General features: G+C 43.4%; 1 protein-coding gene and 3 pseudogenes across 3 annotated transcripts; 1 reads left to right on the top strand and 3 right to left on the bottom strand.

Moving 5' to 3' along the window:
* LOC138393681 (RNA-binding protein 44-like) overlaps positions 1–23,026 on the bottom strand; it is a 39,074-nt pseudogene extending 16,048 nt beyond the window's left edge.
* A 557-nt stretch (positions 23,027–23,583) lies between these two features.
* LOC138393831 (5S ribosomal RNA) lies at positions 23,584–23,702 on the top strand (annotated as a pseudogene).
* Positions 23,703–31,200: 7,498 nt separating this feature from the next.
* Positions 31,201–71,699, bottom strand: HGSNAT (heparan-alpha-glucosaminide N-acetyltransferase). 3 transcript variants are annotated; one of them, XM_069485033.1, is made up of 18 exons: positions 71,619–71,699; positions 65,623–65,738; positions 58,060–58,196; positions 57,719–57,840; positions 55,633–55,702; positions 49,864–49,933; positions 49,042–49,151; positions 47,402–47,478; positions 46,689–46,719; positions 45,171–45,331; positions 42,311–42,426; positions 39,290–39,411; positions 38,771–38,897; positions 37,237–37,323; positions 34,607–34,684; positions 33,921–33,991; positions 33,707–33,819; positions 31,201–32,941 (listed from the first exon to the last, which is right to left on the bottom strand). In XM_069485033.1, exons 2-18 carry the CDS (start codon positions 65,704–65,706, stop codon positions 32,760–32,762), a joined length of 1,758 nt encoding a protein of 585 aa, XP_069341134.1. In that variant the 5' UTR covers positions 65,707–65,738; positions 71,619–71,699; the 3' UTR covers positions 31,201–32,759. The 3 variants fall into 3 exon arrangements, with proteins under 3 accessions (XP_069341134.1, XP_069341133.1, XP_069341135.1); XM_069485032.1 differs by lacking the exon at positions 71,619–71,699 and adding an exon at positions 70,802–70,840; XM_069485034.1 differs by lacking the exons at positions 49,042–49,151; positions 55,633–55,702; positions 57,719–57,840; ... (1 more) ...; positions 65,623–65,738; positions 71,619–71,699 and having other exon boundaries at positions 49,864–49,914.
* On the bottom strand, positions 53,453–54,648 carry LOC138393824 (heterogeneous nuclear ribonucleoprotein A1-like; annotated as a pseudogene).
* Positions 71,700–72,089: the final 390 nt, after the last annotated feature.

The following is a 72,089-nucleotide window of genomic DNA, read 5'->3' as shown; positions in this document are numbered from 1 at the left end:
CCCTGGGTGCCCATGGCCGTGGTGGGCCCAGCAGGCTGGAGGTGAAGGGTAGACACAGACGGCTGCCCCCACGTCTAAAGGCAGCACGGGAAGCTCTTGGGATCTACAGTGTCAGCACGAAGCTTCAGATACTTCCAGTTTGGAGCTCCGTCGCCAAGCCTGTGGTGGTCTTGTTTCTCTGCCAGCCCTGGGGATGGGCAGCGGGGCAGGGAGGTAACCAGCCACAGGCAGGGCCACCACACGCAGGACCTGCTTAGCATTCAGTGCACCTGGGGACCAGGTGGGAGCCATCACGTGAGTGGGGGTCCGGGCTGTTTGGGCAGAGGGAAGAGGCGCAAGCCGGGGCGTCCTGGGGAGCTGGCCGCACGCAGAGAGGCACAGCAAGTGGACAGGCAGTGGCACCAAGGGTGTGACAGCATGTACAGAGCGGGGTTTGGGGTGTCTAGCCCTATAGTGACCGGGAGCGACGTGGGAATCTAGCCCTGGAGGCTCTTGGGCACGAGGGCAGAGCCCCTGACTACAAAGCCGGAAGCCTCTAGATCCCCAAGCACCCTCCACACCGGGGAATCAGGTCCTCCCCGAATGTGCTGCAGGTGCAGGGAGTCAGGCAGGCCAGCAGCCATCAGCTCCGTCCCCCTGCCACCGTCCCCAGACTGGCATATGGACATGTGGGCCACATGTGGCTCAGCAGACTGTAGAGACACACAACAGACGCTTTTGCCCAGTTTGAGAATTTGCAACTGGCTGGCACTTCCTAACCCTGCGGCCATCTGCTGTGGCTGTCCCTGCACGTGGCCAGTCTCTCCCTGAAGACCGCTGCCTCCTAAAGGTGGGCATTCATCTGCTATTCCCCCGGGGCTCAGCACTGTACAACCAGCAATCCAGATTTGCTAAATCATAATTTACAAAAATATTAACGGTAGCTTTTTACTGTTTAGTTCACATCTTGACCTAAAATAGGAACTTAAAAACGTCATGGAAAACATCTCATTGCCATCCTGAACTGCACTTGATGAATGCTGTGTATTTGTGTCATCCACTTGCGGTGTCTTCTGAGTGGGTTGGTCTAGGTCCTAAATGACATTTCATTTCTGAAAATGAAAGTAAGTTGCAGGAAACAGACAACTGCGATCCCGCTCCAGGTTTTCAACCATCTCCTCTCCCAACCTTCTAATTCTGGCTGAGTAACGGTTCTCAGCAGGGTTGCTTTTGCTCCCCTCTGTGGACATGGACAGTGTCTGGAGACATTTTTGTCTGTCATGACTGGGGTGGGGTCTCCGGCATCTGGGGCAGAGTCCAGGGGTCCGCGCCACATGCACGGTGCACAGGGCAGCTCTCCCAGCAGTCCAGAATGACCCGGCTCAGGACGATGGCCGTGCTGAGGCCGAGTAACTCTGGGTTACGGGGATGAAAAAAGCCAGCAACAGGCTGGGCGCAGTGGCTCATGCCTGTAATCCCAACACTCTGGGAGGCCAATGCGCGAGGATCACTTGAGGTCAGGAGTTCGAGACCAGCCTGAGCAAGAGCGAGAACCTGTCTCTACTAAAAATAGGAAGAAATTATCTGGCCAACTAAAAATATATATAGAAAATTTAGGCATGCTGGCGCATGCCTGTAGTACCAGCTACTCTGGAGGCTGAGGCAGGAGGATCACTTCAGCCCAGGAGTTTGAGGTTGCTGCGAGTCAGGCTGATGCCACAGCACTCTAGCCCGGGTGACAGAGCCAGACTCTGTCTCAAAAAAAAAAAAAAAAGAAAAAGAAAAGAAAAGCCAGCAACAAATTCCCAGTAGCTACCTCCACAAGAAAAGTTTTATTCCATGAAATAAATTTAAAAATCACCTTCTAGCTTTACCTACCTTTGTCCTTGACATCCTTGTGTCTACTATCTCCTACTTCTTCAGTTTACTTTTCACTCTAAGTGCATTGAGTCTGCGAATATACCTCGTTTTTTTTTTTAACAGGGAAGGAAAAATGAATTGATTTCATATGCTTAAACAATCATAAAAAGATGACCCAAATATATACAGAACCATTACTATGAAATCAGTGAAAGATTTATTTTTCAGCAGGAAAAAAATTAAAAGCACATTGCTAAAGTTTTTCAACATTTCATTTTTTAATTTTTTCTGTGAATTAGGAAAATCAACTTCTTTAAAGAAGTTAACAACTTCAATTCCAAATATAACAATTAAATCATGCCAATGAAAAAGTATCATTTTCAGTGAAGCTATTGCCTAATTACCCTGGAAAAACTTTTTCTTATGGCTGAACTGATGCAAAAGGCCCTTAGAAAAGCTTCATTTGTTGCCTGTAAAGAGTCTTTTTTTTTTTTTTTTTTTTTTGATAGAATCTCACTCTGTTGCCCGGGCTAGAATGCTGTGGCATCAGCCTCACAGCAACCTCAGACTCCTGGGCTCAAGCGATCCTCCTGCCTCAGCCTCCCGAGTAGCTGGGACTACAGGCACGCGCTGGATGCCCAGCTCATTCTTTCTCTGTATATTTTTAGTTGTCCACCTAATTTCTTTCTATTTTTAGTAGAGATGGGTTCTCACTCTTGCTCAGGCTGATCTCGAACTCCTGATCTCGAGATATCCACCCCCCTCGAGTGCTAGGATTACAGGCACGAGCCACCGCGCCCCGCCTAGTCTTGGTAAGGTGACTTTGACTTCTGGACCACCCCCTCGTTTCCAGTGAAAGAGTTCTTCTCGGTAATGGCTTGTGGTTCCACAGTGTTTGTGGAGGAAAAGCACAGACTAAGAGACACTACTGCAGTTGCTCCAATTACAGATTCTGCCACGAAAGGAAATCCCAACACTGGCACATTTCCCCTTAATCATCAGCAAGACACATGACAAGAAAACTCAAGTCCCACCTTCATCTCTACGGTGATCACCATTTGCAGCGGCAGTCAATGCTGCGGTGCCATCAGAGGCAGCCCCCCTGGAGGCCCAGTGTGCCCGTGGAGTGGAGTAAGTACCCTGCGGGGTCTGAGTGTGGGCCCCAGGTGGGCCCGGGGTCTGCAGACAGGGGCGTCTGGTGGCGGCTGGGGCGCACTCCGGTGACCGGTGCCACAGAGCGCCTAGGAGCCCAGTGCCTGCTGCGGGGTCTTCTATCTGAAGGCGGGAGAGGAAGTAGCGCTCCAGACAGGACAAGAAAAGGTCAGGGACAATGCTCTCCAGTCACCAGCCAGTTGCTGTCCCCAGCAGGTACCTTACTGCTCGGAGGAGAGTGCGCTTCTATTTGCTTTCATTGTTTTCTAGACGCTTCACTAAGTGGCCGTGGCTCACCTCGAGCTCTTCTGTTTTGTCCCACGCAGAGCGGAGCTGGAAACAGACTAAGGGCGGTGAGCTTTGAGGAGCTTGTCTCCCCCAGCATAGCAGGGTCCTGTGTTGCCAAGATGCCAGTCCTACCAGAAATGCAATTGTAACTCGGACCACTAAAGTCCTAAAAATGCATGCTACATCTGTGTATGTGTTTCTTAATTTTATTTTTTTATTTTTATTTTATTTTATTTTATTTTTGAGACAGAGTCTCACTCTGTTGCCCGGGTTAGAGTGCCGTGGCGTCAGCCTAGCTCACAGCAACCTCAAACTCCTGGGCTTGAGTGATCCTCCTGTCTCAGCCTCCCAGGTAGCTGGGACTACAGGCATGTGCCACCATGCCCGGCTAATTTTTTCTATTTTTAGTAGAGACAGGGTCTTGCTCTTCCTCAGGCTGGTCTGGAACTCCTGACATCAAGCGATCCTCCCGCCTCGGCCTCCCAGAGTGCTAGGATGACAGGCGTGAGCCACCACGCACAGCCCATAGTTTTCTTTATTGAACAGAAACTTTTCATTTGGATGTGCTCACATTCAGTCTGGTTTGCCTACACTTTTGTGCTTTTGAGATTTTATTTAAGAATTCCTTCTTAAGGCCATGAGAATATTCCCTACATTTTCCTTTACTGCCCTTGTAGTTTTCCCTTTCATAGTTAGGTCTTTAAACCATCTGTAGTTATCTTTTTATGTGTCAGGTAAGGATCTACCTTACCTTATTATCTTGTTTATTGTGAGTCTACCTTCTTCTTTAGAGTTTAAACTTAAAAGTCTTATGTTTATAACAATATTTCTTAAGTGGATCATTAAGCTGAATAAATTAAACTGTGTAGTTCATAGTGAGTACAATTTGCTATAAAGTTAATGGCATAGGAAGCCTTGGGCACAAACCACCATTCAAAAATGGGAGTCAAATAAAACAATGGAACATTCTACTGAAATTTTGATTAACAGGGATCACAATGGTTAAAGGCACGTTGGAATTCCACATTTTATCCTTGCCCCGTTACGTATTGTAGATTACCTTTTTTTCTCTGTCTATGTGGCAGCCTAGGTAATTTTTTGCAGTCTATTTTTTTTATTTATTTTTATTTTTATTTTTTGTTTGTGTTTCAGCTCATTATGGGGGCACAAAAGATCAGGCTATATACATTGCCCCAGCTGCATTGAACACCAGCGTCCCACAGTGGTTACCAGCATCTCTTATTGTTTTTTCCTACTTCTCTATTTCACTGACCCTGTTCCATAACTGCAGCTTCCTGGGGGTATCTCCAAAATAAACTCCTTGTACAAAAAAAAAAACAAAACTTAAAAGTCTTAAAAACTCTTGTGGGAGGTACCTTAGGGGCCCCTGTAGCAGACCATGTGGTTTAATTGCTTGTCGGTGGTGCCACAGCGTTCTTTGCCCTCTGCCGTGAAACCTCTTCCCACCGCTGTGCGGTCTCTGTGAGGTCGCGGTCTCTGTCGCGTGTGGCTGGCATGTGGCCCTCACCCAGCAGTCTCCAGCAGTATCTGTTAAATGCTGGGTGCACGTGAGTTCTTTTCCTACAGCCAGTTTGTCCTTCCGAGAGAAAGCTTGAAAATGTTAATGGAACTAGACTAATGCTAATATTGCTCTACTATGAACCGGCTGTGTTTTCTCGAGGAAGTCGTTTTTCTTAGTTCATCTGTAATCGGTGCCTCTGTGTCACTACTGTCCCAGTCAAGACACAGGAAGTTCCCTGTGCTCCTTTGTGGTCAGCCCACCCTGCCCTCCAGCCCCATTCTGTCACCGATTTGCTTTCTGTCACCGTGATGAGCTTTGCCTGCTTTGCAATGTTATAGAAGTGCAATCATACAGTGCATTATTTTCCACGATTGGCTTTTTGGGTCAGCAGGTTTTGAGACTCATCTGCTTACAGATGTTGGTGGTTCATTCTTTTTCATTGCCGAGTAGTCCATTGTGTGCATATATACCATGATTTTTTAAATCCATTTATCTGCTGGAGGAACATTTGGGGGTTATTACGACATAAGATACAGTGTGCTTTTATGTACACATGTAGGTGTGTGTTGGAATTGTCAACAGAAAACCTAGCTCACAGCAACCTCAAACTCCTAGGCTCAAGCGATCCTCCTGCCTCAGCCTCCCGAGTAGCTGGGACTACAGGCATGTGCCACCATGCCCAGCTAATTTTTTCTCTATATATTTTTAGTCGTCCATATAATTTCTTTCTATTTTTAGTAGAGACGGGGTCTCGCTCTTGCTCAGGCTGGTCTCAAACTCCTGACTTCGAGCGATCCTCCCACCTCAGCCTCCCAGAGTGCTAGGATGACCAGCGTGAGCCATCGCACCAACCCAACCGGGGTACAAGTGTTTTGGGTTACATGGATGAATTATATCATGCTGAGGTTAGGGCTTTTTGGGTACAATGTACATTATTGTGATAATGTTTTATAATTGGGTTTAAAATAAAATAGAAGTTTTAACAATGTATATGATTTAAAAAGATGTAATTTTCTATGTAATTTTTAACTACATAATTTATTTTGAAAGAAAATCCATTCAATAAAATTAGGTTGTATACCATAATGTTTGCTAATCATCGAAAGTTTGTCTCAGAGTTCTGTTAAAATAGATTGTGTACTAAGCGTTGTACAAAATACAGCTAGATTTGGTTTAGGGCTAGTAAATGTGTATAATAAGAAAAACATGTAACAAATATTTTGAATGGTGGAGTTGAGCTTTAATGTAACATTTTGAAACATCCCATTTCATTGTAAGACATTGATTAGTTCACAGTTTCAACTGCTGGGGAATGGAGAAAAAGAAGAGAAAGGAATATTTGCCGCTGGCCAAGAGTGAGACTGGCACTGTCACCAGTGCTGTTGGTGCAACACTCGAGCCACACAGTGCAGGAAGCAGGGTCCCCCGTCATCCTGAAGAAAGAATGAAAGTCGGGTGGCTTTTAATGCATGTGTGTGCGTGCACATTGTCCTCGTGTGTATCAATAAGTATACACGGCGTGTTTTATTAGAACTTCTTCTATTCCAAAAATATTTTGAGGACACTTAGAAAGGAAGATACAGAGTAAGGTTATATATATTAGAAGGGGATGAGAAGGATGAGGAAAAGAGGAATGAAGTTTAGGATATGAAATAGAGCCAGGAGGAAACATAATACGAGAAAGTCTTCCATGAATTCCTACAGCTTGTTAAGGATGGGTCACCAATTTGGCTTTTGGTACAAAAAGGCAGGCTTTGCATTTTAGTGACGTCCATAAAGCAAATCGGTTGCCCAGGTGAACCGTAGCTATTGTTCACAATACTGAAACCAGAAGGAAATTTATCCCGAGGGCTTTCAGAAAGGTAACCGTTTCTAATTGATGGCAGAGCGTAGCCCTATGTCTTGAGTAGTCAAGGTTGGGCTTTCGGGTATTATTTTGACTAAACTGTCACTGGTTGTGTGATGAAGAGTGTCCCAGGACAGTCCTCTGCTGTTGCCTGTGCTCTTTTTCCCAACTCCCAAGGAAATGGACTGTACAACTGACAGTATATTTTAGGCCTGGTGCAGTGGCTCATGCCTATAATCCTAACACTTTGGAAGGCCAAGGAGGGAGGATCGCTTGAGGCCAGGAGTTCGAGACCAGTCTGAGCAAGAGTGAGACCCCGTCTCTACTAAAAATAGAAAGAAATGATGTGGACAGCTAAAAAGACATATAGAAAAAAAAAATTAGCCAGGCATGCCTGTAGTCCCAGCTACTCAGGAGGCTGAGGCAGGAGGATTGCTTGAGCCCAGGAGTTTGAGGTTGCTGTGAGCTAGGCTAAGGCCACGGCTCTCTAGCCTGGGTGACAGAGCAAGACTCTGTCTCAAAAACAAAAACAAACAAACAACAACAACAACAACAAAAAAACAGAAAAAACCAACCAACCAACCAACCAAACAAACAAGCCAAAAAAAAAAAAAAAAAAAAAACAGAGAGAGAGAGAAAGAAAGTTCTGCTACCAATAATAGCTGATTAGTCCTTCACATCAATCCTTCTATTCAAAACTAGAAACCCCAAACAAAATACTAAAAAATAACTTATTTAATTTAGCAGCATCTAGCCAATTCTGGAAGGGGCAACTGAGAGGCTCAGAAGCCAGCAACCTCATGGGATCTCTGGCCAAAACTGAGATTCAGGCACAGCGAGAAGGTTGGCCTTGGTAAACACCCAGAGACTAGCCTATGATCCCGAAAGGTAACGCTTAGGGTGAACCTAGAAAGAGACTGGTCCACACAGGCACGAAAAGCCCGCCTCCAAATCATGTCCACTCCTGATTAGACCAAGGCGATCTGAGACTGACTATACACCAGACAACGCCATCCTGGAGCCTACGTCTGTATCTCTCTCTGTCCTGTTTATATTTAAATAGATACCTGGCCCACAATAAAAAATGGGCATATGGGAGTCAACGGAACATGTAGTATGCAAGTAAATATTTGTTTTTAAGGTCCTATGCTAGAGTATAACAAGCCTTCTTCCCCAGTCCTGCCCTACTCTCTACATACTATACACAGAACTTCTTCATCACAGACCTCCAGAGGGAATATTTAGGAAAAAAGCCCACAAGAAGTGAAACTTTTCAGTAGTTTTTTTATACCTTTTTCATAATTTCTGTTTAATCATAACTTCCGGGTCTTAACTTCCCTCATTTCTGAATTAACTAAAACTAATTTACAGGGTTCACTGAATATAAATACCATAAAGATTATATAGATTTTATGGGGATTAACTAAGTAATAAAACCCCTTTTCTTTCCTTATATCTTTCCTGAATAGTGAAGGCATAACAAATACTTTCTCTTTAAAAAGTTTCTGTAGGCCGGGTGCGGTGGCTCACACCTGTAATCCTAGCACTCTGGGAGGCCAGGATGGGAGGATCGCTTGAGGTCAGGAGTTCGAGACCAGCCTGAGCAAGTGTGAGACCCCATCTCTACTAAAAGTAGAAAGAAATTAGCTGGACAACTAAAAATATATATAGAAAAAATTAGCCGGGCATGGTGGCCCATGCCTGTAGTCCCAGCTACTCAGGAGGCTGAGGCAGGAGGATTGCTTGAGCCCAGGAGTTTGAGATTGCTGTGAGCCAGGCTGACCCCAAGGCACTCTAGCCTGGCCACAGAGTGAGACTCTGTCTCAAAAAAAAAAAAAAAAAAAGTTTCTCTATTATGATTGTCCCAAAGGTCACACTGCAAATAATTACCTTAGATTTTGACCTTTATTTATGCAGTGACATTAATTAAAATTAGTAAATTAAAACATTTATTTATTTTAAAGCTAGAAGAGACTTAACTGTCCCTTCCATAACAGGCAAATTTTTCATTTGGGGGAAATAAACCATTTTTACTGTGCCACATACACTGCTGACATTATTAACATTGGTTCCATTTTATAAAAAGAGAATATTTTTAATTCAAAGTCTTGATTTCAATAATGATGAATTATACGTTTTATAGCTTTTTCTAATCTTTTTACACAATTAAATTAGATCTATCCCCAAGTTTTACCAACTTTTTAAAAACTTACCAGTCTAGGCCAGGCGCGGTGGCTCACGTCTGTAATCCTAGCACTCTGGGAGGCCGAGGCGGGTGGATAGCTCGAGGTCAGGAGTTCGAGACCAGCCTAAGCAAGAGCGAGACCCAGTCTCTACTAAAAATAAAAAGAAATTTATGGACAGCTAAAAATATATATGGGAAAAATTAGCCAGGCATGGTGGAGCATGCCTGTTGTCCCAGCTACTGCCTGTAGTCCCAGCTACTTGGGAGGTTGAGGCAGGAGGATCACTTGAGCCCAGGAGGTTGAGGTTGCTGTGAGCTAGGCTGACGACACGGCACTCTAGCCCGGGCAACAGAGTGAGACTCTGTCTCAAAAAAATAAAAAAAGGAAAAAAAAACTTACCAGTCTATAACAATGACAGAACTGATGTAAATTACATATCTGTGTAACGATGCAAAACTCACCATAGGTTCAAGAATAATGTACTTGTTTCATATCCGAAGTTTAAACATATTGTCAATTTGCGGGGGAAAGTGTCTTTTTTTTCTTTTTTTGGAGACAAGGTCTCGCTCTGTTACCTGGGATAGACCAGCTCAGGTTGGTCTCGAACTCCTGACATCGAGTGATCCACCCTCCTTGGCCTCCCAGAGTGCTAGGATTACAGGCATGAGCCACCGCACCCGGCCTCTCTCTTTCTCACTCTGTATGCATGCATACATCTTTATATATGCGCATATATCATTTTAAATCTTATACTTTTTAATATTACACTGTAAGCATTTTCACATCATTCTTTTTTGAAACATTATTTTCTTATTAACTGCATAGTATTCTGTTGGGTGGACATACTGTAACTTATTTTACTATTATTGACATTTAGATCCTTTTTAAATATAAAATTTCATCATGTAGGGAACAGTTTTCTACATAAGTTTGTGCCTCATCTCAAATTATTTCCTTAGAAATGGAATTATTGTCAAAATTATGGGATTATCTGTAAGGCTATTGACATGGAATGCTAAACTACTTTCCAGAAAGTGTTTTCAACAGCACTGTGTTAATGGTGGCCGTCTCAATGTATCTTTGGTGGCACTGAGAATAATATTTTTAAATGTCTTACTGATTTACCATTTAACAAAATGATTTTCTTGCTGTTTTAGTTTTACATTTCATGGATATAGGCTTTTTGTCATATTTGTTATGTTTTTCTACTGTACTGTTTCCTTTTAATTTTCGGAATGGAAGTTAGTGGTAATTGCTTTGGAGGCTAGGAAAAAATGGATTTCTGATGTTTATGTCATGAGGAAATTCCACATTTCTTAGCTGTTCAGATGTTTTGGATCTTCCTGTCCATTGTTTTCATAGCTTTTATACTCAGAAAGTCTGTTAGCATCAAGAGATGAGATCAATATTCACCTATTTCTATCTCATATTTCATGGTTCTGTGTTCAGCGCCCTGAGCCAGGACGCTGGGGTAGTTTGGAGCCTCGAAGTACTGCAGTTGTGGGGCAGTGCTAAGTTTTTAGGTGTTTCTGCAGAATAGACTTGAAACACATTTGTTATATCACCACCCACATTGTAAAAGGCCTCTAGGCTCCGTGATAGTGTGAAGCTGTTTGTAAGGGACAAGGGGACATCACAGGTGTCCCTTATGTGCTTTAACGGAAAACACGTCGCTACATTTGGTGGTGGTGGTTCATTCTGCCACAGGATGCGGCTGTGTTTATGCTGTTTTTATTAGGGTGCTCATTTCCCAAAATACCTATTTCAAATAAGATGCCAGAAATTTCTGAGATTAAATCATCATGAGAAGGCTTATAGGAAACTGACTCCTGAGATCCCTTACTTTTGTGAAAATGTTACGTGAGCAGTGGCTGTTACTGTTAACTGCTAACATGTATGTGTTTTTGTCTTGGAACATGCAGAATTATCTCAAGGGAGATGAAGCAACTTAGGGTTTCATAGCCTGTTGCTTGGATGTGCTTCAGTGCCCAGCAATGACTGGCAAGTAGTTCTCTGGGAGAGAAGAGAGCACTTCAGACCTCTTGACATTGGGAGGAAAATTGCAGGAATGGAAATGGATAAGATGGGAGAAAATGAAAAAGACAGTTATTGAAAAAGTTCAGAGAAATTGAATATAAATTTAAATATTAGACATTTGCACACCATTTCATGATTTATGTGATTAAGTGGAATTAAAATATAGGACTAGGAGGCTGCTATGAATATATCGGAAACCCAAATTGCTATTTTTGCCTCTTTGTTGAAGAAACAGTCACTGTGATGGATTAAGCAGCTTATAAGAAAAGGAGAGACCCGGAGTGTCCTTCACCTGAATTATTAGCATAAATATTTCCACATGATGCCAACCTGCCTGAGCACTTGATGATCTAAGAAAATGAATAATGACTTGGGACCCTTTGTTATATTTGAGGTGGTGTATAAAGCACTCAACCTTCAGGAATTTATTTGTAATTAATTCAAGACAATCTTAAGCCCTGTCCACTGTATTTGGCCTGGATCTTTGGCTCAGTGGGATCACATGACTTCTCTAGTTACTTATATCTACAGTGTTCTGGCTCAATTCTAGCCTTTTTCATTACTTTTTAAGAAAAATAGGTGAGAATCAATCTCTTTGAACTTTTTTTTAAGAACATAAATTTTTAAAAAAGAAAAAAGACCAGAAGGCTGCGTAGGGAAGAAGTAAGAAATTCATTAACAAGCTCCCACTTCTTGACACCTACCACTGTTACAAATACTGACCACACATTGTCAGCCTTTAGATGACACATTTGCCATGCAATAGATCACTTATTCTGTACTGTAATTTGCCAAAACCCAAACTTTCCGTTCAGAAAACAAAAACACTAACTCGGTTGTTACATGCTCAGGGTGGATCACTATTAGGAGGAAGCACTTTTCTCTGTCTCGTTGCTGTTCATGTGTCCTGGTGCAGAGACGTCCCTCAGCCATGTCCTCTTTTGATCCTGATCCCTGGGAAAAGGGCTCAGTGATTCGTCCTGCTCTTCATCATGTCTGTGACTTTTGTAGTCCCGAGCAGACCAGAGATAGAGGACCAAGTGCCAGGAGAGCTTGCTTGAACTAACTTCAGTTCTCTTTGAAAAAAGTTGAGCCCAACATGCTTTATTGAAGGCAGATAGAATTCTTCTTTTGTTGCGCCTTAATCCATGCTCTGAGGCTGTCTGAGAACATAATGGCTAAGAAGACCCATTTGTGAGATGAAAGCCTATTGATAAAAATGTATCAAGGAATAATAAAATGCAATGCCATTCCTGTTTTAAAGAAAAACTTAGCAAACTAGGACAGGAAAGACATGTACCAAAATCCTGCAGTAAGCATCATATTTATATTTATATTTATTGACTTATTCATAAAATATGTCTATCAATAACCATCTCCAAGTATCATGTTTAATGGCGAACCATGATAAGAATCCCATGCAAAATCTAAAATGAGACAAGGATATCCACATGTTACTCATCAGATCAATCAGAAAAGACAAGTTCAATAGACTTTAGAGACAAACTTTAAGCAAAATTGCCAAATATTTACCAGCAGCCACCAACCAGAAAATATTACATAAAATAAAATCTTTTTTTCAAAAGAAACAATAAATACAAAATATCTAGGAAGAACCCAAAAGACATGTGAGAATTTTATGGAGAAAAAATTCTATGTCCTTTAAGGACATATAGGAAGATAAAAATAAATGAATGGTTTATGGGGTCTTCTCTGATTCCATACAAAGTGTATAATTATTTTCTCTACATCTGTGAAGAATGATGTTGGTAGTTTAATAGGGATTGCATTGAATCTGTAAATCACTTTGTTTAACAATGTTGATTCTTCCGATCCACGAGCATGGTATAGTTTTCCATCTATTTGCAAGTTCTGCTATTTCTTTTCTCCCCCGTATAGCAAAAGCAATTTTAAGCAATAAAAACAAAATGGGAGGTATTAATTTGCCAGACTTCAAACTATACTACAAGGCTGTGGTTCTTAAAACTGCCTGGTACTGGCACAAGTGCAGGAACACAGACCAGTGGAACACAACAGAAAATCCAAATATAAAACCATCCTCATATAGACACCTAATTTTTGACAAAGCAGGAAAGAACATACTCTGGGGACAAGAATCCCTATTCAATAAATGGTGCTGGGAGAATTGGTTAGCCACTTGTAGAAGACTGAAACAGGACCCACAGCTTTCACCTCTCACAAAAATCAAATCACGGTGGATAACAGACTTAAACTTTAGGCACGAAACGATTAGAATTCTAGAATAAAATGTAGGAAAGACTCTTACAGACATTGGCCTAGGCAAAGAATTTATGAAGAAGACCCCTAATGCAATTACAGCAACAACAAAAATAAACTAATGGGACCTGATTAAATGAAAAAGCTTCTGCACAGCCAAAGAAACAGTCACGAGAATAAACAGACCACCTACAGAATGGGAAAACATTTTTGCATACTACACATCAGACAAAGGACTGATAACAAGAATCTATTTAGAACTCAGGAAAATCAGCAAGAAAAAAATCAAACAACCCTATGAAAAACTGGGCAAATGACATGAATAGAAATTTCTCAAAAGAAGATATAAGAATGGTTAACAAACATATGAAAAAATGCTCAACATCCCTAATCATCAGGGAAATTCAAATCAAAACCACAATGAGATATCACTTAACTCCACTGAGAATGGCCTTTATCAAAAAATCCCAAAACAACACATGTTGGCGTGGATGTGGAGAGACAGGAACACTCATACACTGCTGGTGGGACTGCAAACTAGTGCAACCCCCGTGGAAAGCATTATGGAGGTATCTTAAACAGATTCAAGTAGACCTGCCATTTGATCCAGCAATCCCACTATTGGGCATATACCCAAAGGAAAAAAGGTCATTCTGTAACAAAGACATATGTACCCGAATGTTTATAGCAGCACAATTCACAATAGCAAAGATGTAGAAACAACCCAAATGCCCATCAATACATGATTGGATTAGTAAGCTGTGGTACAGGTATACCATGGAATATTACTCAGCTATAAGGAATGATGAAGATACGACATCTCTATGGTTCTCCTGGAGAGAGTTGGAACCCATTATATTAAGTGAAGTATCCCAAGAATGGAAAAACAAGCATCACATGTACTCACCAGAAAATTGGTTTCCCTGATCATCACCTAAATACACATCTGGGAACGACACCAATCGGATATCAGACTGAGGTGGGGGGTCGGGGAAGGGATGGGTGTGTGCCTACACAATGAGTGCATTGCGCACCATTGGGGAATGGTCACGCTTGAAGGTGCTGACTCGGGAAGAGGGCGGTGGGGAGGGGAGGGATATATACCTACATGATGGGTGCAAGGCGCACTGTCTGGGGAACAGACACGCCTGGAGCTTTGACTTGGGGGGAAAGGCGGTACTTGGGCAACATATGTAACCTGAAATTCTGTATCCCCCATAATAATAAGATGAAATAAAAAAAAAATAAATGAATGGATGTACCAAATTCATCAGTGGAAAGACTGAATTATTGTAATGATATTTGCTCTCCTCAAATTAATTATGAAGATTTAATTATTTTCCTGGGTCTTGGCAAGCTGATTCTAAAATTACTGTGAATGAGTAAGGGACCAAGGAGAGCCACAGTGAGTTTGAAAAGAAAGGACGGGAACTGCCCAAGATTGGCAAGCTTATGCGGGAGAAAGGAGCTTTCATATTTTACTGCTTTTTAAAAGTAAAAATAGTCTTTAGCTAATAGATGCACAAACAAAGTTCAAAAGCCATATTGTGAAAAAACTAAGTCGTCTTCTACCCTGTTCCCTGAGTCCCTCTCTGAAGAGTTTCTGAAATGAACGTACCCATAGAACTCTTTTGTGTATCCACAATTCTGTAGTGTTTTTGAGAAATAATAGCATCTTATACCATGATTTTTTAAAAGCATAATATACCTTAGTGCTTATGTCATCTTAACACCTATGACATTGCTTCATGTCTTATAAAGAGTATATAATAATCTTTTGTTTTTATTTTTTGTAGACACAGGGTCTCCCTATGTTGCCCAGGGTGATCTCAAACTCCAGCTATCCTCAAGCAATCCTACTGCCTCCACCTCTCAAAGCCCTGGGATTACAGGCACGAGCCACCACGGCTGGCCCTGTACTTAATAACATTATACTGCAGACGCTATTTTCTTCATGTGGATAAGCATTGTTATGCAAGGTGATTTTTTTTTTTTTTGAGATAGAGTCTCGCTCTGTTGCCTGGGCTAGAGTGCTATGGTGTCAGCCTACCTCACAGCAACCTCAAACTCTTGGGCTCAAGCAATCCTCCTGCCTCAGCCTCCCGAGTAGCTGGGACTACAGGCATGCACCACCACGCCCGGCTAATTTTTTCCATATATACACAGCTGTCCAGCTAATTTCTTTCTATTTTTAGTAGAGATGGGGTCTCCCTCTTGCTAAGGCTGGTCTTGAACTCCTGAGCTCAAACAATCCTCCCACCTCGGCCTCCCAGCGTGCTAGGATTACAGGCATGAGCCACCGCACCCAGCCTACATAGTATTTCTTTAAGTAAAAAGTTTTATAAAAATAGGCATAATAGAATTTCACCATCTTTTTAGCTAACAGATTTCTGGAGTTGGAGGATACAGACATCTGACTTTCTAGAAACACAATTTTATCTGCTTTTACATATATGTTTTTAAACAGTAATGCATTGGTTTCTATAACAGTAAGATAAATCCATTTCAGAAAAGTAAAGATTGTAGGATAGAAAAGAACACTAGTTGCATATTATTAGAGGAACAAATATGTGCCGTATAATATCCAATGTATTCTAAATACAGACATCACCACTGTCAAAGATAAATGCCTCCAATCATGAGCTAAGGTGTGAAACACTTTATTCGGTAACTGCCTACAGTAGGGGAAAGAGCAGAGAATGATTCCATTTTGCACAGAGGTGACTGGGGCATTTTAGAGGCAAAATGAGGAAGTCCAGAAGGACAATGAGCTGGGGGTTCATGTGAGTTGGGGAAGTGAGAAGTTGCGGACAAGTTGTGATGAGGACATCTGTGTCTGGGAGCAGCCAGTTATGGAAGTCAGGGTTCTCTCCTCCCACAGTGACTGAGAGACGGAGGCCTGGTCCTTCCTGACAATCACGTTTCAAAGGACGTATGCATACGGTGAACCATCCCTGCATCTCTGGGATGAAGCCCACTTGGTCGTGATGGATTATTTTCTTCCTGAGAACCTGGATTCGATTAGCTAGGATTTTTCTTCTTCTTCTTCTTTTTTTTTTTTTGTTGAGTCAGAGTCTCGCTCTGTCACCTGGGCTAAAGTGCCGTGGCGTCAGCCTAGCTCACAGAAACTTCAGACTCCTGGGCTCAAGTGATCCTCCTGCCTCAGCCTCCCAAGTAGCTGGGACTACAGGTGTACGCCACCATGCCCGGCTAACTTTTTCTATGTACTTTTAGTTGTCCAGCTAATTTCTTTCTATTTTTCAGTAGAGACGGGGTCTTGCTCTTGCTCAGGCTGGTCTCAAACTCCTGAGCTCAAACGATCCTCCCGCCTCAGCCTCCCAGAGTGCTAGGATTACAGGTGTGAGCCACCGTGCCCAGCTAAGAACCAAGCTTTTTTGAAAAGGATAACAGAATTTCTTTTTCTGGAAATCTCTATGAACAGTAAAGGGTAGTGGGAAAACTATTACTATAACTTTCACACAAATAGTAAACAGTTTTAAATGAAGTCAATTTTTTTTTTTAGAAAATACCATTTAATTCATTATTTTTAAGAAAAGATTTGTTAAAGCAACTATTTTCCTTAATATAATTTTTTAAATTTTTTTAAACCAAGAAATAGCACTATTCTAAATGAAGAAAAATTTGAAGGATTAGTTTATAAAAGAGCAAATAATCTCATTTCTCTACACGACATGATGGAGTTCTAGAGATGGGCTCTTTTTGGTGAAGTTAAAAGGGAAAAAGGCAAGATAAATATAAAAAAGAGAAGTAAGTTCTTCTGGTATGACTATTGATAAATATTCAGAATCTCATGTATATATATATATGAGAATATTTGTGAAAAAATATATAAATATTTTTAAGACAAAGTCTTACTATGTTGCCCAGGATACAGTGATAGAGTGCCAGGGGCATGATCATAGTTCACTGTAACCTTGAACTTCTGGGCTCAAGCAATGCTCCTGCCTCAGCCTCCTAAGTAGCTAGGACTACAGGTGTGTGCCACCACTCCCAGCTAATTTTTCTTATTTTTTGTAAATACAAGGTCTCACCAAAGTGAGCCACTGCACCCAGCCCAAAATTATATTGTAATTTTTTTTTTTGATAGAGACAAGATCTTGGTATGTTGCCCAGGCCTAGGCTGGTCTCAAACTCCTGGCCTCAAACGATCCTCCTGTCTTGCTTGACCTCCCAGAGTGCCAGAATCATATATTTTTAAAAAACTTGATTGAATTGTCTAAAAGGTAACAAAAATTTCAAATAAATAAGATCTATGAAAAAGTCTGTAAAAATGTTTTTCATTTTCAATCAATAATAAAGTAGAAAACAATTTCATTTGCTATCTGAGCAGAAACACCAGACATTTGGGAATCTTTGTGTTTCCTAGCTAAATTTATATAGAGAGTTAATTCATTCAACAAATATTTATTGAAGAGTTAGTCATTCTCCTGTGTACTCTAGTGAACAAGATAAAACAAGTGGGAGAAAGTGTTTTGTTTTGTACATTTTAATCAGAAATGCAAAACATAAACAGGTTATGAACTTTCTGTTCCCAGGTGCTGGGAAGAATATATGACTAGGGCTTGGAACACTGTGGACAGCACAGGTAGCTTTGCTAGCGTATTTGGTTGGTGGCAATAAAGTGCTTTAGGATGAAAGTTAGTGCCCCCTGTCAAAACTACAAATGAATAATGCAGTGATTTGGAAAAGTCAGAACCAGAAATAAATCTAAAATCTTATTTCACAACTATGAAGACTAAATCTTATCTCCAAAAATTATATGATTCTCCCACTTTTTTTTCCCCAGTGGGTTGAGGTCACTCAGTATAAGATTTAGTGATACTATTATTCATTTTCAGATCATGTTAACATTGCTTTTGAGTTATAAGTGTAATATTTAATTCTATTAATGAAAGTTGATGTAAAAAGTGATTAAAAAAAAAGTATACCATTAATTAGACATTATGTGAGAATGTAATTACAGCTGAAGTCCTGTTTATTTCTTTGTACCAAAACAGAACCATCAGAACCGCGAAGAGGTAGTAAAATATGAAAAAATGTTACTAAGCGATGGACAACAGCACCTTACAGAAAGCCTGTGGGAAAAGTGCTTTCAGATAAAAGTAAGTGCCCCTGTTAAAACTACAAGGATTCCTAAAAAGGATTCAAAGGGACCTCTGTGGAATGAATAGTTGGTGCTCAGTGATTTTCTAAACGTTCTAATCTAGTACATGTATGTATGTGTGTGCATGTATACGTACATACACAAACAACAATAGCGGTTAGTGATGTAAGGCCTCTCTGGAAAGGTGACATGTGAGCAAATACCTGAAAGAGGTGACACCAGGTGAAGCCATACAGGTATCTGGGAGAAGAGCATTCTAGGCAGAGGGACCACCAAGTACAAATCTCCTAAGGCAGAAGCCTGCGTGGTGGATTGAAGGAACATGAAGAAGGAGAGAAGCTAATAAGAAATACGGTCAGCAAGTTAACAGGGAGGAGGCAGGCTGCGGGACATTAAAAGGACTTTGGGTTTCATTCAGAGTAAGATGGAGATCCATTGGAGAGTTCTGACCACAAGAGACACATATGTGACTTACATTTTAAAGGGATGACTCCTATTGTTGTATTGAAAATGGACAGAGTGGAAGCAGGAAGATCACTTCAAAGACTAATTGCAATAATCCAGGCGGAGGTGATCATGTTTTGGCCCAGAGAAGGAGCAGTGGAAGGTAGTGAGAAGTATTTAGATTCTGAATATATATTGAAGGTAAAGCCAGCAGGATTGGCCGTCACCCCTATCAGAATGCAAGATCACGAAGGACTTTTTGTATAGTTTATGGTTATACCATTTAGCACAGTCCTGACAGAAGTCAGCGCTCACTGTGCCGCTGCGTACCATAACGTGGTTCATCCCAGACCAGAAGTAGGAATCCGCTCTCCAACACCACAGATTAAGGAACATGTAGCTTTTCTTAAATTATGAAAAACAGAGGGCTCATCTTTGTGAGAAGCCCCCTGTTCTATTGTTTCGCACCCTGATTGAAACATGTCACTGGTGACATGATTGCAGCAACTTGAACTTGACATGCTCCTCCACCCATGCTCTGACCAGTGTGTCACCTTCCTGGCCCCTCGTCATTGGAGTTTACGGGCCCAGGTTTATTACATGTCTACCACATGCCAGGTCCCATGCTGGGTGCTTTACCTCAGGAGATCGGCTTTGTCGCTCCATTTACACACAAGGAAACTGGGGCTCAGGAAGGAAATTGAGCAGTTGCCCAAGTTTACACCGCTAATAAATTGGTAGAATAATTGGAAACCAAGTCCAACTTTAAAACTTGGGAACAGAAACATTTTTACAAAGATAATTTTATTTCCTGCAAGCTTAATGTCTGTATCTTTTTATAGAGTACATAGATACATAGATGGAGTTAATGTTTTACTTAATTCCCTGGAAAACTTTGTGGCAGTTATTGTAGTCATCCTGTTGTTGATGGAAATGGCTCGGTAACTTCCCCACCTAAGAAAGTGCCAGAGCTAGAACCTGCTCTAGCGCTGAGAGAGGGCTAGAAAGCAGATTCTAGGCAGATAATAGAAACAATGTCAAGTGGCTATACCAAGCTGGCAGAGAGGCAGTTTGATTCTTAGTCTCTTGTTTTAGCTGCTAATTCACGCTGCCTACTATAAACATAAGCCAGCATTCAGCCTTGAGCTACAATGCGTACTAGATTGAATTCACTCAAATTTCTGATCAGACTTTGTCAATGTTCATTCAAAGCATGGATATTCAAAGACTGAAAGAAAAAGCATGACAATGATAAGAATGGTTGTTCCTGGTTTTCTTTGTAATGTTTAATTTTTTTTTTAATTTCCACAATAATGGTACATTATTTCTTTAATCCAAAATCAAAAATAACAATTTCCTTTTGGTCTTAAGCATAAAGGTTTTAATTTATTTCTGGTCTACAGAACATGTAAAAATGTAAGTTTAGTTAAAATGTTAGGGTTGGAACTACTTATTGTTACATTTGAATGCATTGTTAAGTTGAATGAATTCTAATTTCCTTTAGGGGCTCCTGAAGAGATACTCAGAGATGAATAATCACTATGAGTGCTTAAATGGATTGTCTCTTGACTTGGAGACAGAAATTGAAACCTAAAAAGAGCTTTCAATTAGAGTAAAAGCAAACCTATCACTTCCAGATTCGCAAACCAAACAGATTCAAAAACTTCTTACCGCAAACCAGAGATGTTCCATGGAATTTCATAGAATCATAAAGAAATTTAAGGTACTGCCTTTTTTAATAATATCTTTATAGACATAGCTATAAATTTCAGTTAAAAACTTCAGTGTATTTAAGTGCTGCTATGGGTGCTGGCATATTTGCTATTTTGTGTACTTACTACCAAATTGAATATTACATAGGTCTGTGAATAATACGTGCAGAATCTTCAGTATTCCTAATACTTGTTCATTCAGTAAGGCCTGAGCTCTGCCCGTGGGTCTAGACACTGCCAGGGTGCTCAGGAGGCAGATGTGAACAACATCTCAAAGACCTCAGTCCAGCTTGGAGTTCATTTTGCAGATGATAGGGAGTCATTGGACAGTTATTTTGAGTGACGGCAGTAACAGGTTCAAATGACCATTGAGGTACTTCAGTACAGAATAAAGAAGCAATGAGTTTGAGGGGGATGTTATCCTCCTAGTGGCAGAAAGAAGAGACAAGAGGCAGTTACAATAGTCCAGATGAGGTACTATGTGTGACTATACTACTAGGGAAGGTTTCCTAGGGCTGGAGAGGACAAAAGGGATTAAAGCAATATTTAGCAGCTTAAAATGGTAGGTCCACATGATAGATTGTGGAGGTAAAGGAGAACAGTTTAGATGGAGTCCCAGGATTTGGGCTCAGTCAGGTTTGTGAATAGTGGTACCATTAAATGAGATAAAAGAAAAAAAAAAGGAAGAGAAGCTTGGTAGGTGAGGCAAGAGAGACCAGGTGATTAGACTGAGATATTTTGAGGTTGAAAACCTTATAATGGAATATCCAAGAAGAGAAACCAAGTAGGCATTTAGCTGTGATTCTGAGGTTTGGCAGGAGAAAAGTCAGGACTAAGATTTGAGATTCATCAGCATATAGGTGATAGGTAATAGAAGAAGTGTGAGGTAAGAGCATGCAGAAAGCATTTGAGGAATAAGAGCCTTGGGCTAAGAAGAGAACTCTGGAAAAGATAAATGTCTAAGAGGCAGTAGCAGAAAAGGGAGCGATACATGGGTTCAAGGTTGGAAAAGTCAATGAGACAGGAGAGAACCAGGTGAACGTGGTATTGCTTAAGTCACTGGAGAAGAATATAAAAAGTGAAATGGTCAAGGCCCAGCGCAGTGGCTCACACCTGTAATCCTAGCACTCAGGGAGACTGAGGCAAGAGGATTGCTTGAAGCCAGGAGTTCGAGACCAGCCTTAGCAAGAGCAAGACCATGTCTCTACAAAAAGTAGAAAAAATTAGCTGGACGTAGTGGTGCAGGTCTATAGTCCTGGGAGGCATGCACCATACTACTACTTGGGAGGCTGAGGCAGGAGAATCACTTGAGCCCAGGTGTTTGAGGTTGCAGTGAGCTGTGATAACGCCACTGCTCTCTAGCTGGGGCAACAGAGTAAGATCTGTCTCAAAAAAAAAAAAAAAAAAAAAGAAGAAGAAAGAAAGAAAGAAAAAGAAAAAAAAAAGGAAAAAAAATATGAAATGGTCAAGAGTGGCAAATACTTCAGAGATCCAGAACATGGACTGGTGATATCCTCTCAATTTGGTGATAATAGAGCTCATTGGTGACCATTGTCAGAACCATTTTCATTGGGTGGTTAGGGAAGAGGCCAAGTTACAAGAGGTTAAGAAATGGTGCAAGTTGAGCAATTAGGGAGCAGTTATCTCCTATTGCCCCACAGGCCCTGATAATTCTTCCTCAAATCCTGGCAATGAGACATCCAGAACTTATTCCTGAGGTCCACAGATACATATGTCATCCAAGTCATTGTTACCTTGAAGTCAGACATCTAAATATGCTTAACAAGGAAGTTTTGAGGCATGTAACATCATCTGTTTGGTTACCCAATCAAGGAGGGCAAAAGAAGATGTTTAAAATGAATCTCAATTGTTTAACTAGGAAACTTAACACTAACCCTATCCGTGAACCTTAACCCTGACCCTAACCATTACCCGCACCCAAGCACCCTCCCCCCAGACTGCACGCTGGGGCCCTCCCCACGCCCGACCGACTTCCCGTGAGCCGAGCACCCCGGCCACGCTCAGGACGTGTCCCCAGGACCCAGGCGCCTCGGCCTTCCCCTCCCGCCGGGCCCCACCTGACCCCACCCCGCAACGGCTCCGGGGCTGCCGCCACCCTCCCGCGGGAGGTCCCCTGTCCCGCCCCCACGAGCGCCGCCGCAGCTCACGCCCGCACCGCAAGGACCCCGCCGCCGCGCTCTCCGCTGGCTCCGTTGCCCCAGCCCTCGCCCCGGCGCTTCCCTAGAACACCTGTCCGCCTCTGGGGCAGGGGGAGACGCGACTGCAGGCTCCGGGAGCGCAGACGCACACCCCCACCCGAACACACGGACCCGCCACCGACACACGCCCCAACGAGCACGGCCACAGGCACCGCGCAGAAACAGACTTCCAGGCGTGGGGTCAGAGAGGCCCCTCTGGCCCCCCAGGCGAGGGCACGGGGCGGAGGGGGTTGGGCCAAGGGCGAGAAGGCAGGGCCGTGGGGCTGGCCCTTCACCCGGAGGCCCTGAAGACGTGCAGCCCCGTCTCTGGGGAGGCTTGTTCTGGCTCGATTCCCGTGGGGCCTGCATGTGGCAGCAGCACCAACCGGCCCCAGAGCTGGCTCTGCGGTTGCTTGGTCGGGTGGGGGTTGGGATGCATTGGGTAACCATGGCTGCCCACCCCAAGCCCCACACGACCAAGCAACAGGAGAGCCTGCTCTGGTGCACCCCTACCCCGCGGGTGCCGCTGCCACACGCAGGCCCCGACGGGGATCGGGGCAGAACAGTCCTCCCCAGACAGGGGCGCTGCACGTCCTCAGGACCTCCGGGTGGAGGACCAGACCCAGGGCCCCGCCTCCTTGTCCTGGCCCTGCCCCGAAGCCCCTCCCCAATGTGCCCTGGCGTGGCGCGGGGGAGGGCCCTCTCGCGCGCACTCTCTGGCTCTGGCCCTCGGTCCCCACGCCTGGAAGTTTGTCCCTGCGCGGGTGCCCGTGGGTCTGCTCCTTGGGGTGTGGGACGGTGTTGTGGGGTGCAGGGGGGGCGGTGTGCGCGGTGTGCCTGCGCGCGCATGCGCGCGCGACCCGTCAGTCTCCGCCTGCCCCCGATATGGATAGCTGGTCTAGCAAAGTGCCAGGGCGGCGGGAGGGACTGGACTGGGCAGGGAGGGACGCGTAGCAGCAGCTCGGCCTCTTGAGGCCTCCCGGGGCGCCCACCGTGGTCTAGGGCCACACCGCCCTGCACGCGCCCGATCTCGCCTGATCTGGGAAGCTAAGCAGGGTCCGGCCTGGTCAGTACTTGGATGGGAGACCGCCTGGGAATACCGGGTGCCGTAGGCTTTCTGCTTTGCCTCTTTGGCTGTCCCGCCCCCCTGGGCTGGGAAGGGAGGGGGTCCCTCCGCCCACCTCAGCTGGGAAGGGGGGGCCTCTCCACTCCCGTCCCCAGCCGGCCCGGACCCTGCCCCGTGGCCCCTGGAGAGAGGGTCAGATTTTACATGTTGAGGCTCAGTCCCCCAGGCTGTCGCCCCTCAGACACCTGCCGCAGGTCCGGGCGGCTCTGAATTCAGGACAAATTCTAAAGTTGTCCAAGTAGATGACCACGGTACCCTCTGAAAGGAAAAATTTGATCGTATCCATATATGCAGAAGGATAGAATCTAAACAGTTGGCTATTCATTCATGATAAAAGAATTTAAGAATCCAGATGAGCAGACATCTAGAAACACTTTTCAAAAGTCTAAGTCATTAGAAAATATTCTTAAGGATTAAGAAGTAAAAACATTCTTTTGAAAGTCACGAGCAAGACCAGGGTGTTGATATGAAATTCTTCTATTCAATACTGCAAGAGACGCGGGGCTCTAAAAATATACTAAAACAAGGGAAAACACTAATAATATATTGGAAAGGAAAATGACCTTTTTGGTTTTACTCACCTCCTACGGTTCTCAAAATAGAATGTTTGCCTGTATGCATGGGAGACCTGTAGAGATCATAAGTGTGTTGAGCAAGGTAGCTCTATATGAAATCAACATTCAATCAATAGTTTCAATATTTCTTATTTCCTAGCAAATACACAATAATGAATGCAACTTTTAGAAAGGATAACATTCAAAGTCACAGAAAACCTACACAGCATCTACAGGAAATAGGTGCCAACTTAGATGGAAAACTTAGTAAAAACATAAATGATGGCCTAAATCGATGGAGAAGTTATACTATATTCCTAGATAGATGGACACAGAATCCCCAAACTAATCATTTCCCCCAAATTAATAATCAAATTTAAACAGGGTTATAACTAGAAATTTACAATCTGTTTCTTTCTCTTTTTCTTTTCATTTGGGAAACGGATATGTTAAAGAATAATAATAATCATTATGATTATTATATTAAATCGAACTAACTGTACCAAAACTCTACCGTTCACCTTATAAAAATGGGAGTTTATTCATATGTCGGAAGCCGCTGTCTTTTTCTGAAGGCATGGAACCGAAAAAACACTTCTCCCAAACAAATCCCATCTCGACTGTCATCATTGTCCTTGCTTTTCCTTTTAAAGTTTTTGCTTTCTATTTTATGACTATCTCATTGAGCTATTTTGTTAATTTCATGGTTTATATAATATACGTAGAACCATTCTGGATTCATTCTGGGTAACGTGTGTTCCGGGGGAACCTTCTGTTTGGAGAATCATCCTCGCTTACACAGGAAGCTGCAGTTCATCAGCACTTCTATAGAATGGCACTGCACGAACCAATCGAATTATCTTTATCCGATCTTTGACTAGGTCCATGTACACGGGGCTCCCGTGAGTATTGCTCTAGATGTTTCCCGGTCACATGTGCCCTATCTTCTCCATGGTACGTGCTACTCAGAGAATATGCTTGTTCCTAAATTATGCCAGTGTTTATTCATATCCATTTATGCTACATTGTTTTCCAAATGGTTCTATAAATTCACCTCCCATATCAGCAGTGTGTGTGTAAGAGTTTCCTCCCAGCCAACACAGTGATCAGTTTTTTAAGTTTCCTCAGTCTGGTGAGTTTGAAAGTGTATCTTGCTTCATTTTTTATTTTGTATTTCCTTGATTAATAATGAGGATACAGTGTCAAATGCGTATTAAGCATATTAAACATAGATATTCTGTAATAGTGATATTTTGCCAATTATATGCACTACAGATACCTTGTCCTGTTTGCAACTTGTTTTTTACCCTGTTTATGGTATCTTTTGAAGCTTTTTATTATGGAAAATTTGAAATATAAACAAAAACAGAAAGAATAGTATAATGTATACTCACTGCCCTGACTCTAAAATCATCAACTCATGGCCAGATCTTGTTTCTTTTATACCCGCTACCCCTCCTACCTTAAGATCATTATCCCCTTAATAATATCCCTCCATCAATAAAAAGTCAATATGTTTCTATCAAAGGTAGAGGCTTTCTTTCCTTTTTAAATATAATCACAGCCACATTATTGCATCTAAAAATTTAACCGTATTAGATAGAACAAGTACTCAATGTTTGCGTTTCCCTGAGACACATACACTCATTTCAGTTTCTTTGAATCCAGTCCAAATACAGTACATACATTGTGATTGGTTGAGATGTCTTTTGAAAGAGTGTCCATACATCCCAACTAGTCGGGGGCAGCCCCGATTGTCACCATTTCACTTTGTTTCCTACTGCTCTCCACAGTGACCTGAGTTATTTTTGCATTGTTATGGGTTTAGTCGTGGATTTAAACATATTTAATGTGTTTCAGTATCTTGCAATTATTATACTTACTGGTGATCAAACCGTCCTGTGTTTGGCAAACGGGAGTCTACTCATTCTGGTTCCTGTGTCTTTTGACGTGACCCTCGTTCTGTTGGATATCAGAGCATCCACGCTGCCCAGTATGAGAAGCGTCCATTTCCCGCCCCGGACTTGAAGTCAGCCTGTGTCTCCAGTAAGTCGTAGGACCATTTAATAACAATGGTTTGTTAAGACCACGATCTAGATGCTGGTGAAATGCACTACTGTTGAGTTTGCACCTATTTCCAGGGGGGAAAAAATTAAAGAAAAACACAGTGAGTGTACACTGATAATCCAAATTCAATCTGAGAACTGAGAGTTTTTTTACGCTACTTTATCGATTTCACTTCTTTCTCTCACCCCCAAATTCCCAGTTCTCAAAGACACCAACAGCATTTCTTCTTTGCATGATCCCACAAAATAATCGTATCCATTCACCATATAACCATGGGCTGCTTCCTACTGCATGAAGTAGGAAAGGCGAGGAAGGAACTTTCTACTGTTCTGGCTCCACTGTGAAAATCTAAGAGCTGCTGTCCGCCGCAGCCAGTCTGCTCATGTCCGAGGAGCTCTGAGCCATGGCACAGGCCTTTGGAATATTTCCCTGGGCCTTAATCTCAGCTCCTGCAGTTTGTAGAATCTGATAAGTCACACATTGTCCTAACGTTTGTGTCCTCCGTGTTTTCAATAGATGTCATATCGAGTCTTTGATTTTTGTTGTCATTTGTATATGTCTTTGTGGATAAGTATTGAGTCTTTGATGTGTATGTAGCAGCTACAGAGCAAGGCTTTGAAGGCTACGGGGCTGCAGGACGGCGCGGGAGTGCCACTCCCCAGCAACTCCCCAAATCAGTCCCTCAGGCAGCTTTCTGAAAAGCCAAAATGTCAGGTGCAAATTCCGTTTCCTCCTGCCCTTCCCAGGATCAAGTTGGGCACCTTCTTTCAATGGCAGTCGGCCTCTATCTGTAGCATTGCAGGCCTCCTGGAAGGAAGCCCTCCCCCCCTTGCCTTCAGCAGCCCCCAGACACCCAACTATGCTGGTTCTCGCAGCCCTTCAAGTCAGGCATGGAATGTCCGGCACATGTTCCCCTCTTCTCTCCTCCCCACCCCCCACATTCACCTCCCAACCCAGAGAAAAACCACCAGGTGGGCACTGAGCTGTGCTGACTTGGGGGAGGGGTGATCGTGTGTAAAGTGAAACAGCTCTTCTTACTCATTTCAGTGCAGCTGTTCTAGGCTTCGCACTCACCTGCTGTATTTACATTTCTTAGCTGTGTAGTACAGTTAGAATTAAGTTAGACAATGGTTAGGGGTGGGGCCTTAGAAGTCAATAGTCAGAGGTTAGAGGTCAGGAGGCAGGAGTCAACAGTCAGCGTTAGGGTTTGAGTTCAGGTTTGGGTTTGGGTTCAGATTTGGGTTCGAGTTCAGGTTAGGGGTTAGGGTTAGGGGTTGGGTCTTGTTAATAATTTAGTAACATATTGTCACAAAGTACCTGTTTTGTTAGTCTTATGATCTCTGTTTTGTTTTCTTTTTTAATATTAATGCTGGTCAATTGTATCTAAACTCCTGGAACTCAATTTTAAGGTTTCTCTGAGATTTGTGTGGCTAAGGGGGTCGATTCAGTTGGCATGGGGCTTGGGATTTTATTTTAGTTTATGTTACCATGCTGTAACAAGTATAATCGGATAATGTTTTCTTTCTGTATGCATGAGAAATACCCAGGAAAACTGAGAAATCTCCAAGAGGTGGCTTTGAGTTCAGGCTTTTAAAGAATTTAACTTCTACTTTCTTAACTGTGTGTTTGACAGCAAACTCTACACACATCTTCCATTCTCTGTGTTAAGCAGACTTATAGATGCTCCGATGTCTATCTGCTTTCTCTAAGTGAATGTTAAGCCTTTCCATATGTAACTCTTTTCTGCCTAAAAGTTACCTTCTTCGTACGAAGTGACTTCTTTCTTAAATGTGTTTGACAGGAAACTCTACACACATCTTGGGTTCTGTACGTTAAGCAAACCTACAGACGCTTCAATGTCTAGCTGCTTTCTCTAAGTGAACGTAAGTGTTTCCATATGTAGCTCATGTCCAGCTAAAATTTACCCTCTTCCTATGGAATGATTTATTCTTTCTTAACTGTGTTTGGCAGGAAACTCTACACACTGCTTCGGTTCTCAGAGTTAAGCAAACCTATAGTCAACGCAATGACTAGCTGCTTTCGCTAAGTGAATGTAAGTGTTTCCGTATCTAACTCCTTTCTAGATGTAAGTTACCCTCTTCCTACAAAAATGACTTCTTCTTTTCTGTGTGTTTGGCAGGAAACTCTACATCTTTGGTTCTCAGAGTTAAGCAAATGTATACTCAACCCAATATCTAGCTGCTTTCTCTAACAGAATCTAAGGGTTTTCTTATATAAGTCTTTTCCGGCTAAAAGTTACCTTCTTTTAAAGAAGTGACTTCTTTCTAAGTTTTCTTGGCAAGAATCTAAAAACATCTTCAGTTCTCTGCGTTAAGCAAACCTATAGATGCTCCAATGTCTATCTGCTTTATCTAAGAGAATGTAAGCTTTTCCATATGTAACTCTTTTCCAGCTAAAAGTTACCCTCTTCCTACGAAGTGACTTCTTTCTTAAGTGTGTTTGACAGGAAACACTACACACTTTCTTGGTTCTCAGAGTTAAGCAATCCTGTAGTCAACCCAGTGTCTGGCTTCTTTCAAGTGACGGTAAGTGTTTCCGTATGTAACTCTTTTAAGGCTAAAAGTTACCCTCTCCCCACGAAATGACTTCTTATTTCTGAAGTGTGTTTGGCAGGAAACTCTACAGACTTCTTCGGTTCTCAGAGTTAAGCAAACCTGTACTCAACCCAATGTCTAGCTGCTTTTTCTAAGTGAATGTAAGCGTTTCTGTATCTAACTCATTTCCAGCTAAAAGTTACCCTCTTCCTACAAAATGACTTCTTTCTGACGTGTGTTTGGGAGCAAACTCTGCACCCTTCTTCGGTTCTGAGTTAAGCAAACCTATAGTCAACTCAGTGTCTAGCTGCATTATCTAACTGAATGTAAGCGTTACCATAAGTAACTCTTTCCCCAGCTAAAAGTTACCCTCTTCCTACGAAGTGACTTCTTCTTTCTCAAGTGTGTTTGGCAGGAAACTCTGCACCCTTCTTCGGTTCTCAGAGTTAAGCAAACCTATAGTCAACCCAATGACGAGCCGCTTTCTCTACGTGAATGTAAGCGTTCCGTATGTCACTCCTTTCTAGCTAAAATTTACCCTCTTCCTACGAAATGAATTCTTTCTTAAGTGTGTTTTGCAGGTCACTGCATCCTCTTTGCCACTAGATGGTGACTTAATCCCATACTAAATCCCTACTAAACAGAGTGCCTCTTTCCTGAATTGGGGAGCTTCCAAAGGGCGTATCTTGGTAGTGTGGGAATGCTGAGTGTGAGTGTGCCCAGGGTGCCCATGGAACAAACTTCTCTCAGCACCGTGCTGCTGAATAGCCAGTCTGATTTGGCTTCTCTTTTGGACAAATTACAAAGCAGGGTTTCCAGGCTTGGGGACAGTAGTCCCAAACCCCCCATCCCCCCACCACTTTGTCTCTGTCTTCAAGGATATTTCTCCTTTCAGGCACTCCCAGTAATTCCTGTGGGTTGAAACAGGGAAAGATCTCCTGCAAGGGAACCAAAGATGGTGGGAAAGCTGGTGGACCACCTCAGCCTCACTTTTTCTAGTGCAGAAACCATGAGCCAATGGAGAATTTTTTCATGTTCTTAGTGCTGCGCAGATTGGGGTTGGTGGGCATCACAGATGTGGAAATCTGATTTTCTTACCATCTCCTCAGAGTTTTTTCACTTCTCTGTGGCCCGCCAGAACTGTCTTCTCCTCATATTTGAGTTCTGGGATATTGCTGGTTGATCTCAACACTGAGAGGCTTCTGGGAAAGGTTTTCTGGCTAATAAAATTATGGGACACACAGAAGAGATGCCCTCTCCCTCCACTGAGTGCCGTGCGAATCCCTGGAATCGTGGCAGCGGCCATCTCAGCGAGCTGAGAGCAAGCTGACGTGCCGCAGCCCGCCTCCCCCAGGATGTACGTGAGAAAAGTTTTCCTCACAGCCCCGCTGAATCAGGATTTCCTGTTCCTTAGGGCTCAAGACATCCTATGTGACATAATCCCCAGTTTGAGAAATGCTTCTAGATAACTCACCCGGAGAGGACCAATTCAGCTTTCGTTGCTGGAATTTGGGCTGACGCAGCTTTGACCATTCATAAGGGCTCACTGCAAGAAAGGGCAGCAGGAGTCGTCCCCCAAAATGACTGTCCCACACAGCTCCCTGGCCATTTTCATGCAGCACTCAGATACATGCTAATTTTATCAGCACTTAAATGTTTAAGGAAAGAAAATACCACCATTGCTTTGCTTCAAAAATGTTTATTTAGTGCCTGCTATGTACAAGGCACTGCGTGTGGTGCCATGAAGAATACACAGACGAACAAGGCATAATTCTTGCCCTTAGGAGACTCACAGTCCAGCACGGGAAATTAGAAATCACATGTACACAAATAACTATCACAGAAGGCAGAAAGCCTACATGCCATGACATTGATACCAATATTATGAGAACCCAGAGGAAGTAAATACTATTTGAGGATGAGAATAACAGGTTAGAGAAGGTTCACCTTGGAAGTATGGGGTTTGAAAATGACCAGCCAAATGTAGACAGGAAAAAATTAAGAGGAAACGGTAACCCAGAAGGACTCCAGCTGAAAGCAGAGGCAGGATCTCACTGGCTGTGGCGGGCACGGCGGGAAGCTCGCGGGGCTGCAGTAGGGCAGGCGAGAGGGGTGGGAAAGAAGCCTGCGAAGACGCACTGGGGTCGCGGTGGGAAGGTTATGGTGTCCGGCAAAGATGTTTCCATTTCAATGGGAGTTTTTTAAAGAGAGATGATCTGATCCAAGCTCTGCTTGAGAAAGCTTCACCGGGCAGCCATGCACAGGTGGCTCCACAGGAGCAGGGACTGAGGGAAGGCGGCCAGGCCAAGGTAATGAGGCAGTGACAATGAGAGTGAAGCAGCTGCAGGTGGAAGACGGGGACAGAACTGAGAGGATTTGGCAATGGCTAGTGCAGGAAAGGTGAGGTGAGCGAGACGGTGGCAGTTTTATACCTCCAGACAGAAGGATCCATTCACAGAGCTAGGAACATCCAAAGAGGTTTAAAAGATTTGAGGACAGGGAGGAGGGAAGAAGTGAGCCTGAGGTGCTGGCTGATGTCCAGGTGGGGGGTCCAGCAGGCAGTTACAGTTGGGTGAGAGTTGGGGGCAGAGGCCAGAGCCGGAAACAAGCAAGAAAGCTCTCCATGCAGTGGTGACGGCTGAGACGATGGAGCAGGCTGCGATGGCCCCATCTCACCACGGAAGTGCGCTCTGAACACAATTCTATGGCCGCATTTCCCTTGAATAGGAAATTCTCACAGAAATTCGTAAGTATGATGATGCATCATTTGAAAAGTGCTGTTTCTGTGCTCTCCTTTGGCTCCTAGAAACTATTTCTTCAGTTCTGTGATTATAAGCAGGAAAGGTGCCTCCACTGTGGAGGGTCATTTTGAAGAGCTTCACTCCAAGGAGAGCTTTTAAAAGTTTTCATTAGTATTTATTTTGAAGCATTTTCTGTAATAAAGTTATTTTCTGAAGCTTTCAGAAAAGCTATCACTGTGCTTGACCTCATCACATCTAAGGGCTGGGAAAGGAACCGAGAGCTCATCTCCATCCATCTCATTTCACAGATGAGGAAACCAAGGCCCAAACAGGCCGAGGGCTTGCCCAGCGGCTCACACGGCATGAGGACAAGGCTGGGCCCACCAGCGAGGGCAGTGAGCCTTCCTCCCCTCCACAGCCACGTCGCCGGGCACCCAGCTACCATCAAGACACACAGACGCACAGAGAGCTGGGCAGGGAGACAGACAGGCAGGCCAGCAGGCAGGCGACTGAGAGGCGTTGGGAAAAACACATCTATATTTTAACTTTCTTTTCCAAGTGGGGAAAAGGAGAAAATGGCTTGTGATAGACATTTTTTGGACCCCTCAAAGCCTTACAGATCTGAAAAGAAAATTACTTTGGCTTTTTTTGAAACATTAAGTTGCACTTAAAAAATATCAGACTACGTTATGACACATCACATTCGAGAAGCTTGACGGCCACAACAGAAGTGATGGGGCTTTGGTCAGTGCGCAGGGAACCAGGATCAATGAGAATCAGTCCTTGGACTGTTTCTTCCGTCACAGAAGAAAAATGCCCCTGGTAATTCTCTTTTTGAAAGTTAAAGGTGATCTCCTTAGAATGAAGTGCCAAATACATCCATTTCCAGAGAAGATGGAGGAAAAAAGACAATTTCTTTTCAAATATGCAAGTCACAACTAAACAGGCAGAGTTCTCACGAGCCTAGTCACAGAACACTAGTTTGACCACATCAGCATCTTCCCCCAAAACCTGGAAATACACATCCTATTGGTTTTATAATTAATGATTTCCTTTAATAATAAAGGCTGCTTTAATACTTTCCCCCAGACCACTAAAGTCTTCCCGCAACACATCTTAGCAGGACCTATCAGATTTTCCAAAAAATCTTCTTTCTATAGAGTACGTAGGCAATGAGCACCCAGACAGCGGTGGCGACTATGTTCTGAGTTAGATGTTCCTTGTGCGACTGGCCATCCTGCAGCTTCCACTGAAAGGGGAAGTAGTTCTCGAACACCTCGTGGCCTACGTACACCAGAATAGAATTCATTCCTTCAGGAGAGATACAGAAGACAACGTTTTTCCTGAGTCACGTGTGACCATCTATTTAGTTCTTGAAATTAGTTCAGTGAAAAAAAACAAGAAGCATGCACTTGTATTATCGGCTACTGCCAAAAATAAGTGATACATATCTTAGGCATTTAGGTATAAACTACATTAAAAAATTATGAGAAAATATTCATTTTATAACAATGTAATTCTTGAATTCTAAATCTGAAAGGAAAACTAAAATTATTAACTTCCATTTTGTAGACAGAAAATTTGAGATCCAAAGAATGTATCTGTTACTAGAATCAAAGGGCTGGAAATGAGTCACTGAAATCATTTGGTGTCTCTCAGTCCTCAGGTAGAACTGCATCTAAATCCTCCCATTTATCTCTTATATCACCTTTTAATGTTTCTTCTAATGCATAATCTTTAAGGTAGTGTATTTACATTAAGCAAGCAAGCATAGCCCCCATATTGAGTTTTAGAAACTGTGTAATATGCCTGAATCATTCCCGATACTCCGCAGTTTGGTATTGCTAGACAAACAAGCGGTGCTCATAACCCGTCACACAATGACTCCGCAACCTAAGTGGATACAAATGGGTATGACCTGGGGCGACACAGCCCCTGCTGCCTCCTCCCAGAGCTTGTTTCTTAGAAACACACCACCAGGGCAGCGGCCCCAGGCCCAGCCCTGAGAACGCTCAGGTCGTCTCTGGTCAGTCCGCCCGGTCACCGTCACCAACTCTGGGGTTAGAGGCGACTCACCTGGATAGAAGAACGGGGCTCCTGTCCACAGCCCCCTCACATCCACGACCGGGTACAGGACCAGCAGGATGAAGAAGGCAAAACAGCTGAGCGTGGTGACATAGGAAATGGACCTGGGGGGTTGGGGGAGGTGTTGCAGTGCCCACAGGTGACACATCACATTTCAACATGCGAAACCGGCAACACTGAACGGGCGCTTTTCCCCCATACCTACCAGAGGTTTTTGTTTACTGGAATGAAGCCTTCGTTTTCAGAAACTTTTGTCAAAGCAACAGAAATAAGCCCCTACAATGCAGAGGGGAAGGATGTTAAAGTTTCATATTATTATCTCACAATACAATGTGTTTCAAGACTAACTAATACATTTATACTGGTTATTTAATTGCTTAGGGAGGGCTGAAAATTGTGCCTTATATTTTACCTTTTTAACTGGAAACATATTTGCAATATGTATAACTAACAGATATTCTCTTAAAATACCTCTCCAGCATTCCTCTGAGTTGATGAGGGTAAGTTAATTGATAAGTTACAATGAATCCTGGGAGGAAACATGATTGCAAGGCTGGGGCTAAGACGAACGGTTGGTCAACCTTACAATTCCTTTTTCACATATAAATCTGGAGGTTGATGTTTGAAAACCTGTTACTACTTGCCTAGACTTTCTGACATGTCTCCCCACTCCTGGCTATTTGATGAAAAACATTATCTTAATGTATAAAGACATTTTCCTAAGAAAATAAACTTGTGTGTGCACTTAGGTGTAAAGATCTGCTCCTCTCTGTTACTCAAGTGAAGGATGTGGTGACAACTGCCATACCAGTGTTGCCAAACATTTTATTTTGTTTTAAATATATATGCATGTGAAGAAAGGAATTTTAGTGAGGAATGTTGCTTACTTACTAGAATACAACCCCAGGCAGTGAATCTGATCAGGATGGCTTTGGTCTGATCCTTGTAATACAATAGTATTTTTCCGGCCTGCAGAAGAAAACACACTATGACCAAGAGAATCAGCCAAGATATACTTTTATTTCATAGTCATCCATTGTCTTCATCACGCCACAAGCAGACTCACTTGTTGGGCACACTAGACACTGCATCACAAGGAGGAGTGAAACGTCCCCCTGGGACCCCCTGGCGGGTGGAGGCGGAGAGAGGACACGGGCCAGGGACGAAGCACATGCTCAGGAAGGGGGACGAGGAGCCACTGGGCTGAGGTCTGAGCACCAGCTGTCCAAGCAGGAAGAGCGTTCTGAGCAGAACGGAGCAGCTCACACAGAACTCTCTGGAAAGAGCAGGAGAGCACAACAGCAGCTCTGAGGTCACTCAAAGCGGGGAGTGAGGAGGGCACAAGAAGGTATCGGACAGGTAGGCTCTGTGGGGCTCAGTCCAGGCAGGGGCCTTCTTGCCAAAGAGTGACAAGGGGCCAGCTCACAGCAGCCTGGGAGGTGGCCCAGTCTGACAGCCCAGTGGAAAAGGGGTCAGGACAGGGCGGAACTAGAGGCAGGGAAACATTTTAAAAACTGTAAAATATAGATCTTGCATAAAATCCCTCTGAAATTAGGAATTAATTGCTGAGAACATCAAAGGATAAGAAAGTTTTCATAATAATTTTAATAATAGCTAATATTTGCAAATGCTGTCTGTGTGCCAGTTCTTGGAACTTTACACAAATTCACTTATTTATTCCTCACAATGCCTTTCTGAAGTAAGTGTTACTGAAGCACAGAGGGGGACGCACACACCCTGGGGTGCCCAGCGAGCGTGCAGAGCCGGACGCAAACCCGGGGCGTGAGGTGCCGGGCCTGCACGCAGCCTCCACGCCGCACGGTCTGCTCCGGGGGCGCAGACTCACCTACAGAGCACAGGCAGGGACTAATGAGCATATGTAAACGCATAACATAAACTATAAAGTGCTGCAGAGATAAAGGCAGTATTTCTAAATGTAAAATTACCCAATCACCAAAATGTACAGTTGGCCCTTGAACAGCATGGGTTTAACTTTGAGAGTGCCGTCCACGTGGCTTCTCCTCCACCTCTGCCACCCGGACAGCGAGACCAACCTCGGTCCTCCTCAGCCAATGCAATGTGAAGATGATGAAGGTGGAGACCTCCATAAGAATCCACTTCCACTTCGTGAATAGTAAATATTTTCTCTTCCTTGTGATTTTAATAATATTTTCTTTTCTCTAGCTTACTTGATTGTAAGAATACAGTATAAAACACACAACATATAAAATATGTTAACAGACTGTCCATGTTATCGGCGAGGCTCCTGGCGGCTATTGGTTACGTTTTGGGGCATCCGAAGTGACACACGGTTCTCAACCTCATGGGGAGTCGGCACCCCCACACCCGCACTGCCGAAGGCTCAGGTGTGCGTGCTCTGGGTCTGCGCTATCCCACGGGGGAGCCACTGGCCACCGGTGACTATGTAAACTTGAGTAAAATTAAAAACCAGTTCCTCGCTCATACTCATCACGTTTCAAGTGCCAGGGGCTGCCCTGGATCGGGGCTGCCCCAGTGGGTAGCACAGATAAAGACGATTTTCACCCTCGCGGAAAGTTCTGTTGGCACAGCTTTACGCGTTCTTCCCCTTCCTGGCCGCCTCCCTTCAAACGCCACTTTCAAACCAACACGGAGAACTTTAGGAAGAAAAAATCTACACTGCTCAGAATTTTAACAAAATTGCACGTGAGACAACCAAGAATACCTGTGCTGACTTGGCACACAATACGCACACCCTGGAGCCACGGGAGACGTTGCTGTGGTTCCTCGGTCTGCGGCCCTCCCAGACTCCCATGGTGAACCTCATCACCAAGGCGATGGCATTTGAAGGTCGGGCCTCTGGGAAGTGATTCCACCATAAAGGTTCCACCCTCAGGAATGGATTTAATGGCCTCATAAAAAGGGCTTGCGGCGGCGAGCTCGGACTCTTCGCTCAGCCCGCTCTGCCGCTCAGCCCGCTCTGCCGTGCGAGGATACGGCGCCTGCTCGCTCTGAAGGACGCACCCCTTTCAAGGCTCAATCTTGGAACAGAGACTGGACCCTCAGCAAACACTACCAGCACCTTAATCTTGGACTTCCCAGCCTCCAGAACTGTAAGAAATAAATTTCTGTTCTTTATAAATTACCCAATCTCGGGTATTTTGTTATAACAGCACGGACCAAAACAAGTGTACACACAAGAAATGTGACAAATGACATACAGACGTCCCCATGTTACCGATACCCAACACTCTGCACACACCATCAGGGAAATCTTGTATCCAGAAACTGCTGTGCCAAGATAAGTCATATAAATAATTTTTTTGAGAATGTAAGAATTATTCCCAATTATTTAAATGTGCTGACTTGCAGCAACTTCTAGTTTTGTACAATCTGTTGAACATAATAGAATTTATTAGACTTGTACACAGAAGACGATAGGCTCCCAATTATTTTATTTTAATGAAATGGTCTTTGAATTAGTGATGATTCAATAATCATAAACTGTGAGAAAAACGTATCCTAATGAAATGAACAAATACCTGAACTCCAAAAAAGCCCATCACAATGGAGTTGACGGTCCCTAGGATTCCTTCTGGATCATAGGCCACCTCGGTGTGATAAAGTACCTTAACGAGACAGAAGAAGGCAACAGTCACCCAGTGACACGGAAATGCACGTCAGCAACACTCAGGCCAAATGCAAACTCGAATACATTCCAGTAGTCAATGGTGCTTTGCTTTTGCTACGGAAATCCACTGCCGCCTTGTAAGGATTATAGGCAGAACATTCTGGCCAAGAAGATGTGTGGCTGTGACACTCAGAAGGGCATGCAGAGCCCCAGGCACAAGCCACGGTAGAGTGGCAGCCCCTCTGCCCAGCTTGCTGGGCAAACAGAGCCTCACCCTCACCCTCACCCTCACCCTCACCTGAAGCGTCCCTGACAAGTGTCACCCTCCTCGTTTTCAGATTTATTCTTTGTGATCAACCCTGTTGTAACAGTAACAGCTTCCTATCTTCTTTTAAGGCAAATAACATTAAAAAACACATTTGTGTTTTTATTATAAAATAAATGTTACTGTAGACATTCAGAAATACACAGTGTAGGAGATGCTCTCGTGCACCACTCAGATGTCCCCAACCCCGTCAGGACGGAAGCTTGCACTCCTCCAGCTGCTAGAAGTATTAATGGCCAAAAGCTCTCGGCCAAGTCCCTCTTCTGGATTTGTCCCTGACTTCAGAGAACTGCCTCTCTCGGGCTCACCCCTTCCTGGGGGCAGCCCACATCCAACCAGGGACAGAAAGGGCCCGATCCCTGACCCCAGTTCACGATCACTCTGAAGTGCCGTCCCTGCTCCCCTGGAGACTGGCCGGGCCTCTGTCGGGACTGCAGTGCAGCCCAACACCTCTCTGCCCGGTCCTGCGTCCCTCGCTCCCCAACAGGCACTGACCCAGCAAGGACTCCCTCCCACACTTGCTGCACATCGACTTCTGCCTCAGAGTCTGCTGCCGGGAAATCTGACCTGAGACATCCAGAAAAGCAACGTACTATTCATTTCCTGCAAGGCAGGCTCAGTTTTTTTTTTTTGAGACAGGGTCTCACTTATTGCCCAGGCTGGAAGGCAGTGGCACAATCATAGCTCACTGCAACTGGGAACTCCTGGGCTCAATCTTCCAACCTCAGCCTCCCGAGTAGCTGGACCTATAGGTGCACATCACTATGCTTGTTTAAATTTTTAAATTTTTTTGGTTAGAGATGGGGGTCTTGCTATGTTGCCCAGGTTGGTCTCAAACTCTTGGCCTCAAGCAATCCTCCCACCTCAGCCTCCCAAAGTGCTGGGATTACAGGTGTGAGCCACCATGCCTGTCCCATTCTAACTTTAAAATCCAAAATACTGTTTATATATTGCCACAAAATGAATTTTAAAGTCATCAGGTTAGCTGACTTTTCAAATAAAAATTAGTTCTCATCACATTTTCCTTCCTGGACATGCTTTAATGCTGACCACCCTTTCTGTCTCCCTTCACTTCCGAGACCCCAGACCTCCAGCTGCCAAGTGCGCCAGCCCCACTCACGGCGGAAGACGGATGCTGGTAGAGGTGACCTTCCCCCAGCAGCAGGCGGTCGATGTAGCCCGCAGCTCCCCCAGTGCAGTTCGGATACTTCCCCCAATCTCCAATGCCGCCGGGGCCAAGATAACCACTAGGAAAGGGAAAACCACACTTAGATGGGAAGACTTCCGAGGGGTAACGGGGTGCTGCTGTTCACGCAGCCCGGTTCAAAGCGCCTCACACGCACACCACCCTAAAACACCTCCGGCTCCAGGCACTCTCACCAGCGCGCCCTGGCCTGACGCCCCCCATACTGTGGAGGCAGAGGCCCCATTTCTAGTCAAAACGACCTCAGACACCAGCACAGGGACATTTCTCTGGACACGCACGAAACTCTTCTCCCATTCAACACAAAGTACGCCTCAAAGACGACGAAAGAGTGAAATGGAATTCCCCTGCCGTAGTCATTTGGAAGTTGTAAGCCCAGAACCTAGGCTTGGCAGAAAATGACATGCAAGAAGGGGACATGCGAGGTTCACTTACCTCGGGCACCCAGGAACCGGCAGGAAGAATGTCAAGCCCAGCCAGATGCTTTCCAGCGTCAGAATGAGGAGCCACTGGGGCCAGGAGGACGTGACATCTCCAAGAGAAAAGCAGCCCCTCTCCTGAGTGGCGGCAGAAAAACAAACGTACATGAACTGAACGCAAACAGATGGGACTAGAGCACAGCATCTGTATTTAGGAGACTGCCAGTGATTCCTTTGCTGGCCTTTCTGGTAGCAACACAAAAATTTACTGAATATGCATTATGCTGCCTAGATGCTCCCTCTCTACGAAATATCACGGTAAAACATTAGTTTAAAAAATCAGTGGACAATTCTACTCCTGTACCTAACGGAGTTGAAAACGTGTTCACACAAAAACTTGTGCACAAGTATACACAGGAGCATTATTCATAATAGCCAAAAAGTAGAAACAGGTCAAATGTCTATCAATCGATGACCAGATAAACAAACTGTGGCATATCCATAAAATCTTGTTCAGCAAATTTGGAATGAAGTGCTGATACATACAACATGGACAGACCTCCAAAAGTATCACATCATGCTAAGTGAAAGAAGCTACACACAAAAAACCACGTATTATATGACTTCATTTATACAAAATGTCCAGAGCCGGTAAACTCATAGACGGAGAGCGGGTGAGGCGCCGCCCGGGCCGGGGCAGTCGTGAGAGCGGCACGTGGCTGGCGGTGAGAGAGGGTGCTCCACGGGGCATGAAAACACTGACAGTTGCCCGACTGTGAACACACTAATATCACTGAACTGTGCCCTTTAAACATGCAAGTTTTACGTATGTGCGTTATATCTCAATAAAGCTGTCATAAAAAAAGAAATCAAAAATAAACTTTAGCAAGAGCGAGACCCCATCTCTACTAAAAATAGAAAGAAATTATATGGACAGCTAAAAATATATATAGGAAAAATTAGCCGGGCATGGTGGCGCATGCCTGTAGTCCCAGCGACTCGGGAGGCTGAGACAGGAGGATCCCTTGAGCTCAGGAGTTTGAGGTTGCTGTGAGCTAGGCTGACGCCACGGCACTCACTCTAGCCTGGGCAACAGAGTGAGACTCTGTCTCAAAAAAAAAAAAAAAAGAAAAGAAAAAGAAACTTTTAAAGTAAAAAAAAACCCGAAATTTAAACTTTTGGGGCTGCTCTGGTTGAAGGAAGAAAGGGCGCAGCCCGTCCATTCTTGCTGTCTCACCGAACCCCTCACCCAACTGTGCCGGCCCAGGACGCGCCTCCACAGACCCTCGGGTCCCACGGAAGGGCTGGGGACGGCTGCGCTGACACGCGCTCAAGCAGCTCCACGCTCACCCGCGCGTGGCCAGCCTCTGCTTCATCTCAAGGCCATCCATAGCCAGAGGCCACCAATACCCTGATGACAGGGCAGAGGAGGAAAAGGTAATAATGACTAAAATACGCTCTAGAAAAATACAACTAAGCAATCACTACAGGAAGCGCCCACGGAGTGTGGGTGAATGAATGATGAATTTGCCAGTTACGTGACTGGGAAGAAGCTAAAGAACAAACGCTGCTTTATTAATTTATTGTTAAGTAGGACCCCGAGTGGAAGCATTTAAACATTTCCACCTGAATTTTTACCTCTAATGCGGGGAAAAGTAACTGTCACCTGGGTAAACTTCACCCAGCAACTACAGGAAGTAATCACAAAAGAGATGAGACTCCGACACACTCCTGACAAAGACAACACACAAGTAGCCAAGCACACTCCTGTCATTCTCCCATCCCTCACCTTGGCACTTTTCTCAAAGTTGAAACAAGCTCATATAAGCATTTGAATAAGGTTATATGAGTTTTTATGTATCTTATACCACAAGGAAATTGAAAAACTGGCAATAATGCCCCAAGAGACTAAACTACCAAAGTCAGGATGGTGATATCACTTGATGACACCAAGAATGCATGTGCCGGCCAGGCGCGGTGGTCACACCTGTGATCTCAGCACTCTGGGAGGCCGAGGCAGGAGGATCGCTTGAGGCCAGGAGTTCAACACCAGCCTGAGCAAGAGTGAGACCCCGTCTCTATAAAAAATAGAAAAAATTAGCCAGGCGTGGTGGCATGAGCCCCAATCCCAGCTACTAGAGAGATTGAGGCAGGAGGACCGCTTCAGCCCAGGAGTTGGAGGTTGTAGTAAGATGTAATGATGCCACTGCACTCCAGCCTGGGCAACAGAGCACAACCCTGTCTCAAAAAACATTTTTTAAAATTAAAAAGAAAGGCCGGGCATGATGGCTCACGCCTGTAATCCTAGCACTCTGGGAGGCCGAGGCGGGAGGATTGTTCGAGCTCAGGAGTTCAAGACCAGCCTGAGCAAGAGTGAGACCCCGTCTCTACCAAAAATAGAAAGAAATTATCTGGCCAACTAAAAATATATACAGAAAAAATTAGCCGGGCGTGGTGGCACATGCCTGTAGTCCCAGCTACTCGGGAGGCTGAGGCAGGAGGATCACTTAAGCCCCGGAGTCTGAGGTTGCTGTGAGCTAGGCTGACGCCATGGCACTCTAGCCAGGGCAACAGAGTGAGACTCAGTCTCAAAAAAAAAAAAAAAAAAAAATTAAAAAGAGAATGCATTTGAAACTAGAAGATTTTAAATACTCCCAACACAAAGAAATGACACGTTTGAAGTGATGGATGTGCTAACTACCCTAATTTTACCGTTACACATTCTATACATGGATCAAAACATCACTCTGAATCCCATAAAGATGTACAATTATTACATGTCAACAAAAAATAAAAGAAAAAAAGAATGCACGTGATTACTGTATGCTGACAAATCTGCTAAAAGAATAGATCTCACGACATATGTTTTTTACCACAATAAAAAATTAATATAAAGATTAAATAAAAATAACTAAATACAGGGGGGAAAGAATGCGTGTAATTAGCAGAAGTACACAGTATTGCACTCAGAACTAAAAAAATTCTAAAAACTATACAGTGATTTTTTTTCCCTCTTTTTTTAAAAATGGTTTCTCACCAAGGCACAATTTTCAGGCACAGGTTTAGCAAAGAGAAGCTCCAACACAGCAACTACAAAGTAAGTCACTCCCAATCGCTGCAGAACACCGGGAATTCGCACCTTATCCCAGGACACTGCAGAAGGCACAAGTTAGATAAAGGGTTAGCCAACATTTCTCATCGCATCCCAAGACAATGTTATTTTTTTTCATAAGGGGGAGGAAGTACCTATATGACATCTAAGTAAGTCTTTTTTAAGCTCTTAGAGATGGAAAGACACGTGGTCAGGAGACATGGCTCAAACCCAAGTTCCAAGAACAAGCCAATACCACTCAACAAAAGACAGTCAGGGACTTGGCTCAAACTCAGAACACGAAGGTGCCAGTTGAGAGACTGGGTAAGAAGCAAAGTGTCATACTCAGGTGTGGGGATAAAGCAAGGGCTACCCTTGACCTTGAAGTTCCATCTCCTGGCCCTTTCCCATTAGAAATATGGATTCAACTCTCATGTCCACCAGGAACTTGCAGACCTAACACAAGCCACTGACTGATTCTCCCGGCCCTGCAGGCTACATCAGGCTACGTGACTGTGGCAATGGAAGAATACAACCCGGTAACAAACCCAATAATGAACCTCATTGGAAGCAATGGCTCACTTTTTGCAGATCCATCAAATCCACCTTTAAATGAAACACCATCTGGAACTAAATCCTATTTCTTTTTTTTTTTTTTTTATTCTTATTTCAGCATATTGTGGGGGTACAAAAGTTTAGCTTACATATATTGCCCTTATCCCCCGGCCGAGTCAGAGCTTCAAGCATGTCCATCCCCTAGACAGTGCACATCGCATTCATTATGTACGTATACACCCATCCCCTCCCCCACCCACATCTGCCCAATCAATGTTATTCCTAAATGTGCTCTTAGGTGATGATCAGTGAAACCAATTTGATGGTGAGTACATGTGGTGCTTATTTTTCCATTCTTGGGATACTTCACTTAGTAGAATGGGTTCCAACACTTTCCAGGAAAATATAAGAGGTGCTGTATCACCATTGTTTCTTATAGCTGAGTAGTACTCCATGGTATACACATATACCATATTTTATTAATCCACTCATGTATTGATAGGCACTTGGGTTGTTTCCACATCTTTGCAATTGTGAATTGTGCTGCTATAAACATTTGGGTACAGGTATCTTTGTTATAGAATGTCTTTTGTTCTTTTGGGTAGATGCCCAATAATGGGATTGCTGGGTCAAATGGTAGGTCTACTTGTATCTGTTTAAGGTATCTCCATATTGCTTTCCACAGAGGTTGCACTAGTTTGCAGTCCCACCGGCAATGTATGAGTGTTCCTGTCTCTCCACATCCACGCCAACATTTGTTGTTATGGGACTTTTTGATAAAGGCCATTCTCACTGGAGTTAAGTGATATCTCATTTGATTTGCATTTCCCTGATGATTAGAGATGCTGAGCATTTTTTCATATGTTTGTTGGCCATTCTTCTGTCTTCTTTTGAAAAATTTCTATTCATGTCCTCTGCCCACTTTTTGATAGGGTTGTTCGATTTTTTTCTTGCTGATTTTCCTGAGTTCTAAATAGATTCTAGTTATCAGTCCTTTACAGGATGTGTAGCATGCAAAAATTTTTTCCGATTCTGTAGGTTGTCTATTTACTCTTGTGACAGTTTCTTCGGCTGTGCAGAAGCTTTTTAATTTAATCACGTCCCATTTATTTATTTTTGTTGTTGCTGTGATTGGCCTTGGGGTCTTCCTCATAAATTCTTTGCCTAGGCCAATGTCTGTAAGAGTCTTTCCCACATTTTCTTCTAGAATTCTAATAGTTTCACACCTAAGGTTTAAGTCTGTTATCCACCGTGATTTGATTTTTGTGAGAGGCAAAAGCTGTGGGCCCTGTTTCAGTCTTCTACATGTGGCTATCCAGTTTTCCCAGCACCATTTATTGAATAAGGATTCTTTTCCACAGAGTATGTTTTTGTCTGCTTTGTCAAAGATTAGATGGCCATATGAGGATGGTTTTATATCTGGATTCTCGATTCTGTTCCACTGGTCTGTGTCCCTGTTCTTGTGCCAATACGATGCTGTTTTAATAACCACAGCCTTGTAGTATAGTTTGAAGTCTGGTAAATTAATACCTCCCATTTTGTTCTTATTGCTTAAAATTGCTTTTGCTAAATGGGGTCTTCTCTGGTAAACCCTATTTCTTCTAGTATCTACAGTCATTCAGTAAAAGTACTGATTGCCTGAGGGCTCCATTTGGCTACTGTCTAGATGTTTGTGTCCTCTTTTCCTAAGGACAGTGTAAGCCCCTTGAGGACAGTGCCTCTTGCCCTCCTAGATTTGGACACTGGTTCAAAGCACAGAGCTGGACACCCTTCCCTCAGCATTCCTGTCTCACTGCACACCACTGCGGTAATGACAAGGAGCCCATTCCTTCCCAGCGGCCTAGCTGGCGTACAAGTGCTGACAAAGGGGGATTCTCAAACTACCACACAATACTGAAAGTTGATGAAACCAAAATGGCAGGAGTTCAAGGTATGAGAAGGTGACCTGCCCTGGCCCCTATTGTGCTCCTCACTACGATCAGATAATCCAGAGAAAACCCTTTAATCTCTCTTGGCCCCAGACTTTCCTTTGTACAACAGAAGGGTTTGAGTAGTCCTAGAGGCTCTTCCCAGGTCTAAAATTCTAACATAATAATAATACCCAAAGTTATGCAAGCATTGCATATACTTTTCTAAGAATTCTTCCATTTGCAGGTACCTTAGATAGAAGAATTACATTTCTTTCAAATTACAACATGTAGTTTCCATATTTCAACCTGAATATATATTAACAGAGGGGGAAAATACGTACATGGGCCAAGGCAGTAATTGGGGTTCACGATGATAATTCCTATACAGATTAACAGGAAACTCCTCCATGCAATTTTCCCCAGCAATCTGAATTTTGAACATCCCCGTTGCAGCATAGATGTCATTGATAGAAAAATTGAAGATCCCATAATAAATACAAACCTAAAGAAAAAACAGCTGTTAATAAGGGGCCATTTCCAATTTTTTGTCTATGTGTCATTAATACTGTATAGGATATGACTTAAGAGAAGCAACACATGATTTGTTTAAAGAGGCCGATTACTGAAATAACTTCAAGCTAACAGCAGAAGAAGAAATAAGAACACAGCCCTGCTGAGCTGTGAGGCTTCTGACAGTGCATCTTCAAGTCCTGACTTAGGAGAAAAAGTCTTTAACAGCAAATGAAATTTCCAAAGACAATGCTTCCATGTAGTTATCAGAGAGAAGTGATGATGAAGATGCTACAATATTGTCTCCAAATAACTAGACATTCACTAGCAGGCCCACAAAGTCCTTGAGAAACAAACATTTCGATCATTTCTAAATTCACTCCTGCTCCTGAAAGAAAAACGAAAGCTTAAATTTTTTTCTTTCCATTTTGTCTGAGTCACATATATTTTTCCTTTTTTTTTTCTTTTCTTTTTTTAACCATATTAAATTATCTCTTGAAAAAAAAAGTCAGAGTACTAATTTTCTAATTATCTGGCAAGGGGTGACAGACTGGAGAGTTTGCTCTTGCTGCATTCCTTGGTGTCCCCTGGCTTCCTTTCTCAGGGTCACCCTAGTCAGGGAGAAGCCTCTAGTCTTCTCTGTAGGGAATTTCACAGAGAATGTACAAAAATAATTACCAGGTCTTTGGGCATATGAGCCTTCTCCCTACCCAAATCCATCTCAAAATAAATAAATCAATAAAAGAATCTTCCCAAAAAACAGAGTTTATATTAGTGATGAAACACAGGAGACCAAAGACATAAAATAATGGCTAGTACTATACCTCCCAAAAATGAAGCAAAGTCACTCAAAGCATCACATACCAAAGGTACAAATTCTACATCGTAAGAAGTCATGGACAATCTGAGTTTGGTTACTCGAGTATTATTTTAAATTTTAATTGATTACCATCATTTCCCTGCTACATATTTATCAGTATTCACTGATATCAATATACTGCATTCCTTTTAGGAAACAGGATTTTGTAATTATTTTCAGGATCAGTGGTAGTTAATTACATATTGAGAATTTATGAATTCCTATAAGATTTCAGGATCCAATATATCGTATCTACACTACTAAAATGTTCCCTACAAAACCACTTATCTTTTATACACACAGGTGTAAGCACTATGCCAAATAGAAGAACTATACAGTAGCACAACTTTTGGGAGGACTTCATGACAACAGAACACAGGCCTACGGGCCAGGACTCAGGGCTGGTCTCAGAAAGAGGCTCCAGCATCAGCTGAAAAACAAAAAGTTGGAGTTGACCTGTGGAACACATGATGGTAGAGGGTCAACTCACCATGGGAAAACAAGGTCAGCCACCGTCAGTCCTGCAGAATAACACAAGAACAAGCAGTAAGGAAAGGACCTGAGGATATAAATACTTCCTAAATCTAGAATGGTCGTGATTACATACTGACATAGAAAGTAAACTCATGTAGAGAATAACACACACTCACTCCCTCAAGACTCTGCAACCCAACACTGCACCTGGCTGGGCATTTCCTGTGAACATAACTAGACACAGGAGAACCAAACTAGACGTGTGTAGAAAAGTTGTTATATTTAAGCAGCACTATTCAAAATTCATTCTTGAACCAACCACAAACCAGATTTAGAGCTATCATTCAGCACCCCTCAGGCCAACCCCAGTTCATTCCCACCCCAAGAAAGACCGTAAGTCTTAGAAGACAGAACCCCCAAGAACATGGTGGCTGCAATAAAATGCATATCTAGAATATGACAATGATCATTTACAGCCCATGCAGAGTCCCACAGTCCCACAGTCAAAACTTTCAGAGTCTATGTATCGTTACAGTGAAGCACTATAATTCACACACACAAGAGAAAGAACAAAACTAAAGGTCATTCTATGGGGCAGGAGCTCAGTGGCTCAGAGGCCGCTGGTGGGGCCTCACCTCTACAGCTCCTCGGGGGAGGCCAAGTGATTCTCTTGACTGCAGTTCTCTGAATGGACCTGCATAAGCAATGCTACCTTAGGAAATATCTTACCATTCCAGCTCGCGTGCTTGAAGTACCAGTATTTTCCTCCTCCGTAATTGACGAAGACCATGAGTATGAGAGAGATCCTAGAAAGCCCACAGAGAGAATCCTTTCAGGGTTTGCAACATGACAAGGAAGGGCCGAACGGCAAGACATACGTTTCAACTCGCAAGGCGCAGTCGCGCAGTCGTGCAATTCTGCTGAGCACTTTAGGACACAAGATGAGATATAAAGAGCAAGAAACTACCGTGTTCTTACCACTACATTTAGGACCATACCCCAAAGTCCTTCTGTTGCCATCATTTCCAACATGATGCCTTAAGAAAAATTTACACTGTACTGCTAAACTATGTACCTTGAAAACAGAGCAAAACACTTCCGATAACCCACTTTTGTGCTAATTCTTTATACATCAGGTTAAAGAACTGTCGTAGAAGCCACATAGTCATTAGAGTCAGAGAATTAAAGATCCACATCTTGGACCCTTTTCTCTTATTAGCCATAAAAGCTTGGGCAAGATTCTCCTCAGTCAACTCAGTGTACTCATCTGTGAGAGAGAAAATATGCTGACCGCATGTGACTATTAAGGAGAATAATGTATATCATAGCACCCACCCAGTGCTTGGCACATTGCAGGCACTTCATAAACACTAGTTCCTGTCTATCTGTGAACATCTTGTTTCCTAAAGTAGCAATGACAATAAGAAAGAGGAATACAAAATAGATTCTGGACATGCCACTGCTTGATGTTAACTGTGTAAGATGCTGAGGCTGAAGACTTTAGTGTGTTACCGGAATGGTCTGTGGGGACCCTGTAACCCAACTGCCGGGAATTGAATCTTGGTTTTCCCATTTAGTGCCCGAGTGACCCTGGGCAAATTACTTAGCCCAAGCAGCTCAATTTCTCCATCTGTGAGACAGGCGCATTAAAAGGACATACCCCATAGGACTGCTGAGCGATTAAATAAACTACAACTTGGAACAGTGACCTGCACATAGTGAGAACTCTAAAACTGTTAGCAGTTTTTATTATTATCACTATTATTGTCACCACCTGGCTTCAAATCTACCCACCGGGAGCACTCGGGCCCGCGGGAGGCTAGGACAGAACCTGGGGTCAGCACTGGCCTTCAGAAGGCCTCGGTAGGTCCAAATGAAAGACCCGATACCTACAGATTTATTTTTAGTTATGTTTATACTTTATTTTCAGAGTTTTGGCCTGGCCTTTGTTCTGCTACCGGGGCTACGGCTTTGCCATCAAAAGGGCCTGAAATTCGAGTTTCTCTGCCAGCCACGGAGGATAGGCCCTTCCTCGTCCACAGGCCGGTGCTTCCTTGCAGGTCGGGGCGGGCTCTAGGCTGCGGAGCCCCTGCCTGGCTCCGGGTGGTCTGGCGCCCCGAGTAACGGCCACTTGTCCGCGCGCCGACGACCCGGCTCGGCCGCCCGCTCGTCCCACCGCCCCCTGTCGGCGTGTCCTGCCGCGCACGGTCACAGGTCGCGACATCGGACAGGCCGCGGCTTTAGCTTTGCCTCCAGAAGACACTTTGCAGCCCACAGAGTGAAAAGTACGTAAAATACCTTCAGTCAAGCGTGTGTGCGTGTGTGCGACCCCGCGACCGTCGGTGCCGCGGCCTTAGGGACCCACGTACCCCCTGAACGTGTCCACGCAGCGCAGGCGGGGCGCGCGGCCGGGCGGGCGCCACGCGGCGGGCGGGATGTCGCCGCCAAGGGGCTCGGCCCTGCTTGGAGATCCCAGCTCCTTCGGAGAGGAGGAAGGAAGAGATGGCGATTCACAACGTTAGGGAGTAAATTTGATTTCCGACTTTCTAAGGAAGAAACTGACAGAGTAGAAAGCTACAGACAGGTTTTCTGAACAAAACTTTCATGTGCTCGTGTGAAGACCCGTCTAGGTTTAGTTTCCCGCTTCCCTGGCTTGCTCTGCCCTCTGCTGAGCGCCAGTGGCCGCCCTGACAAATGACACACAGAACTGGACCGTGAGTGCGCCCAGCACAAGCGCAGAAGCAGGCACACCCATGAACGAGACCAGATGTACTGACACAAACTTAGTGCTGCTTAATCATCACAGTGGCCATCGCATTTGTAGATTAATGCTGATGCCTCCTGTTCCTTTGTTTTCATCGTGACACTACCTCACCGGATTGATTCAATAACGCTGCCTGCACAGTGAAACACTGCCCACATCACATAACCAGCTGACACAGCCCAGAATACCTGCTTCACCGCACAGAGAGAAGGGGATGGAGTCCTCCATAGGGGCTGAAGAGACAGCTGCTCTTTGTAAGGAGTAAGGACCCATAACCTAAGTAAGATTTATTAAACCAGGGGATAATGCCCACCTCAGCCCCCCACTAGCTGCAACTACAGGCTGGCCAGCGCAGACAAGTGGGAAGTTACACTTTCCAAATTTAGCAAACCACCCACACAATGCATGATGCATTCTCATAACTCACAGAATTGATGAGGCGATCAGTTTCTTGAGAATTTATTGCCTTAGAAATCCAATTATTAAAGTCATCCAAACTGTAAATAAATAAAAGCCTGAGTTAATTTATTTTCTCTGGCTAGAATTTTCAAAATGATTGGATATCATATTGAAGTAAAATTAACTTAAGATTCATATTCTGTATTAGTTAAGGAATTAAACATTCTGAAAAGTTTTTTAACCTCTGGTTGTATCAAAGGTACAGGTAGAAAATATAATTTAAAAACAAAAAACAAATAAAAATAAATTTGTTAACAACATAAAAACAGAAATAAAAGATTTTAGCAGCTGTACTTATAAATTCTTGGCCCTTACAGCACAGTTTCCTCATCAATAAAACAGGAATGATGACAGAGTGTTCATTACAGCGTGTGACGGTTAAATTAGATCATTATTCTGTATGGCTAAGATTCTTATTAATAAAACTATTAAAATTAAAATAGGAAAAAGTTGGAAACAACCAAATTCACTCAACTCAGGAATAACTCAACATCAGGTATGACAGCCGTGTGCAGGATGAGATGCAGCTATGAAAATAACGAGAATGTGGGCTCTGTCCCCACAAGGAGAGACAGAGATGAACTACTGAATACAAAAAGCAAAATCCCAACATCTACAATGACAATTAAATAAAAATGCATGCATACCCACTGAGAAAGTTTGAAAGCAACTTTAAAGTGATTCAAGTAGTTAATAGGTTGGGATTTTTCTTTATAAATATGGTTGCTTCAATTAAAATGGATATCCAGATGACATTAAAATGATTTACAGGATTAACAGATAAATATATTATTTAATAATTGGTTTTTCTTTAAAATGAGATTTCTACTTGGGAAATCTTTCAAAAAGTATACCTTACGACAAAAACAAAACCACCTATATGTTTTACATTAACTTTGCCACATTTGAATTATCCAATGCATTGAACTTTTTTCTTTATTCTTTCCTGATTTTTTTTTATTTGGTCATAAAAAGTTTCAAGCATATACAAAAGGAAAGAAGACAAACTAGTACAGGCATATCTCAAGATATCATAGGTTCAGTTCCTGACCACCCCAATAAAGCAAATATAACCATAAAGCAAGTTACACAAAATTTTTGGTTTCCCAGTGCATGTAAAAGTTACGTTTATACTACACCGCAGTCTATCAAGTGAGCGATGGCATTATGTCTAAAAAAGACAATGTATATACCTTAATTTAAAAATATCTCATTGCTAAAATATGCCAATGCTCACCTGAGCCTTCAGTGAGCTCTAACCTTTTTGCTGGTGGAGGGTCTGGCCTCGAGGCTGATGGCTGCGGATGGAGCAGGGTGTTGGATGCTGAAGGCTGGGGTGGCTGTGCCAATTTCTTTTTTTTTTTTTCCTCTCAGCATATTATGGGGGTACAAAGGTTTATGTTACATATACTGCCCTTGCTCCCTCCCCAAATCAGAGCTTTAAGCGTGTCCAACCCCTAGACGGTGAGCATCACACTCATTATGTCTGAATATACCCATCCCTTCCCCCCACCAATCTGCCCGACGCCCGATGAATGTTATTCCTAAATGTGCTCTTAGGTGATGATCAGTGAAACCAATCTGATGGTGAGTACATGTGGTGCTTATTTTTCCATTCTTGGGATACTTCACTTAGTAGAATGGGCTCCAGCTCTATCCAGGAATATACAAGAGGTACGAGATCACCATTGTTTCTTATAGCTGAGTAGTACTCCATGGTATACAAATACCACATTTTATTAATCCACTCGTGTATTGATGGGCACTTGGGTTGTTTCCACATCTTTGCAATTGTGAATTGTGCTGCTATAAACATTCTAGTGCAGATGTCTTTGTTATAGAATAATGTTCTGTTGGTAGATGCCTAGTAACGGGATTGCTGGATCAAATGGTAGGTCTACTTGTATCTGTTTAAGGTATCTCCATATTGCTTTCCACAGAGGTTTGTGCCAATTTCTTAAAATAAGACAAGGAAGTCTGCCTCACTGATTGACTCTTCTTTCATGAAGGTTTCTCTTTAGCATGCGATACTGTTTCATAGCACTTTACCCACAGCAGAACTTCTTCCAAAATTGGAATCAGTCCTCTCAAACCCTGCCGCTGCTTTATCAACTGAGTTTTCAGTAATACTCTAAATCCTTTCCTGTCACTCCAACCTTTACAGCATCTTAACCAGGAGTAGATTCCATCTCCAGAAACCATCTGCTTTGCTCATCCATAAGAAGCAACTCCTTATCCACTCAAATTGTATCACAAGACTGCAGCAATTCAGTCCTATCTTCACACTCCATTTCTAATTCTAGGTCTCTTGCTGTTTCCACCATATCTGCAGTTACTTTCTCCACTCAAAGTCATCCATGAGGGCTGGAATCAACATTTTCCACATTGCTGTTTGGAATGTTCCAAAGGATGGGAAAGCAGGATCACGTGCAAAGAGGGGATTCGCTTCCAGAGCAGAGCCAGATGGAATTTCTCCTCTGTGCAAGTGCTGAACCTCAGCTATCAAGTACTTTTAAAAGTGACATAACATGGCCGAGTGTGGTGGCTCACGCCTGTAATCCTAGCTCTTTGGGAGGCTGAGGCAGGCGGATCCTTTGAGCTCAGGAGTTCGAGACCAGCCTGAACAAGAGCGAGACTCCGTCTGTACTAAAAATAGAAAGAAATGATCTGGACAGCCAAAATTCTATATATAGAAAAAAATTAGCTGGGCATGGTGGTGCATGCCTGTAGTCCCAGCTACTCGGGAGGCTGAGGCAGGAGGATTGCTTGAGCCCAGGAGTTGGAGGTTGCTGTGAGCTAGGCTGACGCCAGGGCACTCTAGCCCGGGCAACAGAGTGAGACTCTGTCTCAAAAAAAAAAAAAAAAAAAAGTGACATAACAGATCCATTCATGTGAAAAATACCATAGCACTGTAAGATACTGAAATAGTATTTGCATCTTATGAAAAGATGGACAAGCTAATACCTTAATTCAAAGAAATGAAACTCCTCTGCTAGAATCCTATTCTGCCCCTAAAAAGCAGTTGGGTTAAACACCTGCTTCTAAGCCACTGGTAGTTCTTTTATTTTATTTTATTTTCAAGAGAATTAAATCTTTTATTGATTACACATGATAATGGTTGATACACAAGCTTCATTCCCATCTATAATTTTATCTGGTACCATCATTCAATTTAGATATATTGCATAGGATATGCCAACAATCATCTTATAACCAGTAATTCCATGATTTTCCTTGGATGACCACTTTTAATGGTGAACTTTAGGTCACAACAGTAACTGTCAGTTCAACTACACCAAGGTTTCTGAAGACAATGGCTTCTCCACCCAAGCAGGTTGTAAATGAATTTCAAATAGAACCTGGCATCACCCTGAAGGAATTCTATCTTCACACTTTTGGGGAAGTTTACCAAAATGGCTTCAGAGTAGACTAACTTTACACAGCACATTTAAAAAAAAGACACATTTATTCGGTGTCATGATCAGACTATTACATTTAGCAATCAACAGCATAGGTGCAAAAAAAAAAATCTACATTAAAACCCTTTGTTGGAATGCTTTATACTTTCCACAGAACAGAAACTAAAATAACCTGTTATACAATTAGTCACAAATACAGTCCTCGAGTTTTTTTGCCCATACACATGAGTATTGTCTAAAACGTGTCTTCTTTGTAGCAGCTAGGCCCCGCCACCACTGTGCTTGGCTGAGTTCACAAATCTGTTGTAACCTGTAGCTTCCCTGTCACTTCTCTGGCTCTCCTCTCCTGCTAAGCTTTGTTTCCTGGGAATAATTAAAACCGTCTGGCACTGCCATAGCTACTGCTGCTACTGGAACCACCATAGCCACCTTGGTTTCGTGGTTTGGCAAAATATTGGCCTCCACCACCATAGGGGCCAGAGCTTCTGCCTCCAAAATTTCCTCCCTTCCTGGGTCCAAAATTTGAAGACTGATTGTTGTAATTGCCAAAATCATCGTAGCTTCCACCACCTCCAAAATTGCTTCCATCATTACCAAATCCATTGTACCCATCCCCACTGCCACCAGATCCGCCACCACCACGGCTGCCACCAAAGCCACCTCGACCACTGAAGTTTCCTCCACGGCCAAAGTTGTCATTCCCACCAAAACCACCTCCACGACCACCACCAAAGTTTCCAGAACCACTTCGATGTCTTTGGCTGGAGGAAGCAGTGGCCATCTCTTGCTTCGACAGGGCTTTCCTTACTTCACAGTTGTGGCCATTCACAGTATGGTGTTTCTGAATGACAGTTTCATCCACAGAATCGTGGTCATCAAAGGTTACAAAAGCAAAGCCCCTCTTCTTGCCACTGCCTCTGTTGTCATGATTTCAATCACTTCAATTTTCCCACACTGTTCAAAATAGTCTCTTAGGTGATGTTCTTCAGTATCTTCTTTAATGCCACCAACAAAGATCTTTTTCACAGTTAAGTGGGCACCTGGTCTTTGAGAATCTTCTCTAGAGACAGCGCTCTTCGGTTCCACAGCTCTTCCACCCACCTTGTGTGGCCGAGCGTTCATTGCTGCATCCACCGCCTCCACTGTGGCTTATGTGACAAACCCAAAGCCCCTGGAGCGCTTGGTGTTCGGATCTCTCGTTACCACACAGTCCGTGAGCGCTCCCCATTGCTCAAAATGGCTCCTCAGACTCTCATGGGTCGTTTCAAAGCTCAGCCCTCCGATAAATAGCTTCGCAGCAGTGCGGGTTCTTTAGGAGACTCTGACTTAGACATGACGGCAGTGGGAAGAGAGGCTTCAACGATGCTTCCTCGGCAGCGTCCACGGGCGGTGGTAGTTTTTATATTTATATACAGTCAGATTCCTTAGACGGGGAATTAAACCATCTCTAAGATGCACAAGGCATCTTGTGCATCTGACGTGGCATCTAAGATGTCCGAGTGAACAAACTCCCCTAAGTTTCAGGGTTCCCCCAAGCTGGCCGATTTAAAGATTGGGCTTCCATTCCTCAAATCTAGATACAACTCACCAATAAAATCTTGTGGTCCTTCCTGAGACCCGAACAGGATGAGCACATGAAAATTCAAGAAATCGTATTCCTCTTAAACATAAAAAACTTTCCTTTGAAAACTGATTAAAGCAGGCCTGGATCTATTTTACTTTTTCTTTTACAGTCTAGTAATTCACACTTACCAGAATCACTGTTAACCAGGCAGAGCAGAACGAATCCCCTCTCTACACCGGCTAACTCGCTCTAACCCCAGGGAAAGGAGCCCACACTGGGGCCCGGAGGCAGGACATCCAGGCATCCACCTCTGCCACCAGATCCCTGGGCTGGCAGGGAGGTGGAAGGGGGACTAGCGCGTGTCCCCGGGCTCAGGGCTGGAGAGGAAGAGGAGGGCCTGGTGTGGCAGCCTCCTCCTAATGCTAGAATAAGCCACTTCCACTCGCTGAGGAACGGGATGTGAGATTCTTTAGGAAATAATTATTTCTCAAGCATTGTCTTCATTTTCAGCCACGTGGGGGATGGAAGGCAAAAGTCCATTAGAACCTTCATTATTAGTAATTTTCCTGAAATCAAAAACCGTATCTTCGTCTATATTGAACCCCTGATGCCCAGGACTGGACTGGACATGGTGGATACATAAATGTGCATTTAACCAAAAACTAATGGCCATTTGAGGGATCACAACTACCGTTTCTGAAGGTATTATTTCTATATTCTACCTTCCCCAGCTGTGTCTCCTCAAACATCTTACCTAAACAAGAGCCTCAGAAGGGATACCGCAATGATGAGTGCTAGACCAATGAGGAATGCAACACTCACAGCTATAGAAAGAAGAGAAAAAACATTATCACCAAAAAAGTCATCATAAACAAAGTTGTCACATCATTACATTTAATGTATACGTGAAAAATGAAAACAAATGAGGGAAAAGCCATTATCCTTATGTTAAATGTCCTCTGCACAACTAAAAACACCACTCATCATGGGGCTATTAATTTTCATTATGAAAAATATCAAGCGTACACAGAAGTACAGAGAATTGTATAATAAAACCACATACACCCAACACCCAGATTTCAGAATCATCAAGATCTTGTCACTCTTGCCTCATCTGTAACTATCCTCCCTCCCCGTTGTTAGCTAAAGAATTTTAAAACACATCCCAGACATAATGTGATTTCGTCCCCTCATACTTGAGTATGTGTCTCTAAAGCATACGGCCCTGGTCAAAGACGTTTCGACATCAGGCACCTGCAGACATGGTGCACTGGGGAGACACAGGATCGCTTCTATAGCATTCTACCAAAAATGCAAAACTTCCAGTCATGAGAAAACATCAAGCCAATCCAAGTCAACAGACAATCCAAAAAATCGCCAATACTCTTCAAAATTGTCAAGATCATGAAAGACAAAGACAGACTAGGGAACTGTCCTCGAGTGAAGGAGACACAGGAGATCTGACAACTCAATGCAACGTGGAATCCTAGAGTGAATCCTGGACCAGAAAAAGGATATTAAAACGGACAATTGGAGAAATTTAAGTAAGTCTGTAGATGAATATTATATCAATGTTAAGTTCAGAAGAATGCTGAGTTCCTGGTTTCCATAATTGTACATAGGATAATTTTAAGACTATACAGTTTAGGGGCTTAGGGGAAGCTAGGGAAAGGATATTTGGGAATTCTTTTTTTGCAACGTTTCTGTAAGTCTATTTCAAAATTAAGTTTCTTAAAAATGGACCTTTTGTTATGTAACCACAATGTCATACAAAATTAACAATAATCTCCTGGCTAACAGTGAGGAGTACCTTCTGCGATTGACCGTACGACTGACAGATGTGTTCGGCTGGTAAAAGCCTGACCCTCCAGTGTAAAGTTCCCCTTTCATCTGATGCTTTCTCCACCTATACGGTTTTTGCCTGAATCAATGATTCCACTAGGGGTCGCGAAATATCCTGCCATTCTGCCCATTATTAGCTGGAATTCTTTTCTACAGAATTTACCCTCATTAACTAGGACTGGTTGGTTACCCTGAATTACAGTTAAAATAAAAAGGCAGGATAAATGCTTAAATCTGTTACCTCCAAAGACAACCAAAGTATTGCTTTCATTTCTGTCTTTGGTTGGGATGGAGGGCCTTGCTCTTTTTAGTTTCATAAGGACATCATGGTTTTTATATATTCATTATTTTCCCCCAATTACATATTCTTTTTAATGCCTAAATTGTCCACATTGGCCCTTTCATATTGGCTCCTATGTTCTTTTGACAGAACCTCACAGTCGTCAATAGCTTCCTGTGAACAGCACCTACTAATGTCCAGGAGTTCCTTGCTGCCTTTTGAAAGGCAGCACTTACAACATTACCTGATGGGGAGCTCAGAATGAAGGATTTTCTTCAGCGCAGTTATTAGAGAATGAATTATCCCTCCTTAAGCTAAGGGGGCCTCTGGATGGTCAGCATGAGACACACAGGAAACGCTACACCCTAAACCCTAAAATAAGGAACAATAATTGACAATTTCTGGTTTCTATTTCAAGTTTTTCTTTCCACTGCATCAACTTTTCTGGTTTATCAATGCTTCATAATTTAACTAAATAACAACTATGAGGCTATGTTGATACATCCTATAATTTTAATATATGACATAATTTTATTGGTACAAATGGTCACAATAAGTATATTATAAGTAGACCATAACTAAATGGAATCTGTAACCTATAATCTGGGTTTTTAAATTACAGAAAATGTCATGGACTGCTTCACTTTACAAACAGTATCCCAAAATGGAAGCCTTTGAAAATACAAATGTGAAAAATCAACAAAGAGCAAATACGTACGAAGATTACTGTCAACTGGATTCTCATTGACAACTAGGTTGCAGGCAATCTCATTGACTCCATTAGGGATGTGCTTTACCAAAAGAGAATAGTTTCCAAATTCTCCAAATTTGTATTCCAGCCTACAAAGGTTAGAAAAATTAGGACAAATGGTCAGATTAGGAAATAAGGAGTTGGATTTTGCTAATGTCATAAAGGCAGAATGAGATGTGTTCCTGGGTGCAGCCCAGAAAAGATAAAGAAAAATATTTTAAAGGGACAAAAAGCTAAAAACCAAACAGGAAACACAGCAGAGAGAAAATGCAGACTTCAGTTAGGTCACACGAAAAGCAGGCACAAACCTACAAATTTCTTTCTCTGCCAGGGTGTCGTTCAGCTGCAGGACGGAGCCGTGCTGGGTGCTGACAGAGACGGCTGCAATGCTGGGCTCGCCGGGTTTTGCACTCTGAGAGACGCTGACCAGCACCTGAAACAAGCACTATAAAATAAAAGCGCAACAGATAAACTGTTGGGGGTTGCTGAATATCTTTGCTTGTTGGAGGACATAAATATCCAACTAAAGATCCTAACATGACTTTTCCTTCACACTTATAAAACAAACTTGGAAATTTCAATAACTTAGACAAAATTTGCCTATTATTTTATATTAAAACAATGTCGCTACGGAATTATATAATCTTCATAAGTAAACTTTTCACAAATTAATAGATCATACATTAAATCTAAGTTTTATCTAATATTATTTAACAAATAAGTTTCCATCATTATACCTAATTTGCATATTTATAATATTTAATGGTTGCATTACATTTCATCTAATACTATCACTGTGAGAACTGAGGCTGATTTCAAAGATTTTTTGTTTTATCATTTTATTGTTGTTATATACATTATATTGTTTTAAAAGATCTACACATGAGGTTCTTATTCCTTTAAATTCTTTTCCTAAGGAAAATTTCCAAAAGTGAAATTACTGGATAAAAAATAATCATTTTAATAGTTCCTAATACAAGGTGGCCAAATAGTACTCAAATAAGCAAAATTAAAACAATATATTAATTTCTCATTAGTCTTACCAAGATTTTAAAATCCTTTTTATGTATTTACTAGATATTTATATCACAGCATTAAGATTAATATTTTAAATTATCAACAGATGAAATAATTCAATAATTTTGCTATTTTGTTTCCCATAGTGTGAACCATTAGTTAGATACCAACTTCTCTTGAACATAATCTTAGAAATGTGTCCTCATATGCTGTAATATTAGACTTTTAACTGTATCAAATATGTCTCCACTCTAGTACATTCCTTTTCATCTTATTAAATTTTGTTGTTTTTAATTACAAGTTTTTATACTTTTATATAGTCATACTAGTCTGGCTTGTTATTTCTTCTATTGCTTCATTACTTCAAAAATGTACTTTGCTAACAGAGAGTGGCTGAATGGACTAAAAAAACAATACACAACTATATGCTGCCTACAAGAGAATCACTTCAGCTGTAAGAACACACAGAGACTGCAAGTGAAGGGATGGGAGAAGATATTCCATGCACATGGAAACAAAAAAGGAACAGGAATAGCTATACTAATACCAGACAAAATAGACTTTAAGCCAAAAACTGTAAAAAACAGAGACAAAGAAGGCCATTATATAATAATGAAGGGATCAATATAGCATGAAGATATAACAATTATAAATATATATGCAACCAGCACTGGAGTACCTAAATGTATAACCCAACTATTAATAGACCTAAAGGGGCCAGGCACAGTGGTGCATTCCTATAATCCCAGCTACATAGGAGAAACACTTGAGCCCAGGAATTTGAGACCAGCCTGGGCAACATAGTGAGACCCCAATTCAAAAGATAAAAAACTGACTTAAAGGCAGAGATAGACTGCAATACAATAATAGTACGAAACTTCAACACCCCACTTCCAGAAATGGACAGATCACCCAGACAGAAAAGTCAACAAAGAAACAGTTAAACCACACTCCATACCAAATGGAGCTAACAGACATTTATAGAACATTCCATCCAACAACACCAGAATATATATTACCTCAACAGCCCATGGAACATTCTCCAACACAGATCATATGTTAGGCCACAAAACAAGTCTTAACAAATTTTTAAAAATCAAAATTATATCAAATATCTTTTCTGACCACAATGGAATGAAATTAGAAATCAGTAATAGGAGGAACTTTGGAGACCGCACCATTACATGAATATTAAACAACATGTTCCTGAAAAGCCAATGGGTCAATGAAAAATTTTTAAAAGAAATTTTAAAATTTCTTGAGACAGATGAAAATGGAAACACAACATCCAAGACCTACGGGATACAGCAAAAGCAGTTCTAAGAGGAAAGCTTACAGCAATAAATACCTATATCAAAAAGTAGAAAGATTTCAAATAAACCAATCGAAGGATCTGAGTAAACATTTCTCAAAAGAAGACAATGGCCAACAAGTCTATGAAAAAATGATCATCACTAATCATCAGGGAAATGCAAATCAAAAACACAATGAGCTATCACCTCACCCAGGTTACAATGGCTATTATCAAAAAGACAAAAAATAACAAATGCAGGTGAAGATGCCAAGAAAAGGGAAAGTAAATTAGTACAGCTATTATGGAAAACAATATGGCGATTTCTCAAAAAAACTAAATATATGCCGGGCACAGTGGCTCACGCCTGTAATCCCAGCACTCTGGGAGGCCAAGGCGGGTGGATCCTTTTTATTTTAGACAAAGTCTCACTCTGGTGCCCAGGCTAGAGTGCCATGGCATCAGCCTAGCTCACAGCAACCTCAAACTCCTGGGCTCAAGCAATCCTCCTGCCTCAGCCTCCCGAGTAGCTGGGACTACAGGCACGAGCCACCATGCCTGGCTAATTTTTCTATATAGTTTTTTAGTTGTCCATATAATTTTCTTTCAATTTTTAGTAGAGACGGGGTCTCGCTCTTGCTCAGGCTGGTCTCGAACTCCTGAGCTCAAACAATCCTCTCGCCTCGGCCTCCCAGAGTGCTAGGATTACAGGCGTGAGCCACCGCACCCGGCCGTGGGTGGATCCTTTGAGCTCAGAAGTTCAAGACCAGCCTGAGCAAGAGTGAGACCCCATCTCTACTAAAAAAAAATAGAAAGAAATTAGCTGGACAACTAAAAGTATATAGAAAAAATTAGCCGGGCATGGTGGTGCATGCCTGTAGTCCCAGCTCCTCAGGAGGCTGAGGCAGGAGGATTGCTTAAGCCCAGGAGTCTGAGGTTGCTGTGAGCTAGGCTGACGCCAGGGCACTCACTCTAGCCTGAGCAACAAAGTGAGATTCTGTCTCAAAAAAAAAAAAAAAAAAACCACACACACAAAAAAACTAAATATAGAACAGCAATCCCACAGTAGTATTTATCCAAAGGAAAGGAAATCAGTGTATCAGAGAGATACCTGCACTCTTCAGGAAAACACTGCAGGAGGAAAAAAAAGAGACACCTGCACCTGATGTTTATTGCAGCACGATTCACAGTAGCCAAAATACGGAATCAACCTAAGTGTCCATCAATGGATGGATGGATAAATCAAATGTAGTATATACACAATGGAGTATTATTCGGCCACAAAAAGAAATAAAATCCTGTCATTTGAAGCAACATGGATAAGCCTAGTGGACATCATGTTAAGTGAAGTATTCCAGGCACAGAAAGATAAATGCCACATGATCTCACTCAGGTGGAATCTAAAGAAGGCGACCTCCTAGAAGTAGAGAGCAGAACAGTGACTACCAGGAAGTAGGGTGGTCAGTGGGAAGGGAGATAGGGGGCTGGTCTGCTGCAGGGTGAGAAGGGGAAGCCTTCTCCAAAATGACTGACCCAGGGACCAGGCGAGGGCGACCGCGAGCGTTTATTCGTTTATTCACCGGTGAGGCTCAGAGGACAGGGTCCAAATTCTGAGCCCCGAACAAAGAGTGTGACAGCCTTTTAGGCATCTTTAGGAAGGGTGAGGGGCACAGTTACAATGTCGTTATCTCTGCTGCTAGCGGGGGCAGGGTCCTGAGCAGGCAGTGGTCAGGCGTGTATGTCGCCTAGAGTTCTTGTCTTTTTGGTACCGGCAATTAAGTCACAGAAGTTAAAAAGTAAGTTAGCAGTTTTACAATCCAGATCCCTTAGTAGTTTTTACAACTTTACACCTTTTGTCCCCGGCACAGAGTTGCCCCAGAATTTCTTCCCGTTTCACGAGGGCCGGGGGCCCTACCACAGGTCTACAGGCACAAAGGGACAGCTAGGAGGAGTAAGTTCTGATGTTCTACTGCACAGTAGAATGACTACAGTTAGCAATAATATATTGTGTATTTTCTAATAGCTACGAGAGAAGATTTTAAATGATCTCACCACAGAGAAAATGACAAGTGTTTGAGGTGATGAATATACTAATTACACAATGTGTATATGTAACAAAACATCACACTGTACCCCATAAATATGTACAATTATTGTCAATTAAAAACAAACTAAAACTTTTAAAAAATGTATTCTGCCTTTTGTAGTATTTTTTTAGGCTGTGGGTTTTATTTTTTTAACCTGAATCCTCTTGGAGCATTTGACAGATGGTGCGTACTGACTGCAAATGCCCTTCCCCGTGGTCTTCGTTATCACACTCTAGGTTCCTACGTAAATTGGATTTTACTTCTCACACTTACTTTGAAGTGTCTGTTGGCTACATGTGCAATTATGCCTTCATAATGTGCCTGACATCGAAGACAGCGAATCTCCACATTGCCCATTCCCCTTTCCTCTTTCCAGGCCACCTTTTGATCCTCTTACTTATTTATTTATTTATTTATTTTTTTTTTTTGAGACAGAGTCTCACTCTGTTGCCCAGGCTGGAGTGCCGTGGCGTCAGCCTAGCTCACAGCAACCTCAAACTCCTGGGCTCAAGCGATCCTCCTGCCTCAGCCTCCCGAGGAGCTGGGACTGCAGGCATGCGCCACCATGCCCGGCTAACTTTTTCTATATATTTTTAGTTGGCCAGATAATTTCTTTCTATTTTTTTTTTTTTTTTTTTAGTAGAGACAGGGTCTTGCTCTTGCTCAGGCTGGTCTCGAACTCCTGAGCTCAATCGATCCGCCCGCCTTGGCCTCCCAGAGTGCTAGGATTACAGGCGTGAGCCAGCGCGCCCGGCCTGTAGAATGCTCTTAATCACTTTACTCCCCCACATTTCATTTGGCTAAATTCACCAGTTCTATTATCAAACCATAATCTACTTGCCCTATCATAGTCTGATAAGAGTATATTACCATTTGTCTCCATAACTTTGTAGTTTCTACCATTATTTTCTATGTATTTTGGGGAACCACATAAATGTGGACCCTTTTATTTAGGGTGTTTATATTTTAGTATTAATATTTCTTTATGATTTATGCAAATGATAAAGCTTGACTGATCCCTTTTATTTTAACATCTACTTCATCAAAAAGTATCACTAACAGGCTGGGCATGGGGGCTCATGCCTGTAGTCCCAGCACTTTGGGAGGCCAAGGCCAGAGGATCCCTCAGGCCAGGAGTCTGAGGCTGCAGCGAGCTATGATGAAGCCACTGCACTCCAGCCTAGACAACAGAGCAAGACCCTGTCACTAGGAAAAAGAAACGTTTAATTACCTGTGCCTTTTCATTTTCAATGTATTCTTTATAAGTACAATAATATATTTTTGTTCTTCATACTTTACCAATGTATATATGTGTAACTATCCTCTTTCCAAAAGTAATTTTAAAACATTCACAATATTTCTAACACAATCTGAGAATGCTGTTGTCACAGAAGTTAGTCCATTGGCATTTGTTGCAATTAGTCTACACTTAATTACCGCGAATTCCCTCCTCCTTTTTTATTCTTTCTTCATTTATATATTTTTGATATTGTATCTTCTTTTTTTAGTAATATTTTAGTAATATTTTAAAGATTCAGTAACATCAACTATTATACTTACCACACTTAGAACATGTCTACTTACAAAAATACTAAGTGTCTTTATTTATTTTAATTTATGTTTGAAAATAATTAAGGTCAAAAGTACAGATAGCCACTTTGGACCCCTGAACGCGACAAAAGCACAGCATTTCTGTGTTTCTCTTCCACTTCCCATTTCTCCATTCTTCTCCCCACCGCAAGACACCCTAAGGAAGGAATATTGCTCAGTATTCTGAAAAGCAATTTTCTCTTTCTTTTTTCTTTTTGTCAGTTACATCTTATTTCCAGTTAGTCAATTATTACAATTGCTCATAGTTAACAATACATGTTCAATAATAACCTTTCTCCAATTCTTGTTCTCTTTTCAAAAGAACTTGCTAACAAGTTATAATTGTTTTTTAGTTGTCTTGAAGCTCTCTGTCAAGTTATGAAATCTGGTTTACAAATGTGTTCTATGTTTATGGATGTATTAAAGTCTTTCTACTTTAAGGTAACAGGGATAAAGACGAAAAGAGAAAAGGAAATTCTCAACTCAGCTAGGTAGTTGACCTCTAGGGCATCCCTTCATCTTTAAATATCTTAAAGATATTATACCACCCTCCCCAGATTTTTATTATATATTACATATAAGTATATAATTTGCATTCTTTTGAATACTTGTCTCTCCTATAACCTATATTTGATTAAGGATTTTTAATTATCATTAAAGTTCAAAACTTAAAACAGTTAATGTCGAGACATCGTTCCCTGGTTGTTTAGCCTTTAAAGGGTCCATAAGCATCTTTCCAATTTCAAGGCTAAAATATTTTTCCAAATTATGGGACATTTTCTACTACTACAATTAAATACAAACCCTGTACCACTCCTTTACACATTTTCCTTAGACATAATAATCTGAACACCCTTTTAAATAAGTTAGCATTTTTTTTCTTGAAATAGTGTCATGTAGTTAATTCTTCTGTTTTTTTATTTTTTAATCTGTCATCAGCATCACTGTTTCATGCCAATTACTCTATTTTTTTATACTCTAATGATGCTCTTATTTGTCCTACATCTGACACCTTGACAACACAGTCTTTTTTCTCCTTCACCCTGTTTTTCTGTGGATTTAGATCTCTATTAAGTCTTTTTAGAAGACATTTTGCCGATTCTCTGAATTATCTGCTTCCTGTCACTTTTTAATTTCAGCTATTGTTGATTTTGTTCAAAGTTTCTTTCAGGTTCTTGTAGGCTGATAAATCTTTTCTGTCTTGAGCTACTTTTTTAATATAATAGATTTTTTTGTTTGTTGCACATTACTTTGCAGACTTTTCAATCAGTTTAATCAAATAGAGAGGGTATCATGTATTGCTCTACCATCTTTTCAACCAGTGTCCACACGGGAAGGTTTTTGCTTGGTTTTTTTTAAAGCTATTTACAGTAAACAGGTCACTCACTACATATTAAAATTCCTCCTCTGAAGGTGCAGTGAAGGTCTCAATATTTTACTTTATGTGGAAGAATAGCCTTGTTCTTAAAAAGCAATAAGGTCTAGAACAGGAGTAAAACCACCTGAGAACGTACATTCATATTATCCAGGCAGGTCCCTGGAATAACTGCTTGCCCCTGGAGGACACCCAGGAGTCTCCTTCCTTCTCTGATCCAGCTGGCGGGTTATGCATGAGCCAGAGAAGGAAAATAAAACACAGTCTACCTGTTTTGTTCATCACCAACAACTGGTTTTTAAAAAGACAGGCAGGAGAAAGATAAGAAACGGATGCTGTGCATGGCTAGGCATTCTCCCTGATCATATTTCTTCTGATTCTTCACGCAGCTTGTTTCCTTACCTATGAAACTCAAGTTAACATGTGAAGAGCTTTAGATATGAGTGCATTAAGGATCATATCAAACAAGCCCCAAAGCACACAAAATCGAGTGTGAACATAACACACACACCTGATAGCACCGTTCAGATTTCCAGTAGACCGTCAGGTTTGTCCCGAGTAGTTCATTATGGATGAGCAGCAAAGCCTGGTCCATCTTCAGCTCTGCAGCCCTTTTTTTGTCTAAATCTGGTAAGAATTAGAAAGAAAAGTATATGTGTGTATATGTATATAAAAAAGAAAGAAAAACAAGGCACCTGAAAGATGTGTTAAAGACAAAGAGTAATTGTGCCGACCGTGGCCTCACAGAAGTGCTTTTCAAATGCCTGAACTCCAGGGTTTCTAGGGTCTTGCATACATCACTTTGTGTACACACAGATGTCCATGTGTGCACGAATACACACACACAGGTCCCCTTTTGCAGATGCCTCTGCTACAAACAAGCATTCAGTGAATGGCACTCGCACCCAGTGTGCGAAAGGGCTGCGCAAGGAACCTGTGTTCATCAAGTGCTGAGATGTGGCGTGTGCTGAGTTCAGTAGATTCCGTATAACAGTAGTAGCTTCCTCGTGAGCTAGGTATTTTCTTCCTTTTACAGATTAAATGAAGCCTCACGAGAACGAGAGAATTGCCCGTGACCACGGAGTGTTTCAATGAAATCTCTGACTGGATGCCAATTTGCGTGATTCCAAAGTGGGCTTTCCTGCTATGCCATTCAGCCGTGAGCGTAGCCCGGGCAGCTCGTCAGGATTGCAGCAGCCCTGCCCCGCTGCATCAGAGCCCGCGCTCAGCAGGGCCTGGACCGGGCATGTCTTCCACTGTGTGAGACCACCCCTGCGGTCTGGGGTTCCGGTCTCCTTCTAGGGTCCATGGCAGAGTTGGGAGGGACAGGGAGAGTTACAAGGTCAGCCTCCGTGTGAAGGGGCAGAGAGACCTACTGCTCCCATATGCATTCGGCGCTCAGCCCACCAGTTTACTTAGATGATGTTCTTAGGGTGACGTAAACAGGACGCATATTCTAAAATTATGTCTGCCAATTTGGTAGGAAACAAAGTCAACTGCTATTGTGTATAAAGTTAAAGCAAAGTGGTTCATTTAAACCAACTGGGCCCTTTATACTGATATCATGTAAAAGAGAAATTAATTTACCGTCTAGAGGAAAAAAAAAAGGAAACTATTTAATAACACAAGTAGGACGCTAAGAGTTTGGTCTTTTTTATTTTGTAATGTGAAAGTTTCCTCTGGGCTCCCCGGTAACTCACGTGAATGATTAAATCAGGAATTCTTCACTTTGCCAGTCCAAATCCCTCATTTTTAAGTTTATCTTAACTTACCCTTAATTATCAGTGAAGACAAAACACATAGTATTAATATATAACTCTGCATAACCCACTAAAGCTTTCTCTTCTCGAGACTAAATAAAGCTTTACTGATCATTTGTTCTGGTCTTTGGTCTCCTGGGAAGCTTTTGGTGGAAGCAGTGTTTGGGATCCAGAGTATAACAGGGTGGGTTAAATGTGTGGACTGCAGGTTAAACTAACTTGAAGCCGAATCCCATCCTGCCTCAGTTTCCTCATCAATAAATTAGGGGTCATAAGAGTGTATGCTTCATAGGACTGTTGGGAAAGCTAAATGTGCCAATGTACGCAGAGCTTGGCGCGGAACCTGAAACCAGTGCTGAACAGCGCATTGTGACGACCCAGCCACACCTCACCACTGTGGACTTCAAGAGGAGCCTCTTCAGAGATAGGAACACCCAGCTAAATATTTTTAAAAGTTGTTTCTTCTTTTTCCATTTAACCTTATTTCCAATTTCTCCCTATATCTTATTTCTTTTTATCATAAGAAATGATGCTATACTGCATCTATCTGAAAATTAATATATTCTTCTTTTGACATAATTCCTTAAGAAGGAACTTTCAGGAGTAAAATTTTTAACCAAAAATAGCCTTTTAAATAGCTGCTGCTATGTATTGTGAAACTCCTCCCCAATTTTGCTGTGCTGATTTATAATGACAACTGTGGTGACTATGGACTCCCAGGTAATGCAAAGAACCACACACTCAGGGTGTACCAGGCCCCTCCATTTGGGAATGAAGAATCTGAGGCCTGGAGAGGTCAAAAGCAACTTGCCTAAGGTCACCTACCAGCAGCCGGGATTTAAACTGAGGTCTAGTCATGCACCTAACCTCTAGGTTCCCAGTCTTCTGAAACTAAGCATCTCTGCTCCCTGCCAGCTTGATTAGCCTTTTAATTTTTTCCTCATTTTTTAGACTGGTGCATAGAAAATAGCACTTCCTTATTATTTTAGTTTTCAATTAGTGATTATCAAGCTTGAAGATGTTTTCCAAATGTTTACCGTCAGTATTTTCCTTCCATGTGAATTTTTGGAATATTTATTTATTTAACCACTTTACTTAACCCCTGAGATCTTATTAGATATTTGTATAATTTCTCTACATAGCAAAGACATTACATTATTTGTCATAATTGTTTTAAGACATTTCTTTTTCATTTCCCTTGTTCAGTTTTGATGGTTTCCATTTTCAAATGTACAGTCCCTATCTGTTGACATTTTCCTTTGTCATTTTTCTAACCATAATCATCCTTCATAGTTGAAATAACTACTGTTTTTACTCATATTTCTATGTGTCTTTAGTGGTGAGTAGGGTGAAGTGCTTGTTTTATGCTTAGATGTTTCCATATCAATTTGAGACTCTGAAAGGTCTTAATTGTCATCATTACTAATTATGTTATTTGGAGGGTGCAGAGGGACTCAGTCCTAGCTCAACGTCAGAATTATCCAAGCAGCTTAAAACAACAACAGAACATACCAATGTCCTGGCCCCCCTTCAGACCAATTAAATAACAATCTCTGCCCAATCAGCATGATTTTTAAAATTTCCGCCAAACACCACCAAACCTCCCAAGGGGATTCTAATCAGCTAGAGAATGAAAGTGTAAGCAGATCCTGACACCTTTCTTTGTATTTTTTTGTTATTTGAATGTATTTTTTTAAAAAAATTAGTCTGTAATCACTCACACACCCAAAGGACCCAATTACTAAGCCATCAAACATGACCTCAAAATTGAGCCTGAGGCTCTGCTTCAAGAGAAGGCTGTCACTTCCCACACAGCTGACCTACGAACTCCCAGGGCAACACACAGAGCACTACAGACAAAAGAACCACTGGCTCCTTCTCTTCTTGTCTGCACCGTCTTCGTAAGGAAGTAAACCAAATACAGTCACCTTTCAGTAGTGCCAGGTAAATGTGCTGCCTGCATGTTATGCCTTTATTTCATTTCCAAATATTTAATTTCTGGATCTAGTTCTCTGGTCATGACTTATTTTTGTTGGACATATTTTTAAAGACATATTCCTTTTTTTTTTTTCTTTCTTTTTTTGAGACAGAATCTCGCTCTGTCACCCAGGCTAGGGTACAATGGTGTCATGACAGCTCACAGCAACCTCCAACTCCTGGGCTCAAGCGATCCTCCTGCCTCGGCCTCCCGAGTAGCTGGACTCCAGGTGCAGGCTACCACCGCCCCCTAATTCTTTCTATTTTTAGTGGACACAGGGTCTCGCTCTTGCTCAGGCTGGTCTCGAACTCCTGACCTCGGCCTCCCAGAGTGCTGGGATTACAGGCGTGAGCCAATGCACCTGGCTTTTAAGACATATCCTACCTAATTTTTTTTTTCAAGTAAACACTGAGTCCTCAAATCATATGAAGTTCTTAGTAGGAAGCTGTCCAGCTCCACATGGGCTCCAGGTGGCAGGGAAAGCCTGGCTGTCCTCTTAACCCAGCTTCCTGAAGGTTCTGGGGTGGAACACTTAAGAATGCTAGTGTGTTCTCCCTCACTACGTGGAATTACTATTTACAAACCACCGTTTTTCCTAATATGATTATTAACTGGTGCTAAAATACAAACAAAGAGAGTTGGAGGGGGCCTGTCCTTGACAAGTTGTGACTGGGCAGATTATGTGACTTCTTGGGGCCGGTTCAATTACACGAGGAGAGGAGTGTACGAGATTAGGGCCTGGAGCTACGAGGCCGCAGACAGAATGTAATCAGCTGAGATGCTTTCCCGAAACTCGTTGTGTCTTCCTCCTACAAGAAAGTGACTGGGGAAGCCGGGCAGTGGGAACCTCACACGCACACCAAAGCCCCGGTATCCTGACGCAGGTAAGGGGATGGAAGGAGGGGGAACAAGCAGGTGACGCTCACCTTCCCAGGTGATAAGCCCTCCCCAGCTACTGCCGGTGCGGGGCGGAGTCTGCACACCACCGATCCCACAGTCCCGGACCAAGCCACCCTCTGGCGCGGGCCTGGTGCAACTGATCTCCTAGGGCCCTGGGGATCCTCGTTCCAAGGGTCTAGACGGAGGCCCTGGAATCTGCACTTTCCACCATTTCCCCCTGGGAGTTAGGAGGCCACACCAGTGAGGGGACCGCTCGGTGAGCTGCGGAGCCAATCACCCCGAGACACAAAGGACCGCAGCTGGCGGCTGTGGCCTCTGCAGGGCTCCAGCAAATCCCGGCCTCCGCGTCTCCTCCGTCACCTTAGAAGTAAAATTCGCCTAAGGCAGGTTCGTTTGAGATGGAACTTCAGTCTACCGCGCTCCGCCTTCCACTGAGTTTTTACGGCACGTCGGACCTTTACTCGGGAGTTTGATCGAGGCGCACACGGGAAACGCCCATCTCCGACTTGGGGCTCCGGGCCGGGTGCCCCGCCACTGCAGCGAGCCCCGGGATTGCCTCCCGCAGGAGGCCCGCGGATCTTCCTACCGCAGCCGCCCCGGCCTGTCGGAAGGCCCTTCGGGCTTAGGCCTCGTCTTCGCAACAGGGCCCCGCACAGTGGACTGGAGGGGACGCGGGCCAGAGCCAGCCCTTTCTCGGCCAGCGCGCCTCCTGCACAGCTTTGCATCTGTGGAGCACCAGGTCCCGGACCAAAGGCCCTCTGCTATTTACGCAAACGGCACCAGAAGACGCCAGGGGGCCCGCGGCGAGTGGGTGGGCACGCAGCCCGCGGTCCCCTGGAGGCCGGGCACACGGCTTGGCGGCCCCGCGGGCGCCGTCCCGGCTCCTCCCCTGCACCGGCCCCTCCCGGCGCGCGCCGCCACCGCCCGCAGAGCCCGGGCGGAAAGACCCCAGTCCCGGGCGCCCAACGCTGCGCTCGGGACAAACACTAGCCCCGGAGAAGCAATCCGCGCCCGCGCCGCCCTCCCCGCCTGCGGGCCGGCCGCGCACTCACCCCGCGGGGACGCGGCCTGGGCGCCGCGCTCCGGGGGGCCGACGGGGGCCAACCGCGCGGCGCTCAGCACGGACGCGGCGAGCAGCAGCGCGGCCAGCGCCCGGCCGGCGCCCCGCGCCCCGCGCATGCCGTTCTCCTCCTCCTCCTCCGCCGCCGCCGCCGCCGCTCCCGGGCCGCCGCGCCCCGCCGCGCGCTCCCCCGCGGCGCACGGCCGCGCGCCCGTCATCGCCCGGGCCCGGCGCAGCCGCCGCCGAGTCAGCGCCGGGAGGCGGGGCCGCGCGGCGGGTCGCTCTGGTCCCGGCCCGGGGAGCCCCGCGGAGAGAAGCGCCGCTCCGGAAGCCGTGCGCGGGCCCTGGGAACAGCGACCTCCGCGAGCACGCCACCCACAGGCCAGGGGCCGTGCTGCGGGGCCCTCCCCGCCGCCCGAGCGGCGTCTGCCACGCAAGTGGCGCCAGCGCCACCGCCCCGGGGCGTTTCCTTCCCCGAGGGAGAGGCGCTCAAGGCCACCACGTGGCACCACTTTGAGAGACGCTTGTGAACCTCTGATGAAGCCGGCGGCGCGCAGGCACTGAGGACTCGTAGATCCCCTCCCGGCTACACGCCCGGCGACACGAGCACACGTACGCGGGGACACGTGCTGTGTGCTTGTGTCAAACACTTGCAAACGGTCTGAGTGTCCATCCGTGGGAAACAGACAGGTTGCGAAACACCGCACGGCAGCGAAAATGCGCTCGGGCTTCCCGGATCCACTAGGGTAAATCTCGGAAAATAAGGCTGGAGGGGGTGCGAGTCGCCGAGTAGCTTTGTAATAACTTACATGAAGCGTGAAGCCGAGCAGAACACCGCAGCGTGGTGTGCGGGGATGCGCACGTACGCGATAAAAGCGTAAGGACACGTGGGAAGGTGGACACGAAATCCGCCCGGCGGCGGGGGGCAGCGGACCAGGCGCCGGCGCCCGGGGGCTCATTCGCGGTGTTTCCTTGCCTAACACATTGACTACCACAATAGAAAAATTTTTTTTTCTTGGGACCATGATGTTTTATTACAAAAATAGAATAAAAACTTTGAAAATAAAACGATCCTTTCTAATTTAATGAAAAATAAAATTTATTTTTTATTTTCTGTGCATGAGGTATATGCAACTTAAAAAATTGTTCTCGCGGCTCCCAAGGCGAAGAGGTGTGTGAGTTACATATGCTTCACGAGGCCCCGGGCTCAAAACTAGCGTGAGTTAAGTACAGTTGTTAACATGGCAGTTAGTATGTTGGATGATAAATAGGTATATGAG

This window comes from Eulemur rufifrons, chromosome 12, assembly GCF_041146395.1.
Source record: "Eulemur rufifrons isolate Redbay chromosome 12, OSU_ERuf_1, whole genome shotgun sequence".
NCBI lineage: Eukaryota > Metazoa > Chordata > Mammalia > Primates > Lemuridae > Eulemur > Eulemur rufifrons.
Note: the sequence above shows the minus strand (reverse complement) of the source record. Positions and strands in the feature narration are given on the sequence as shown.

Coding starts and splice junctions, on each gene's coding strand:
- HGSNAT (XM_069485033.1), bottom strand. CDS start 65,706: ATGGACCAGGCTTTGCTGCTCATCCATAATGAACTACTCGGGACAAAC. Junction 45,332..46,688: donor GCTGACCTTGTTTTCCCATG/GTGAGTTGACCC, acceptor TTTTTTCTTTAG/GTTTGTATTTATTATGGGAT. Junction 33,992..34,606: donor CTGCCTGGGGTTGTATTCTA/GTAAGTAAGCAA, acceptor TCTGCATTGTAG/GGGCTTATTTCTGTTGCTTT.